This window comes from Budorcas taxicolor, chromosome 10 (assembly GCF_023091745.1).
Source record: "Budorcas taxicolor isolate Tak-1 chromosome 10, Takin1.1, whole genome shotgun sequence".
Lineage (NCBI taxonomy): Eukaryota > Metazoa > Chordata > Mammalia > Artiodactyla > Bovidae > Budorcas > Budorcas taxicolor.
The window spans coordinates 63,239,525-63,311,613 of NC_068919.1; the positions used below are offsets into that span (position 1 = coordinate 63,239,525).

The following is a 72,089-nucleotide window of genomic DNA, read 5'->3' on the forward strand; positions in this document are numbered from 1 at the left end:
AAGTGCATTACTGTCACTGCAGCAGGTTCCCACACTGCTTCCAACAGCAGCAGAATTTTATCTTTATTTTTTTATCTCTTTGTCAGTTGCAGTTAATAGCCCCCTTTCTTTATATATGGAGAACGGCTGGTAGTAAAGAGCAGTGGGGCCAGGATGAATATGCCGGTCTGCAGTGCCACCTGGACTTGCCTAAGAGGTATCTGCAAAACCTCTCTCTCTTAAGGTTTCTTTCTAGACCTCAGACGGCTGGGAGTCCCTGTCGTGTTCCCCAGTATGGGGGAGGAAGTGGGAGCTCCTCTTCCTCTGGATCATAATATATATTTTTTCAGATTGTCTTGCCTGGGTTCTGCCTGAGCCAGCAAAATCTCACTTTCTCTTATTTTAAGGTAACATACCCAGGCCCAAGGGAGTGGGTTTTGCACAATTAGAAGCCACGAGTCAATGTACAGAAACTGATCTGGGTGGCCTGGCTGCCTGGTTATCACAGAGTACACAGCTGGAACTTTGTCCACTTTTAAGGTTCCCTCTGAAGGTCATCCTACCCCAAAGGATGGCCAGTCTATCCACAAAAGGTTTTAGGCTTGTTTGGGGTTAACTTTATGCCATAGTCTCCTCCAAAGCCCTTTCTGAAGTTTTTAATCGTGCTTTCAAAAACGTCGGCTTGGATTCCCCACCAGTCATGCTGCTTTTACTTTCCTTTTATCACTTATGGCAAATCCAACTTCTATTTCATTGCTCCTTTGCCAGGGTCTTACATCCCAGCCAATGCCAATGTCTCCACTCAAAGAAACAAGACAACTGCCACTTTATCTCAGCTATGACTGGGGTGAAAAGGGCTTTACCTGCTAAGTCTTTCAATGGTAATACCTCTCATGCTTTTCTTGCTCTCTCAGCAGCCAGCCAGATCCAGTCAATTAAGGCTTCCACGTACTCTTCTCTGTACAAGTCTGATCCTTCCGAAATCCAAGACGATCTCATCACTGGATGATGTAGGCAAACATGTGTCCAAAGCCACAGTTCCCAATCTGACCCCAAGCAATGCTCAGGAGGTCCCTGAGTCCCTAAGGAGAATGGGAGAGTGTCATGGCAAAGGGGACAGTCCCTTGGAAACCAAAAGATACGTTGACAATCAGTACAGGCCTGGTTAACAGAGTACCAGTTATTTCAATGAACAATTTCCCACTGAGCCTATGAGGACACAGCCACCGTAGACTCATCCAGCCACAAGAGGTTGATCAGGCCCCTTCTTCCACTATTACAGTGAGACCTACCTGCGAGCTTCCCTTCTGTCATCCATAGTCTCGTGAAGTCCACCTGGAAGGACGAGTCACTAAAACAAGAGCCAATCTGGAGGGGGAGGCATCTTCCTCTCCCAGAGGCTCTCGTCCCAACAAGTTACAGGCAGAGGCTCAATGGGCCTGTCTCGCCAAGGGCTTCCCAGCCAATGCGCCAGAAATGTTGTGGAAACCACAGTCGCAAAACACACTTGAGCGTCACAAAGGACACTCAAGACAGTGGAGTACAGTTTCTTATGCCAGCGGGTCCAAGGGGAATCAGTTCCCAACAAGGACCCTGATGTTTCTGAGAGGCCCAGTTTTATAACCCCCACTACATGCCTGGTTACATGTTAGCAACCTCTTTGTTATATATGGTTGAGTTTTACAAGTAGGTGCTAGGAGAACAAACAATTAAGGTTAAAGGCAGAGAACAATGATTATACTTCAAGGGGGAATGTCTCCATGGTTAATCCAATCAGGGGCGGCCTGACCTCAACTACAGTCTCCGGTTGTCATCTGTAGGGGAGGGAAGTCTCCAGGAGACCTGGTTTTCACTAGCAACAGTTTCCTCACTCTTGGGCAGGTATTCAGGCCCAGTTCACATCCTGTCTTTAAGATGGATGACAGGCTTCAAGATGGAGTCTGTCCTGATTTCCTCACACTGGCCCCAAAAGGTGAATCTCAAAAGCATTATGTTGAGTGAAAGAAGCCTCTACTAAATGGGTGCATACTGTGTGGTTCCTTTTATGTAAAGCTCTAGAACAGCAAAGACTGATGTATGGTAAAAAAAAAAAAAAAACTAATCAAAACAGTGGTCAGTTCTAAGCAGTAAGGAAAGGGATTGATGGGAAAGGGCAGAAAAGAACTTCTAGGGCAATTATTAGTCACCAGGAAAACACAAATGCAAGCTAGAACTACACTGAAAACTATGCAGAAGGACAGGTGTATAGATTGATGAATAGAACTGAGAGTCCAGAAATAAACCCATATGTTTTGTTTGTTGTTCAGTCGTTTGGTCATGTCCAGCTCTTTGAGACCCATGGACAGCACCTCTCCAGGCTTCCCTGTCCTTCATCATCTCCCGAAGCTTGCTCAAACTGAGGTCCATCGAGTTGGTGATGCCATCCAACCATCTTGTCCTCTGTCGTCCCCTTCTCCTCCTGCCTTCAATCTCTCCCAGCATCAGGGTCTTTTCGAAGGAGTCAGTTCTTCGCATCATGTGGACAAAATATTGGAGCTTCAGCTTCAGCATCAGTCTTTCCAGCGAATAGTCAGGACTGGTTTCCTTTAGGATTGACTGGTTTGATCTCCTTGCAATCCAAGGGACTCTCAAGAGTCTTCTCCAGCACTACAGTTTGAGAGCATCAATTCTTCAATGTTCAGCCTTCTTTATGGTCCAACTCTCACATCCAAAAACCACAGCTTTGACTAGACAGGCCTTTGTCGGTAAAGTAATGTCTCTGCTTTTAAATATGCTGTCTAGGTTTGCCATAGCTTTTCTTCCAAGGAGCAAGCGTCTTTTAATTTCATGGCTGAAGTCACCATCTGCAGTGATTTTGAAGCCCCCCAAAATAGAGTCTCTCACTGATTCCATTGTCTCCCCATCTGTTTGCCATGAAGTGATGGGAATGGATGCCATGCTTAGTTTCCTGAATGTTGACCTTTAAGCCAGCTTTTTCACTCTCCTCTTTCATCAGGAGGCTCTTTAGTTCCTTTTTGCTTTCTGCTGTAAGGGTGGTGTTATCTGAGGTTATTTATAGTTCTCCCGGCAATCTTGATTCCAGCTTGTGCTTCATCCAGCCCAGCATTTTGCATGATGTACTCTGCATATAAGTTAAATAAGGAAGGTGACAATATACAACCTTGACATACTCCTTTCCCAGTTTGGAACCACTCCTCTGTTCCATGTCCAGTTCTAACTGTTGCTTCTTGACCTGCATACAGATTTCTCAGGAGGCAGCTGAGATGGTCTGATATTCTCATTTCTTTAAGAATTTTCCATAGTTTGTTGTGATCCACACAGTCAAAGGCTTTAGCATATTCAGTGAAGTAGATGTAGATGTTTTTCTGGAATTCTCTTTGCCTTTTCTATGATCCAATGGATGTTGGCAATTTGATTTCTGGTTCCTCTGCCTTTTCTAAAACCAGCTTGAACATCTGGAAGTTCTCAGTTCACATACTGTTGAGGCCTCACTTGGAGAATTTTGAGCATTTCTTTGCTAGCATGTGAGATGAGTGTAATTGTGCTGTAGTTTGAACATTCTTTGGCATTGCCTTTCTTGGGGATTGGAGTGAAAACTGATTTGTGTTCAACTGCTTTTCCACAACAGGATCAAGATAGTTCAATGCCAAGAATAATTTTCAACAAACAATGCTTGGACATCTGAATATTCACGTACAAAAGAATCACTTTGGACCCTTATCTCATACCATACACAAAAATTAATTCAAAGTGGATTATAGACCTGTATGTAAGAGCTAAAGCTACAAAACAGAAACAAGGGTATAAATATTTATGACTTTGGATTAGGCAAGGGGATTTCTAGATATGACACCAAAACACAAGCCAAAAACAAAGAAAAGTAAATTGGAATTAGTCAAAATTGCAAAAGAGTCAAACACAACTTACCAACTAAACAACAACAACAAATGAATATTTTTATAAAATTCTTTTTGTGGAAAACAGTGTTGACTCAGTAGCTCCAGTGTAAGGAAGTTCCTCACCAAGATGACGTAAAGTTCTGGTGCTGCTGATTCAGTGTGAAAGTGAGTGTGTTAGTCACTCAGCTGTATCTGACTCTTTGTGACTCCACGGACTGTAGTTGACTCAGAGGCAGAGTTAGAGCTAAGAATTGTTCTTTGGAAATCTTTAACTACCAACTACCACGAATGATTAGTAAATCTTTTAAAAAAGACAAACTGATATTTACTGAGTACTTAGTATACAACAGGCACTGTGTTACATGTTTAATCTCCTTTTGTGTTCATTTCACATGCCAGCAAGATTATGCTCAAAATCCTTCAAGCTAGGCTTCAGTAGTATGTGAAACAAGACTTCCAAATGAACAAGCTGGACTTGGAAAAGGCAGAGGAACCAGATATCAAATTGCTAACATATGCTGGATCACAGAAAAAGCAAAGGAATTCCAAAAAATCATCTACTTCTGCTTTATTGACTACACTAAAACCTTTGACTATGTGAATTACAACAAACTGTGGAATATCTTAAAGAGATGGGAATACCAGACCACGTTACCTGCCTTCTGAGAAACCTGTATGCAGGTCAAGAAGCAACAGTTAGAACTGGACATGTAACAATGGACTGGTTCAAAATTGGGAAAGGAGTATGACAAGGCTGTATATTTGTCACCTTGATTATTTAATTTATATGCAGAGTATATCATGCAAAATGCTGGGCTGGATGAAGCACAAGCTGGAATCAAGATTACTGGGAGAAATATCAATAACCTCAATAAGCAGATGATACCACTTCAGTGGCAGAAAGTAAAGAGAAACTAAAGAGCTTCTTGATGAAGGTGAAAGAGGACAGTGAAAAAGCTGGCTTAAAACTCAACATTCAGGAAACTATGATCATGGCATCTGGTCCCATCACTTCATGGGAAATAGATGGGGAAACAATGGAAACAGAGACTTTATTTTGGGGCTCCAAAATCACTGCAGATGGTGACTGCAGCCATGAAATTAAAAGATGCTTGCTCCTCAGAAGAAAAGCTATAACCAACCTAGACAGCATATTAAAAAGCAGAGACATTACTTTGCCAACAAAGGTCTGTCTAGTCAAAGCTATTTACGTTGACCATAACTTTTCTTCCAAGGAGTAAGCATCTTTTAATTTCATGGCTGCAGTCACCATCTGCAGTGATTTTGGAGACCAAAAAAATAAAGTCTGACACTGTTTCCACTGTTTCCCCATCTATTTCCCATGAAGTGATGAGACTGGATGCCATGATCTTCGTTTTCTGAATGTTGAGCTTTAGGCCAACTTTTTCACTCTCCTCTTTCACTTTCATCAAGAGGCTTTTTAGCTCCTCTTCACCTTCTGCCATAAGGGTGGTGTCATCTGCATATCTGAGGTTATTGATAGTTCTCCTGGCAATCTTGATTCCAGCTTGTGTTTCTTCCAGTCCAGCATTTCTCATGATGTACTCTGCATAGAAGTTAAATAAGCAGGGTGACAATAGACAGCCTTGACGTACTCCTTTTCCTATTTGGAACCAGTCTGTTGTTCCATGTCCAGTTCTAACTGTTGCTTCCTGACCTGCATACAGATTTCTCAAGAGGCAGGTCAGGTGGTCTGGTATTCCCATCTCTTTCAGAATTTTCCACAGTTTATTGTGATCCACACAGTCAAAGACTTTGGCATAGTCCTTGGAAGAAAAATTATGACCAACCTAGATAGCATATTCAAAAGCAGAGACATTACTTTGCCGATAAGGTCCGTCTAGTCAAGGCTATGGTTTTTCCAGTGGTCATGTATGGATGTGAGAGTTGGACTGTGAAGAAGGCTGAGCGCCGAAGAATTGATGCTTTTGAACTGTGGTGTTGGAGAAGACTGTTGTGAGTCTCTTGGACTACAAGGAGATCCAACCAGTCCATTCTGAAGGAGATCAACCCTGGGATTTCTTTGGAAGGGATGATGCTAAAGCTGAAACTCCAGTACTTTGGCCACCTCATGAGAAGAGTTGACTCATTGGAAAAGACTCTGATGCTGGGAGGGATTGAGAGCAGGAGGAGAAGGGGACGACCGAGGATGAGATGGCTGGATGGCATCACCGACTCGATGGACGTGAGTCGGAGTGAACTCCTGGAGATGGTGATGAACAGGGAGGCCTGGTGTGCTGCGATTCATGGGGTCGCAAAGAGTCGGACACGACTGAGTGACTGAAATGAACTGAACTGAACTGAGTCAAAGCTATGATTTTCCAGTAGTCATATATGGACGTGAGAGTTGGGCCATAGAGAAGGCTGAGCATTGAAGAATTGATGCTTTCAAACTGTAGTGTTGGAGAAGACTCTTGAGAGTCCCTTGGACAGCAAGAATATCAAACCAGTCAATCCTAAAGGAAATCAATCCTGACTATTCACTGGAAGGACTGATGCTGAAGTTGAAGCTCCAGTACTTTGGCCACCTGATGCAAAGAACTGACTCCTTAGAAAAGACCCTGATGCTGGGAAAGATTGAAGGCAGGAGGAGAAGGGGACAACAGAGGATGAGATGGTTGGATGGCATCACTGACTCAGTGGACATGAGTTTAAGCAAACTCAGGGGGCTAGTGAAGGACAGGAAAGCCTGGTGTGCTGCAGTCCATGGGCTTGCCAGGAGTCTGACACAACTTGGCAAGTGAACAACAACAAGGCTCCACCAGAATCCTAGAAGGAATGTAACAGTAATATTGCTTTTATTTTACAAATGGAATACCTAAAGTTCACAGATATTAGTAGCTTGCCCATAGTCAGCCAGGTAAATATGTGATTATAAATGCCATGGTTAAAAGAAGTAAGTCTGTCTCATTTATCCTTGGGTTCCCAATGTCTAAGCACATATTGAATGAATGGCATCACTGACTCAATGGATATGAATCTGAGCTCTGGGACGTGGTGAAGGACAGGGAAGCCTGGCATGCTCCAGTCCATGGAGTCCCAAAGAGTCTGACACAACTAAGCAACTGAACAACAAGCACATATTGAGTAAATAATTTTTATAATGATTATATAGATCGTGCTAAATGATGGAAGACTTGACTGTCTTACCCTGGAGAACACACTAATATCTACTCTACACCAACACTAAAAGCCCTATTTTTTTGAAGTTATCACTTTTAATGGCACAATAAACAAAGCCACATTTAACTTGTTTGAAATACCACTTATTACATATAACAAAGCCTTTTCACTTAGGCTTTCTTATTATCAGAAGCAAGGAATAGTTCAATTAAAAACACATACCTGTGTACATATGCACAGGCACTCCCCAAAATATAACAGCCACAGTAATTGCTAACAGCCCTATTTTTAAGATATGTTATAATTCAAAGCTTTGTTTTACTTTATATATAGGCACTATAAAGTTTTAGCTTTGACAAGCCAGTGAAATTTTTCTTTCAAAATTCTAAAATGCCAGCAGGACCCCTAAAATTAACTTACTGAAAATGAAACAAAAATGTAGTAATTACTTGAAGGAGTCAATACTAATGATTCTACCAGCTGGGTAAACAATTAAAGCAGAGGCATTTAAAAATACCCATACAAGCTAAGATAACAGATGCACCCTAAAGTCTCTTAAGTCTCAAGTAAATAAATGTTCCCCCTTCACCATACAGCCTATGGAAGTCATCAGGTTATTGGGCTCTGCTCCACACGCTCAATCATGGAGGTTCCTTAAAAAATTAGAAATAGAACTACCATTCAGTTCAGTTCAGTCACTCAGTGGTGTCCGACTCTTTGCGATCCCATGAATCGCAGCACGCCAGGCCTCCCTGTTCATCACCAACTCCCGGAGTTCACTCAAACTCATGTCCATCGAGTTGGAGATGCCATCCAGCCATCTCATCCTCAGTCGTCCCCTTCTCCTCCTGCCCCCAATCCCTCCCAGCATCAAAGTCTTTTCCAATGAGTCAACTCTTTGCATGAGATGGCCAAAGTACTGGAGTTTCAGCTCCAGCATCATTCCCTCCAAAGAAATCCCAGGGCTGATCTCCTTCAGAGTGGACTGGTTGGATCTCCTTGCAGTCCAAGGAACTCTCAAGAGTCTTCTCCAACACCACAGTTCAAAAGCATCAATTCTTTGGCACTCTGCCTTCTTCACTGTATCGCATTTCTGTAAATCTACATCTATATTGGAAATTTACTGGAAACTTGACTTGCTGCCAGTATGCAAAGTTAAAAACCTTTCATAATAACAGAAAACACTGTCATTAAACCAGGCATTCCTTGTTATGCTGCTCATTTTCTCCCAGACAGTATATGAATGTCACAACAAAAATCATATTGGTGAAGGTTTTTGAGGCATCATGAAAACATGGGGATTTAAAGGCCAGAATGGCAACCCCCTCCAGTACACTTGCTTAGAAAATTCCATGGACAGAGGAGCCTGGTAAGCTACAGTCCACAGGGTCGCAAAGAGTCGGACATGACTGAGTAAATTCACTTCACTTCATTTCACTTCACTTCACTTCACTACTACTCATGGTCAAACAAAAATCCACGGAAGTCCTAGAACAATTTCAACCAGTGATGTTGCCAGAGTCAGCCTGGAACTAAAACGCCTGGATGTATGGGAAGCATAGATAGGACAGCATATGGACTGAAAGCACAATATAAACTGTGTAAATGGCTCTGTACCTGGACATAAAAATTGCTTAGAGATGCTCAGAGATTCTAAACTGATCACAGATAAAGATTACTATTAAAATTTATTTTTAAAAATAAAAAGAATAAAATAAAATTTATTACTCCCTATGTATTTTCCAAATGGAGATGAAGAGGAACAACCATAAGATTTGTAAGATAAAAACATGTGCCCACCTAGCACACCTGCTATTATATTTGCCTATCCTCACTGGACAGGCAGAACCTCACATGTTCTTTGAGTTTTGATGGGCCAGAACAATAAAATTAGCCAAGATTTATATTCTCTGTCAGAGAAGGCAATGGCACCCCACTCCAGTACTCTTGCCTGGAAAATCCCATGGGTGGAGGAGCCTGGTAGGCTGCAGTCCATGGGGTCGCTAAGAGTTGGACACGACTGAGCAACTTCACTTTCACTTTTCACTTTCATGCATTGGAGAAGGAAATGGCAACCCACTCCAGTGTTCTTGCCTGGAGAATCCCAGGGATGGGGGAGCCTGGTGGGCTGCTGTCTATGGAGTCGCACAGAGTCAGATACAACTGAAGCGACTTAGCAGCAGCGGCAGCATATTCTCTATTCTCAAGCACAGCAATACCATACGTGTTTTCTTTGTCAAAGGCATAAATATATTACTCATTCTCCAACTAAACTCTGTTAGAAAAATTACTACCTAAAGGATTTCAACCCTGAATATTCATTGTAAGGACTGATGCTGAAGCTGAAGCCCCAATACTCTGGCTACCTTATGTGAAGAACCAACTCATTGAAAAATATCCTAATGCTGGGAAAGATTGAGGACAGGAGGAGAAGGAGGAAAGAGAGGATGAGATGGTTGGATGTCATCACTGACTCATTGGATATGAGTTTGAGAAAACTCAGGGAGATAGTGAAGGGCAGGGAAGCCTGGCATGCTGCAGTCCACGGGGTCACAAAGAGTTGGACATGACTTAGTGAGACTGAACAACAACAAATCAGTTAAGTAGGTTGGATATGCCAAATTTAGAGGAACTGGCAGTTTGCATACTAGTAAAATCTTTGTAATTTGAAGGATTCATTCTTTTTTTACTGCATATTTCCCAAGTTATCTTAAAGTGTTTGTAAATTTAACATCTTTTATTTAAAAGAAAAATGAGGGAGTATGGTCAAGACGGTGGAGTAGGAGAGCCTTGAGTTCACCCTCTTCCACAGGCACACCAAAATTATAACTACTTACAGAGAAACTATTAATGAGAAAGACCTGGGGACTAGTAGAAATGATCTCTTACAACTAAAGATATAAAGAAGGAACCATAGTGAGAGGGTAGGAGGGGCAGAGACATGGTCTAGCCAGGATTCATAGCCCTGGGGTGGGCAACCCACAAATGAGAAGACAATTACAATTGCAGAGGCTCACCCCAAGGAACACAGGGTCTGAATCCCACATCAAGCTCCCCAGCCTGAGGGTTCTACATCAGGAAGAGGAGTCACCAGAATGTCTGACGCTGAAGGCCAATGGGGCTTACTTTCCGGAGACCCACAGGGTTGTTTGAAATAGAGTCCACTTTTAAAGGGAGAACACAAAAGCTCATACACACGGGAACTCAGGACCGAAGTAGTAATTCAAAAGAAGCCTGGGTCAGTCCCACCAACTGCTATTGGAAAGCTTCCTGGAAAGTTAGGAGGCAACTGGAGCTCACTGTAGGGACAGGGACGTTGGCAGCATCCACTCTGGGGAATCATCTACCACGAGGACATTGTGCTGGCAAGTACCATTTTGGAATCCTCCCTCTAGCTTATTAGTACCAGGACTAGACCCACCCACCAGACTGTTGGCATCAGTACTGGATCAAACAACTACCAGGCAAAGATTCAGCCCTACCTATGAATTGGAATACTACTCACCCATAAAAAAAGAATGAAATCGTGCCATTTTCAAAAATCTGGATGGACCTAGAAGATATTATGCTAAGTGAAATAAGTCACACAAGAGAAAGACAAATACTATATTATTTCATTTACATGTGGAACCTAAGAAACAAAACACATGAACAAACATAACCAAATAGAAACAGAGTTATAGATACAGAGAACAAAAGGGTGGTTGCCAGAGGGAAGGGGGTGGGCAGAAGATAGAAATAGGTGAGGGAGATTAAGAGGTACAGAGTTCTAGATGCAAAATAAATGACTCATGGCATGAAATGTACAGTGTGGAGAATACAATCAATAATTTTTTGAATGGTGACAGACAGTAATTAGACTTATTGTGGTGATAACTTTGAAATGTATAGCAACATACAATCACTATGTTGTTAATAATAATAGGAACTAACATACTGTTATAGGCCAATTATACTTCAAAAGCAAACTCATGGAGAAAGAGATCAGAAATGTGATTACCAGAGGCAGGGTGGGAGGAGGGGGGATTGGATGAAGGCTGTCAAAAGGTACAGACGTTCAGTTATAAGATAAATAAGTACTAGGGATGAAATGTACCACATGAGAAACATAATTAACACTTGTATGTTATATATGAAAGTTGTTAAGACAGTAAATCCTGAGAGTTCTCATCATAAGAAAAAAATTTTTTTCTATTTCTTTAAACTATATGAGATAATGGATGTTTGCTAAGCTTACCATGGTAATCATTTCATGATGTATGTGAGTCAAATAATTATGCCATACCCCTTAAATTTATACAGTGCTGTATGTCAATTTTATCTCAATAAAACTGGAACCAAAAAAATTAAAAATATGAGTAAGTTCTAGAAATCTGCTGTATGACTATTGTACCTGAAGTCAACAATAATATATCAAACACTTAAAAATTTGCTGGGATTCCCAGCTGGCTCAGTAGTAAAGAATCCTCCTGACAATGCAGGAGATGGAGTTTGATCCCTGGGTTGGGAAAATCCTCTGGAGAAGGAAATGGCAACCCACTCCAGTATTCTTGCCCAAAAAATCCTACGGACAGAGGAGCCTGGCAGGCTACAGTCCATAGGATTGCGAAGAGTACGACACGACTGAGGGACTGAACATGCACGCAAAAATCTGTTAAGAGGGTAAATCTCATGTTAAGTGTTCTTTCCACAATAAAATAAAATACAAAAGTAATTCAATTGCCAAAGAATTCTAACTAATATCAGGGTTAGTCAAGACCCCAAGTCCAGAACTCTAAAGTGTGGGACAGATACCTTGCCACAGTCATCAGATACTAGGCTAGGGGATTTAAATTCCACACACTCTTGCTTAAAACTAAGCAGAAGAAGGAAATGGAACTATAAAAAGAAACATGAATCAGATTTTTGGTCAGCTCTATGGTGACATTAAGGCACGAAAGCGGACCGATACAATTCACAAACTTCCCTTTGGGAACAATACTCATGAGTGGAGAACCAGTAAATTTCCTCCCTATAAGTCAGTGTAATATCCTGACCCTTATACCTAACACAGTGCAATCACACTTGGCCCTTTTCATAGCAAAAAAGGGAAGGGAAACACTCAGAATCACTTTAGTTTTGAATCTGCAGAACATTCCATACGTTCATATTCAATGCGTGCTCCTTGAAAAAACAAACAGCACAACATGGTAAATCAACTACACTCCAATATAAAATAAAAATTAAAAAAAAAAACAGTGGGACAACAGTATATAAAGTGTAGAATATTATAAAGTCTTTCCTCCCCAGTTTGCTATGTATCCCTATACTTTGCTATCACTTTAATATGTACCTTCCCAGTGTGGTGTGCACACACACTCACATGCACATGTATATACACAATATTTGAAATAAATGGTGTTATCCTAACCACACCATTCTCCAACTTGTTTCCCTTACTTAAAATTTGTATACATGGACCTTAGTTTCTCTAATGACTGCCTAGTATTACATATGACTAAGTAATCACTCACTGAGGGAATACTTTTTATTTTATTTCCATTCTTGTTTCCATTTTTAAAATTTTTATTTAAAAGCAATGCACATTACTTGTTCTAAAAATTCAGACTGTGCAGAAAGTACCTAAAGTGAGAAACAAAAATCTCCCACCACCAGCCCCACCACTCCCACACCCATTACTCAGAGGTTTAACTAACAGTTTCTAAGTTCTGCTGTGATTACCATTTGAAAACTGCATGTAATATATTTATGCCTCTTTTTCTTGATTTATCAACTATATACTATCTACTGACTCCTCGTGATGAAAAATTAAGAAAAATAGTACATTCACACATGGATGGAAATGAAACACAGCATTTGGCTATTGAACAATCTCCCCCACATTGCAGGTGGATTCTTTACCAACTGAGCTATGAAGGAAGCCCATTGAACAACCTCAGCCTGCTGCTAATCATGATTCATCTTCTGTGGTAATACAACTTGGTGGCTACAAATAACATTTTAATTATAGAAATATAGTGGTTTAGTAATAAATTGGACTTAGATAAACTGCCCCAGGAGAAAGAATACCTCAGTTCTCATTTCATGGCCCTGCTGCTGATTAACTTTGTGACTGTAAACATATTATGTAACCTTGTGGTGCCCTAGTTTCTTATCTCTTCCAATAGGAAAAACTGTATCTTCCAGGTCTGCAAGAAGATCAAATTAAATCATGCCTTTGAAAATGCCTTGTAAACCAGGGAGTTATCATTAGCACCTCTTTAGCCACCTATGTCATTCCTGGAGCTGGTGAAGGGCAAACAAGGCTGAGAGTGAGGCAGACAGGTCAGGTTGCAAGGCCAGGAATCCTCACCTTGCCCTTTGGCTTCTCAGGTTTCAGCCCCTAAGACATCTGATGGCAAGGAGGTGCCGGTGGGAACAGAAGTTGAAGCACCAACTGGGTTAGCAGGATCTGTTTTGTATCCCAAAGATAAAAAGTCTTGAAGCTAAACCAGAAGCTGGAAGCAAGAGAAATAGATTCCTGGTCCATTAGTATAGCGATAGGTATGCCCACTCCTTCAGCCTAGAACAGGATTTAAGTGCTTGATATGGGGATGGGGAGTGGGATGTGTGTAGATATCAGATGTCTCAAGTCTTGAGACAGTCCCTAGAACTGACCCTGGGACAGAAGAGCAGAAGGAGACAGAGGAGCCCCTGGCTGCAGACAGGTCAATGTTACTGCCTGAGCAACCAACACAGTCCCTGAGTTTGGGAGTCATATGGGAGAGCTCAGACCCAGAGCCCTCACTCTATGCTTTTGAAACTAGCTGTCATTCTGTAAAAATGGTCTCTGGTGCTAACTCACTTATAGACATGTGAGGAAAGTGCATTCTGTAATTAATTGAGACATTCCATAAAAATACCGCTAACTCACAGCTATAGAGAACAAACTAGCGGTTACAAGGGAGGACAGGGAAGGGAGGAGGGGCAATATAAAGGTAAGAGATAGGAAAAAAGTATATTATGGGATTCTATGATACCATGTGTTGTGAAACTTTTGAAAAATGTAAAGCACAATAGAATGTAAATAATCTTTCATCCTATAAAAAAAATAGAATGAAAATAATGCTACAGTGAGGGGGAAAAAAAAAGAATACAGTTGCTAGAGGTCCTTTGAGGAGGGCAGCATATCACAGTTCTATAGATATCCCCTTGCTGTGAGACTGATTTTGTCAGACCACAGGTTTGTTCTTGGTGGTCCTGTAGAATACTCATTAACCAAGCTAAAGCATTATCAAATCCTATATTTGCTTCACATTCCTGCACTTTTAAAAACAAACTAAAATATTTTAAACAAATGCTAGACCCAAGTCATTTCATCCCCACTTACTTCAGTATGTACCTCAAAAACATTATATACACTTTCTTGCATATCCACAATATTCTGGTTTGTATTTTTTAGTTTCCATAATTTAGGTTAATGAGAAATTAATGCTTTCTTAGGATGCCCTAGGAAAATCAAGTTTCTGAATCTGATGCACAGTGAACTCACTAAGGTAAAATGCCTTACGTAAATGTCTCTTCCAGCAGTCACCAGAACCCCTCTGTCTGAACATGATTTTAATGACTGGACTACAACAACCAGGGTCCCTCACCTCTAACATGCACAAGTCTATTCACACTTGTGTACACATGCACAAACAATGCACACACACACATGACTAAGGGGAAAATGAAGTGACCTCTTCTACACAGTATAGTAACTGGTCACTGTAGCAATACTGGTAGGCTATCAAGATAAGTAGGGATGCTACCTATACAAAGAACACAAAATCTATGCTGGCTTGGAACGGGTAAATGAGAACATCAGAGAGCTAGGAAAGTACCGGCTTGTTGGGAAGGGAACTGAAAACCACAAGCCCCTACCAAGAGAAGCAGTATTTCATTCCAGGATGAAGTTCTGCTGATTCCACCTCATCCCTTCTATTCTGGTGTATAAGACTCTCATTAACCTCCCTTTGCCTTCCCCATCACAGCCAGTAGCCTCCTCCGGACTCGTGGGTCCCTAGGGTAGAAACTTCATAGGAAGTCCTCTTTCCCATCCTTCCTCTCCATCTTCCTTACTTCCACACCTCCCCCACAAATGCCTCTTCCACTAACTCCCCGAAGTTTTAACTTTAAGAACATACTTCTTTGGCCTAAAGCATATTCAGCACATAGCACATATTCAGTGTGTCAGGTTTACAACAAATTCACCTGTTGGAATCCTAATGCCCGCTGATGTGATGGTGTTAGAAGGTGGGGCCTTTGGATAGTGATTAGGTCATGAGAGTGGATAAACAGGATTAGTGCTCTCATAAAGGAGAGCCTACTGAGCTTCCTAGCCTCTTCTATCATGTGAGAACACAGTGAGGAAGGGCCAGCTAGGAACCAGAAAGAGGGTCCTCACCAGAACACAACCATGCTATTGATGTTGGACTTTAAAGCCTCCAGAAATGTGAGAAATACATTTCTGTTGTTTATATGCCATTTGATTTGTGGTATTTTGTTATAATAGTCCAAACAGACTAAAATAACCTGCTAAGAAATATGGGTTGGGTAGATGGATGATGAGTGGTTTAAATGAAAGGGTAATACTTCAAGACCTATGTGAGTTTTGATGGAACTCTAATATAACATGGAAAGACCATTCACCAAAATGAGTAACCAGTCATAACAAGAAGCTAATCACCCAAAAGATTATAAAAGTGAGAATGTTACATACACACCTTCCCCACCACCATCACCAACCAGCAAGCATAGAAAGGAGGAAAATGTCAGAATGGAAAGATGATGGACACTTGGCTTGGACAAATTCTGACTCCACCATTTTCTAGTTGGGAGACTTATATATGGACAGCAGTGCCCCAGACAACAGGCTGAGGTCTGCTGTGGCGCTGGTGCCTCTGTTCAGCAAATGCTTTTCGAATACCTACTATGTGCCAGGCAAAGGGCCAGGTGCGGGAGACATAGTGGTGAGCAAACAAAGGCAGTCCCCCATTCTTGTGGAGCAGAGAGTCTAATAAGGCAGTTGAAGGCAGCTCTTAATCAAATAAGGTCACTAATGAAAATAAAGTTACATAGTGAGACATTAGCACATGTAACAGATGGACTCATCTAAACTTGGGGTGCTATGAGTGCCATGGGGGAGAGTGGCTCCAGAGTCTACCTAGAATTAATTAGGTAAAGAAATGGTGAGGAAAACCATTCCAAATAAGGCACCTGTGCTTACAAAGGCTGTGATCAAAGTCTCAAACAATGCAAGTTCAGTGTGGCTTCCTGTTAGAGTGCCTGAGCTAGGGGTGGAGGGGAGGGTGGAGACTCAGTCAGATTTCTATTCTGAAAAGTCCAATGCATTTTAACAGGACCCCTGGGAGGCTGGGGCAGCCACAAGCAGAGCACTCTGTGGGTTCTCGGACCCCAGCTGCACCCCATCTATACGAGGACAGGTAGGCTGCCTTAACAGAACATTGGGAAGCAGGGACTGATGGACCTAAGAGACTGAATCCTCCAGCCTCTGTGCTAGGAAGAGGCTCAGTGACATGTGTACGTGATCAAGCGGAGGGAGAATGCAGTAAAATCCCTAACTTCTAACTAGCGATGGCTCTAGATCAGGGTCAGCAAACTACAACCCAAGAGCCAAATCCAGCCAGCACCCATTTCTGGGCAGCCCACAAGTTAAAAATACTTTTCACATTTTTAAATGGCTGAAAAAAAATCAAAAGAAGATGACTATTTTGTGCCAGGTGAAAATTACATGAAATTCACATTTCAGTGTCTATAAATAAAGTTTTAGGGGAAAACAATCATGCTCATTTGTTTACTATCGTCCATGGCTGCTTTCACGATATAGCAGCAGAGCCAATAACTGCCACCAGCACTAGGGTAGTGCTATGAAGCTAAAATTATTTACTATCTGGCCCCTTATAGAACAAGGTAGCCCATTCTTGGGCTAGTCAGAAGAGCCTATAAATCTGAGCTTGTGGTCAGACAACTGACAAATGAGCTTTAGTGGGAACAAGTGCAAAGTAATGCACATTGGGATAAAAATATACAAACTATTTATAAAATGAAGACAAGGCTCTGAGCTATGAGGTCACAGCTCAGAACTAAGCACAATGGCAAAGACTGAAGGCACCTAGAGTAACAGTGTGTGAATTTCCTGCCCCAGACTATAAGAATCAGTACACAATGGGTGAGGTTGGCTGTCTGATGACATCCCTGGTAGAGGCCTGGGGAATGATTTCAGGACAACTAAGCTAAAATTCAAGCTAGAAGAAAGGCCATATTATTGTGCACTTTCACTTAAGAGTTATATACAGACATAGATAATGACAGCCTGCATATAATCTCCAGAAGAAATGAGTGATAAAGATTTAGACTGTGTGGGTATTACTACTGGGTTGCTGGGGGATGGGTTGTCATCAAGACTTTGTTTTGTTTAACTTTACAGCCCCAGTCCCTAGTTCAATGAGTGGCATATGATAAGCGTTCAAATAATATTTGTTGAATAAAGGAGAGAAGGAAGGAAAAAAGAAAGATGAGAAGGAAGGAGGGAAGGAGAGGAAGAGAGAGAGGATGAAGGAGGGGAAGAAGGAGGGAAACTGGATAGAACCTATAGAATTTGAAGGCTGAACAGGAGTTGGACACCCTCCAAGAATGGAGAAGAACATCCCAGTGGAAAAACAGAAGCATAAGAGGCCAGGAGAGACAATGAGGCCTGGAAATATATATCACAATAAAACTCCCTGTCACCTTTGCTCTATCTCCAAGGTAACTTGGTTTCTCCTACCACCGGCCCTGTGAAGGGGCCAGGGCCACAGGAGAGGTGTGTCCTCCAGGATAATTAAGGTATCAGCCACACAGTAAGTTCTTCAGGCTCTCCAGGCAGTAGGGCATACACTGATTTCTTCAGCCTGATCCTCAGGGGTAGTTTCCACACCTGCAAAGCTGACAGAATTGACCTGGGACCTTGGTGGCTCTAGCAGGGTCATCCGGGGCCCTACCTCATGTGGCCACCTCCCTCTTGGACACCTCTGACCTCTTCCATTTCAATGTAACAGGATTCACATCTGGAGAGTTCCCTGAGAACACCCATCCCCGTGTGCTGCAGGCCCGAAAGGAACAAGGTGCCTTTCTCAGGTAAGATACTCTGCCTGCCCGACAAGCACTCAGCCAGGGCTCCAGAATCCAAATGTTCAGGGTTCTGGAATCTATTCTCGCTGCGAGGGAAACCCATCCTAGTAATGTGAAAGTCCTAGCCCTGGGAATCCCCTCTGTTCCAAGCCAACCAGGACAGTTGGTCACCTGCCAGATGGATTCCTCATTTAATACACTGGGCTGGTTGGGGAGGAGGAAATTTCCCTCGGTCCCTCTTGAATTCATGTCCGGTCCCTCTTGAATTCATGTGGCTGGACTTAAAATTAATGGAAAAAAAGAAACAAATTTAAATTAATGCCCATGGAAGATCCATAGAATGAGACCAAAGAAGTAGCCAAAGTAGGCAGACTTTATACTGTTTTCTCTTTGGCTACACTGGGTCTTCATTGCTGTACCCAGACTTTTTCTAGCTGCGGTCACTAAGCCATGTCCACCTCTTTGCAACCCCATGGACAGAAACCCACCAGGTTCCTCTGTCCATGAGAATTCCCAGGCAAGAATTTTGGAGTGGACTGCCACTTGCTTCTGTAGAAGGATCTTCCCCACCCAAGGATCAAACCTGTGTCTCCTGCTTGGCAGGCAGATTCTTTACTGCTCAGCCACCTGGGAAGCCCCTCTAACTCCAGTGGCAGGGGCTACTTTCCCTTGCTTTGTGCAGCCTTCTCATTGCAGTAGCTTCTCTTGTTGGGGAGCACAGGCTCTAGGTGCACGTGCTTCAGGAGTTGCAGCACACAGGCTCACATCATATATGGCTCATGAGCTCGAGAGTGTGGGCTCAGTAGCTGTGGCACGCGGGCTTATTTGCCCCACAGCATGTGGAATCTTCCTGGACCAGGGATCAAAACCATGTCCCCTGCACTGGCAGGTGGATTCTTAATCATTGGACCACCACTGGAAGGACTGGTGCTGAAGCTGAAGCTTCAAAACTTTGGGCACCTGATGCAAAGAACAGACTCGTTGGAAAAGACCGTGATGCTTGGAAATACTGAAAGCAAAAGGAGAAGCGGGTGACAAAGGATGAGATGGTTGGATGGCATCACTGACTCAGTGGACGTGTGTGTGTGTGTGTGTGTGTGTGTGTGTGTGCTCATGTTAGTAGCTTAGTCATGTCTGACTCTTTGCAACCCCATGGACTATAGCCTGCCAGGCTCCTCTGTCCACGGAATTCTCCAGGTAAGAATACTGGAGTGGGTTGCCATTTCCTTCTCCAGGGGATCTTCCTGAACCCACGTCTCCTGCACTGCAGGCAGATTCTTTACCATCCGAGTTTGAGCAAACTCCAAGAGATAGTGGAGGACTGGGAAGCCTGGTGTGCTGCAGTTCATGGGGTTACAAAGAGTTGGACACGACTTAGCAACTGAACAACAACAACAAAAACCAGGGAAGTCCATATTTTGTACTTTTTAGACAAACTTTTTGTGAGGAATTGACAGGACAAAGAAACTTAGGTTCTGAGTGCCCAATTCGTGAAGAATCAAAACAGAGTTTTGGCTTGGGGTAGTAAGCTAAAGAAGTAGTGAAGGTTTGTTTACACAGGCTTCTCAGTTCCAATTCCCTATCTTTGGTGATAAGGTGTCCTTGTATCTGCAGATGTAGGGAGTGTACTTTTCACAAGAAGAGATTTATTTCCGGCTTTCAGGAAGACAGAAGTTTCATAGTGCCTCTTCTTCAATTGGCCATAACTTTGATTCAAAGTAAATAATATGCCATCGAGGCATATTTTTGGGGTGGCCTACCCAACAGGCTTCTTGTTCCACTGTTCCCAGACCACATGTGGGCCTGCTCCAGAGAAACTGCTGCCCCCTAGAATGTGCAGAGTGGCTCCTTCTAGATCAGGGAAGGGACAGCATGGGACGGTTGGGTCACTGGGAATAGAAGAGACCAACAGGCCAAGGAAGAGAGGTTTCCGAGGAACCTCAACTATTGGAAACTTGGATCTAAGACTCTCATTTTTTATCTGATGTCTCTATGTGTTTCTGTGTAAACAATGAGGATGAAACAGTACTTGGTATCAGGGCAAACCTTCAACATTTACAATGTTTGAAGATAGGGAAGAACTACCAAAGGGAAGACTGCCTGAAACATTCTTTGTTGAGTAAGCAGAATGTGAGTTATTAAAATATAAATAACAAAGGGGAATATATAACTTTGTTGGTCAGTATAAAACAGTTGTAATAATTATAGTAATTTATATCTAATGACCATGTAGCATAGTGATTATGAGGCATTACTGTGTCATGTAAATCATACACAAAGATCTTTGTGATTAGGGTACTAAATTCTGCTCAGTCATGTGTGCACTGGTGGCCAGCTTAAAACCATTTAAAGTAATTTAGGCTGGCTTAGTCTGGTTTTTTTTGCTTCAGGGAATACAGAGAGTGAAATAGTAGGTGAACTTGTTTCATTTGAGTCAGCGAGGACCAATATAAACATACTTAAAAAAAAAAAATTAAACGCCATCTTTATTTGTAAAAGAATTCTGGGAAAAAGTCAAAGCACTTTGTAGATTTTAATCTAATCAATCCTCACAATAACCCCAGGAGGGAGTTCTTACACAATGGCTTTCTTTGTTTAAAACCACCAGTTGTCAGAGGCCACAAAAGAGTCCCTTTGTCTGTCATTGCTTCTTTGTCCCAGTTTAATTCATAAATGTAACATTCTTTGAAATGAGTCTAGTATAAATACAAACTACTAGCATATTAATAATCTCTAGTCATTATGAGACATATTGACCTCCCTGGTAAGAATTTCTTACAAATGACTTTACACACTAGCTTAACGACATAGAAATATTGTTAGAAAGGAATTTAAAGTCATGGATGAACTCTCTATAACAAAAATATTTTCATCTATTAATTCCATGTATTTACAGTGTTTCCGCTCTGAGTATAATGTCAGCTACTAAGGGCACACAGAGCCTAGGAGAGAAACAAAGTAATTGTAACAGTGAAATATATGTGGTAGTGATCAAGAGGTCTAACTGAGTCAAAACATGTTTAATAAACCAAAAATGGAGTGTAGCATTCCTAAGAAGGATATCGGATGACCAGCATTCGCCTGTGCCCTTGGTTTGCAATTTGATTTAGATGGTGTGGTCTTTAATAGCTCTCACTAGCAAAATAGGTTAAGTGGATGTTTCACATTCAAAATCTCATTGGATTCTTACAGTGTCGCTATGAAACAGGTAGGACAAGTTTTATTTTCCACTATTAACACACAAGAAAATGAGCTTAGCAGTAGTATGCTGCTAGAGATCACAGTGAATAGATGGCAAAATTAGAAGCTGAAACTAAGTTTTCCAAATTCCACCCTCATCTTCAAGTTCCCCCAGCCCAGCCATAACCTCCAAACTCCAGGACTGATGCACTCAGTTCTTTCTACATATATACTTTTTTTTAAGTTGATATGTTGTATTTTTATTTTTATTCAGTTCAAGAAATTTTTTTTTTTTTTTGGCAAAGCAGCATGCAGGCTCTTAGTTCCCCAACCAGGGGTCAAACCTGAGCCCTCTTGCAGTGGAAGGGCAGAATGGTGAGTCTCAACTACTGGACTAGAGGGAAATCCTATGCTTAGTTCTTAAATTATTGTCACAGCTGGGACCTCCTATTCCCTTTTATTTCAGCCAGACATGATTAGAGAAATCCATAGAAATATTTAATTTAAAAATTTTTTATTATTTTTTTTACTTTATTCTACTTTACAATACTGTATTGGTTTTGCGATACATCAACATGAATCTGCCACGGGTGTACATGAGTTCCCAATCCTGAACCCCCCTCCCACCTCCCTCCCCATGCCGTCTCTCTGGGTCATCCCAGTGCACCAGCCCCAAGCATCCTGTATTCTGCATCGAACCTAGACTGGTGATTCGTTTCTTACATGATATTATACATGTTTCAATGCCATTATCCCAAATCATCCCCCTCTCCCTCTCCCACAGAGTCCCAAAGACTGTTCTATATATCTGTGTCTCTTTTGCTGTCTCGCATACAGGGTTATCGTTACCATCTTTCTAAATTCCATATATATGTGTTAGTATACTGTATTGGTGTTTTTCTTTCTGGCTTACTTCACTCTGTATAATTGGCTCCAGTTTCATCCACCTCATTAGAACTGATTCAAATGTATTCTTTTTAATGGCTGAGTAATACTCCATTGTGTATATGTACCACAGCTTTCTTGTCCATTCATCAAAGATATGAAAACTACGAACGTGTTTGAAAGTAGGTTTGGCTCACAGGTTGGTGAAATGGTAGATGGTCTCTAGAGCCAGAGATCTTATCTCTTCCCTGGCCAAGAAGGCAACTGCCTGTCCCCAGGTAATCTATTTCTGTTATTTCTTCTACCTGGAGAAGAGGTTAAACTGACTCTACAGCCACTGTGTTACTGAGTAATCCATAGAAAGATGAAAGCATTATCTTCACCAGAGTTGTGTATCACATCACTAACTCTTGTTCATACCTATCCAACAGCTTTCATCCCCTCCTAAAAAAGGTAAGGGAACACATTCCAAAAACATCCTATAGGAACTTCCTACAGCCACATACTCCAACAGACAAAAGAGTTCTCAGGATGAGGATATGCAGCATTTGAACCTGTCAACTAAGTAGATGAAGCACCTTTTCTACATTTCAATTAAAAAACAAAACAAAACAAAACAAAACCCTTCCATTCCCAAACAGGATTTCACGGGACAATGCAGAGGTCTCAAATTGTTGGCAAATCTTTGATGTATGAAACAGAGATCTATCCTAACATATCCCAAGAATTCTAGATATTTTTCTGCAGATTTTTCCATTTTTGTGCAGAAAGAAACCAAGAAGGACAGTGTAGAGTGATAGTTAAGAGCTTGAGCTCTGAAACCAAACTGATCTGGAATTGAGTTCCTGCTCTGTTTGCAGCATGACTCTGGCCAAGTTACCTAATCTCCCTGAGATTTTATGTCTTCATCTACTTAAAAAATAGTAATCACTGGCATTGATAGAGTACTTACTATGTGCTAGGAACTAAGTATGCTAAGTTTTACATGCTCTATATGCATTAATCCTTATTAAGCCCTGTGAAGCTGGTATGATTATCACTCCCACTTCATAGGTAAGAAAATTGAAGCACGAAGAGGTTAAAGAGTTCACCAGAGATTATATGACTCTAAGTGGTGAAACCAGGATGCAAACACAAGCAGGCTGACTCCCATTTCCATGCTTTGTATCACTAGTGATTGTATCCTAATGATGCTGTAAGTATTAAATAAACTCAGGTAAATCAGATCCCTTGCCTAGTGCCTGACACATAAACAAGCCTTAATTAAATGTTAGCTGTAGTATTATTTTTAGCACTGTCATTTGTTCCAAGAGATATTTGGGCCAGAAAACAGGTTTTAACATAGGATATTTTGCATCTATTCCAGTTAACTGCCCTGAGATATGTGTCCTGAAATTGAATTGACCGGCCTCTGCTATTATCTAAACCATCTGTATGTTATAGGTTACCTGGTTAAGAGACAGGCTAAATGGCTGACAACTTTTTCCATTTGCCCAGGCAAAGTATTAAGAAGTATTAAGTCTCATATAAAAGAATGGCATACTGACCAAGAGCTAGAATACTTGCAGGAAGCGCTCCGCTTATAAATGGGTTGTGTTTCAAAAGCTGACTTCTCTATTGTTATAAACTCTGAATATGTAGATATAAGGTTGAAAATTATAGTTACCTTCCAAGACTATTCACAGAAATCTATTTATTTAGCCCCCTTTAAAGTTCAATGATAGAAATCATGCCACTAACTCCAGGCAGGCCTAGGAACAAGAGTCCATGTGATGAAAGAATAAGAAAGGTGTCTTTTCTGGAACAGAGGAAAGTTGATATCGACTATATTAGTCATCTATTGCTGTGTAACAACTTACCCCAAAACTTTCCATATTTTAGCTCTTCCCAACAAAGTTTACTGCAAATATCAAAAACAAACAAAACACATGCTCTTGCCTCATCTTGTTTTTAAAAACGTCTATCTCCTTTCCTTAATGGAATCTCATTTGCAAAATTTTTATTAAAGAGTGATCACATTCCTGAAATACTTTATTCATTTGTTATTTCTCATTAGTAAGATTTCAGGCAATATAACAAACTAAAAGTACTAACAACAAATAAACTACTCCCAATCTGGATGGATTAATATTAGAATTAAGGGAGCAACCTTCAGGAAAATTTCTTCCTTCTGTTGATAATGACCGAGGTCCCCTGGTTATTAAATACTCTGGGTCTAGGGAACTACGGGATCGCTAATCCAGTTTTCCTAACCTGACTCCCACGATTGTAGTTCTATAGGAATATCGTGGGCATTCAAAGGTGAGTTGCACCTGAGACATGCAAGATTCTAAAATGTCATCTGGATCTTCAGAGGAAAACGATGTTTATATGACTTTTTATTGTATTTTCTGTAACTTAAAATGTGGTAATTCATATAGATTGTTGTTAAAATACATTTATAAACACTGGATTAATGGGAGTTTGCACTACAATTCAAGTCCAAGTAGAAGCTAGGGTCTTGATCTGTGAGTTCTCCTAACAGTGCTGTTGTTTTAATCTTATTTTAGTCTGAAACTCATTTGAGAATATGATGAAGGCTAACAGACTTACTCAAGAAAATACATATACCCACAAAATTTTGCATGTAGTTTTAAGGCCTCCAAATCCCCTAAGACTCACCTGGAGAATCGCCAGAGAAGCAGAAGGTGGGGCTTATTGTCATTTCATTTTGTCATTAAAATTAGATCTAAATTAGAAGCTACTAATAAAAACTTAATTCTTTTTAAGCCATGTTGTTAAATAGAATCAACAGCCAGTACAGATTCTTTTACAGTATTTTGCCACTTACAAACGAATTCCATTCTGGGAGCATGTTTGCAAGTCCAATTTGTTCCAACAAAGTTAGCCTAGGTACCTAACTAACACAATGGGCTCTATAGTACTGTACTGTAATAGGTTTATAGTACTTCATAATACTTTTTACACAACTAATGCATAAAAACAAACACAAAAATAAACATTTTTAACCTTATAGTACCTTGAAAAGTACAGTAGTACAGTACAACAGCTGGCATACAGGGGTGGGCACTGAGTGAGGAGTTGGCAAGAAGAGTTACTGACTGGAGGGAGAGGAGGTGGGAGCTGATAGTGCTGAAGGATTGTCAGCAACAGGAGATAGAGGGCAAATTTCACTCACACCTGACATTAATGGCACAGGTTCTGATTCCTTGCTGGATTCAAGTCTATCTACATTCTTGAAAAAAAAAAAAAGATCCAGTAATGTCTGGGTAGTACTATATACCAGCTACATCATGGCTGCTTTTAAACTTGCTTCCGGACATCTTGAGCTTAAAATAAGATACTGTAGCACTATATATAGTATTGTACAGTAAAGTACACAGAAGCACAACCACTTCTAGAGCATGCACATATATGATAATGTATGCCAGACACGTGAACTAACCTATGTGATTAGACGGTGGGAAAGCATGGAAAGCATGTTCGCATCTTTAAAAGTTCACATCTTTGACCGGTCACAACTTGAAGGTTGGTATGTAGGGGACTCACCGCACTATATATAGTTCCTGTGCTTGCGTTTAGTCCATACTGTAAATACCTTGGCGGCAAAAGGAACCTGATGGGGAGCACACAGATAATACATATTTGCTGATAAACAACAGTAAATATAAAGCAGGACACTGAACTGCTTACGACCACAAGCCTTGCCCTCTCCAAGCTGATCTGACTGTGCAGCAAACTTGGCTAACCTGCCAGAGAGGCAGCAACTCTAATGGCAGAAAAGCTGCTCAATTTAGCAAGAAAGGGTTACATTTTCCTGTCGCCAAGCATCCGAAACCCAGATCTCAATCAAAGATTCTCTAGGCCGTCCTTCAGCGGAGCGAACTCCCTGCAGCAACGCCCAACCTCGGGTGGGCGGGACCGTAGAAATTACCCACTTAGCCCGAGGATTCCAGCTCCCTCCGACCCGGCCTCGCGGCCTCGGGAAGTGGAGAGCCGGGTGAGGGGCGGGCGACGCGGCGCGCGCCCCTGCCCTGCCCCGCCCGTCGTGTGAGCCTCTGCCCGGCGCGCCCGGCCTGCGTGTCCTCGCGCCCACCCCTCCCTGGCGCGGCTCGTCCGCGGCCGCTCCAGCGCACGCGCGCGGCTTCGCGCAGGGCGGGGAGAGGCGGCGGCCGCGGGCGCCCGGCCCCGAACCTGTCAGACTCGGGAACCCGGCCTGGAGCTGCGGGCGCTGCAGGCTCGAGGACCGCCCCGCTCCTTCGCGGCCCCGGGCCGAGATGCGCGAGCCGGCCCCGCGGAGCCGGCCGGGGCGGGGAGATGAGCGGCGGCCCGGCAGCGGCACCCCAGGTAGAGCGCTGCCTCCTTTCGGAGCTCCGGCGCCCCCCGCCGCCCCGGGCTTCGGAACTTGTGGGCTCTGTCGGGCTGCCTTTAATTTATAATGTGCTTCGTTTCCCACAGAATGAGGAGGGACGCGCCGCAGTGCCACTGGGAACTGGCTTTCGAGTGAAGTAGGAGTCGCCGGCCGTCCGCCTGCACCCAGCCGCTCGGCGCCGCGGCCGCTCAGCCAGTGCTATGGCCGGATCCGGCGCGTGGAAGCGCCTCAAATCAATGCTGAGGAAGGATGATGCGCCGCTGTTCTTAAATGACACCAGCGCCTTTGACTTCTCGGACGAGGTGGTCGACGAGGGGCTTTCTCGGTTTAACAAACTTCGAGTTGTGGTGGCCGACGATGGTTCCGAAGCCCCGGAAAGGCCTGCTAACGGGGCGCACTCGGCCCTCCAGGCCGACGATGACTCCTTGCTGGACCAGGACTTACCTTTGGCCAACAGTCAGCTGAGTTTGAAGGCGGACCCCTGTGACAACTGCAGCAAGCAGAGAGAGTTGTTGAAGCAGAGAAAGGTGAAAACCAGATTGACCATTGCTGCCGTTCTTTACTTGCTTTTCATGATTGGAGAGCTTGTAGGTGAGTTGTGTTGCCAACTCACTTCCCACTTACCTTGCCTACTGCTTTGGGGTTTAAACTTGCCTTTTAGGAAGCTTGTTATTTATCAAGATACTGATCTGGTGATGTGCCGAGGCCTCACAAACTGCAGATCAGCCTAGGTACAAAAGTTATCTTTGCAGGCATGGGTGCATTTGGTGACTTTCCAAAGCTAACTTTTGACATTTTCTAGTTCTCTGAACACCATGTCATCTACTGTAAAGTTAAGGACATTTTCTTCATTATATATCATGTAACTTCCTGTTTCAGAAAAAAAAAATCTGATAAAACACTAGGTTAATTTTTGCAACGTTTAAAATAGTAAATTATTCTAAAATTACTTAGAAAAATAACATTTTACTATGTGAAGGGACCTTACTGAACACCTGCTCCACCTTTTTTGAGTTCTGAGGGCACAGAGGTTAAATAGATTATGAAGACACTTAAGTAAGTGAAGATTTACCATCCCATTGTCTTGATTTTTTTCCCTCTGCCATTGAATTTAGTGGTTGTTTACTATTTCCTTTTGTATTTATATCCAGGAAATTTGCATAGGTAAATACTACTAACTAACCTCAAAGTTTTTCATTTTAAGGAGGATCTAAAAGTCAGCCGTCTTCCCCAGATTTTATGAATTTGGCTTTTTCACTTTTTAATTATTCAGGTAATGCAGTTTTACTATAAAATACATTCTCCATTTAGAGATTAATTTCAGAGTCACATAAGTATAACTGCTAACTTCTCTAAGTGATCATTGATAAAGTGACATTAAAGAAAGGAGATTATTCTCTTGTGTTCTCCTTTTTTATATTTTTCCACACCCTGGGGCTTCTGGGATCTTAGTTCCTGGACCAGGGACTGAACTTCTGAGGTAATCCGAACCACTGGACTGCCAGGGAATTCCCTCCTGTGTTCTCTTAATGAAGAACCATGATGAGAACAGAGAAAGCCATCTGGATTTAAGATGCTGGCTGGGGGTTATGTGCAGAAAAATTATGTACATTTCCTAAGTTGTTTCATACCACTCCTCCCCAGTGCTCACTTCACCCATGCTAACCTTCTTTCTCCCTTTGACTCACAAAGCTCTTTTCCTGCCCATAACACCTTCAGACTGACTGGCCCCTCTACACCAGTGGCTTTCAAACATTTTTGATCTCACACTTAACATAGTGACCTATGTAGGCATGCATGCATACATATGTAAGTATGTTCAGACACATACACATGTATAAATATATGTATAATTAAAACAAAAGTTGCATGTCACGTGATGTGTTCTGTTTTTTCAATTATGGTCCAGCCCATAATTGATTTCATGGTCTATGAATGGGTCACAGCCCACAATTTGAAAAACACAACTTTGTATGGACTGCCTTTTCCCAAAACATTCTAGGATGACTTCTTGTAATTATGTCTCATCTCAAAAGATACCTCTTAGAGACCTTTCTGACTGCCTGTAGGTCTTTTCTCCCCTGTTCCTTCCCCCACTTTAAAAGCCCTCAGACTGTCTTGCTTGTATATTCACTTGTTTAGTATCAGTGTCCACTGAAATATAAGCTCAGTTACCAGCACACAGCACAATGACTAGCAAAGAGTATACATTCAATAAATTTTTGTTTAATTAATAATTACTGTTTGAGAATTATAAATGTTTACACTGTAAAGAAAGGAGTAGAAGCTGAGATCAGATAAGGTATGCTCTCAGACTGAGTCAATGATGCCCAAATTCACAGGAATATGGAGTCATTCAGTTAATATTTAATATTTGAAGTTAAATCACATTTAATCAAAATTTCCCCCTTAAAATTAGAGTTTACACCTATTAAAAATTACTAGGATATAATTGCCCTGACATTTTTTAAGTCTCTTACTTGGTAAATGATGTTTTGCGAAAGCTACAATAAGCATTTCTTTTCAAATACTAACTTGATTTTGAAGTATGAAAATCTTGTTAAACACTGTAGAGGTGCTAGTACTTAGAATGGACATTAACAATATTATTCAGAATGTTACACAGAATGAAATTGTAAACAGTAGAGCATTTATTACATTGTGTCAAAAGCACTTAGAAATAAAACATCTTATGTAGAAAGTATGGAGTAATGTTTAAAATGAAATAATTTAAAAATCTGAAAGAGGAGACTTGATTTTGCATCTTGGGTTTGCCCTGAGATGTTAGGAAAGGTCAGTTCTTTCCATTCAGCAAGTATTTCTTGGTATACTTACTATGTACCAGGCAGTGTGCTGTGGTGTTCCAGATATACAATGGAGAACAAAACTATTATAATCCCTACTATCTAAAACACTTAATCTAATGTTTGGAGGACATTATGTCCTCCTGTAATGGAGGACACAGATGTTAAACATGCAAGTAAATTTAAAATGCAAGTGGTTTTTAAGTACTGTGAAGAAAAAGAACAAGATACTATAGGACATAGTAATCAGTAGGACATGGTTTATGTATTAGCCAGATACAGTTAAACCAAAAAAAGAATATTAGGAGTTATTTAAGAAAAGGGAATGGAGGAGGACTTTTTTTGCAAGCAAAGAGAACAGCAAGTTCAAAAGTCCTAAAACCATCAGTTCTTTACGAGGACCTAAAAAGACCAGTTGGCCAGAATATAGTGAGAGGGAAAGAGGTAGGGGGCCCAGATCAAGTAGGTCCTGAGAGACCATTTTATTTATTTTTTTTTAATTTTTTTTTATTTTTACTTTATTTTACTTTACAATACTGTATTGGTTTTGCCATACATTGACATGAATCCACCACGGGTGTACATGCGATCCCAAACATGAACCCCCCTCCCACCTCCCTCCCCACAACATCCCTCTGGGTCATACCTGTGCACCAGCCCCAAGCATGCTGTATCCTGTATCGGACATAGACTGGCGATTCGATTCTTACATGATAGTATACATGTTTCAATGCCATTCTCCCAAATCATCCCACCCTCTCCCTCTCCCTCTGAGTCCAAAAGTCCGCTATACACATCTGTGTCTTTTTTGCTCTGACAGACCATTTTAAATGAGTCTGTTCTTTAATTCTAAGTACAATGGGGAGCCAGTGATGGCTTCTGAGTAGAGACTGACATGATAGGATTTACTTTTTTAAAAGATAACTCTGACTCTTATATGGAGAGTGGATTGGCTGGTACAAGAGCAGAAGCAAGTATATTTTCACAGAAGTCCCAGTAGGAAGTAATTATGACTTGAAATAGAGTGGATGGAGAAAAATACACTGATTGAGAAACATTCTAGAGGTAACTGTGGCAAAATGGCTAATGAGTTGAACGTGAGAGTTGATGTGAGATCAATATCAGGAATGATTCTGAAATTTCATACCTAACCTGCTGAGTATATGGAAATGTGTATCATTTATGAAGCAGGGAAGGGAGAAAATACAGAACAGGATTTAAGCATGGGCTCAAGGGTTTTAGACATGTTAAGTATTACATGTATGTGAAATAGCCATGTAAAAATGTCTAGTGACCTATTATATGTAAGTCTGCCATTCAGAAGGGAGGTCAAGGTAGATGCCATAGGAACAGGAAAAATTATCTAGAGAACCCAAGTCTTGAGGAACTACAACTTTAGAAGTCAGGCAGAAGGCAAACAAGTATCCCAGAACTGAAGAAAAGAGTATTTCAAATTGGAAATAAATAAGTTAAAGCTGCTGAGAGGCCCAATGAGATGAGAACTAAAATATGCTTTGAATTTAGTAACAGTTACTGACTGCTCTAACAGCTGCATGGGAGTGAAAAAGATATATGTGGATATATATATATATATAAACACACACACACATATATATACATATATCCACATACATATATGGAACATATATATATATTATTTCCACACAGATGGGGAAAACTGGAAAGGAGACAATAGCAACACAAACTAGAACGGAATCATGTAAAAGACGTAACTATATTAATAGGCCCAAGAAAGCCAATTCCTAAACAAGCAGTGGGGAAAACCAAGACCCAATCCAGTTTATGCTAGTGCATCAGAAACACCTAGATAACTTGTTAAAACACAAATTGCTGGACCAGAGTTCCTAATTAAGTAGTTCCGGGGAGGAATTTTCTAACAAGTTCCCAGGAGATGCTGATGCTGCTGATCCTGAGTACTACAATTGAGAACTGCACTAGAGATTACTAAGCAGGACTAGAACTGGTTGCATCAGGTACCCCTCTAAGTGGGTAAAGAGGAAGGCTAAAATAAGGAAAGTTTATGAAAATGTGTTTAAGAGCCAGTCAGATATAATAGTATAATAATAGAATAAGTATCCATAGAGATAAAATGAGATCATGAATCTATGAAACAAGAATAGGCTATTCTTAAAAAGAAATTCAGAGTAGAAAAAAATATTTTGAATAATAAAAACATTAAAATATTTTTTAACTCCAAACAAATTAGATGGTGAATTAAGATAGTCTCTTACAGAACAGAGCAGAGAGATAGAAGATCATGGGGGAAGAAAGGCAAGAAAACTAGTATATGAGTTCAAGTTCCAAATAATAGGGGCTTGGGGAATAGAGAAAGCATAAGAAAGAAATCATCAGCAACATAGTTTAAGAAATTTCCCAAGAACTGACGGGTATATAATTACAGACAGAGTCAATAAAAGCCCAAATTGGATGAAAATAATACCACACCGAGGTACGTCACTGTAAAATTTCAGACTTATTTATTGCTTCAGGCAACTGGTGTGTTCAACAACTGTCTCTGATTGTTTTCGACAAACATTAACTGTGGTTTGCACCAGGGCCAAGTTCCAAGTCAAGTCAAATAAAAAGAACCTTACAAGTATAGTCTCTGAGGGAATCACCAAACAGGTCAAATAATGACAATTTCCTGGCGGTGGGGCTTTTAATGACCTCTAACTCCATCCAGGATGTCTCTGGTGGCTCAGATGGTAAAGAATCTGCCTGCAATGCAGGAGACCCAGGTTCAATCCCCAGGAGAAGAAAATGGCAACCCACTCCAGTATTCTTTCCTGGAGAATCCCATGGACAGAGGAGCCTGGCTGGCTACAGTTCGTGGAGTCACAAAGGATGAGACACAACTGAGGGACTAACACTTTTACTTTCAACTCCATCCTATTCCCTACAGTGGCTGCCAGGCTGAGGTTTTCACTGTGCTCACTGCTTGTTAGTTTCCAAGGCTACCATGGAATTGAAGAGGGAGAGACTGGGTATAAAGCAAGTTAAAATGCCACAGAGCTACTGAGATTCTTATCAAGGTTGAGCCTTTTCCTTGAATAAATGCTACCTTTATCAGCCTTTGTTTAACTAATGTGCATAGTTTTCAGAAAGCTGGTTTGAACCATTTTTGCCCGTGTTCCATGCCTTGTATGGAGGAGATGATTTTCAGAGGTCCTTACTCTGCTTTCTTTGGTGGTGATCACCACATGTGGCTCTTTAGGCTAACTAAAATAAATTCAGTCCCTTAGTTGCTCTAGCCATATTTCAAATGCTCAAAAGCCACATGTGACTAGAGGCTACTCCACTGGCCAGCACTGATAAAATATTTCCATCATCTCAGTTCTATTGGACAGTGTGGCTTTAAGGTATTATCCTCGTTTTATAGATGAGTAAATTGAAGCTCAAAAATGAGTAAATTGAAGCTCAAAAATGAGTAAGTAACTTGCTCAAAGTCTCAGATTTCAAAGTCCTGGAAGCCTGGCATGTTGCAGTCCATGGGGTTGCAAAGAGTTGGACACGACCCAGCAACTGAACTAAACTGATGGTATTAACCACCAAGCAATATTTTCTCTCAGTGATTTCCAGCTTTTTCATGTCAGGGAAAACATATAAAAATGGTATTTGTATAGACAACACTGGGATAAATGGATGTGTCTATAAGATCATCAGCCCCACTTCTGCTGCTCTTGGCTCTGCACACCCATCTCAGGAAAGGGGAATCAACAGCTCAGCACATTTTAAGTGTCACAACATCCTGATCATGAAGTTCTGCAGTACACTATAACAGTAATTCTCATAGTGTGGTTTCAAAACCAGAAGCATCAATGGCGACCTAGGAACATGTTCAGTTCATTTCAGTCGCTCAGTTGTGTCCAACTCTTTGCCACCCCATGAATTGCAGCACGCCAGGCCTCCCTGTCCATCACCATCTCCCAGAGTTCACTCAGATTCACGTCCATCAAGTCAGTGATGCCATCCAGCCATCTCATCCTCAGTCGTCCCCTTCTCCTCCTGCCCCCAATCCCTCCCAGCATCAGAGTCTTTTCCAATGAGTCAACTCTGCACATGAGGTTGCCAAAGTACTGGAGTTTCAGCTTTAGCATCATTCCTTCCAAAGAAATCCCAGAGTTGATCGCCTTCAGAATAGACTGGTTGGATCTCCCTGCAGTTCAGGGGACTCTCAGGAGTCTTCTCCAACACCACAGTTCAAAAGCATCAATTCTTCAGTGCTCAGCCTTCTTCACAGTCCAACTCTCACATCCATACATGACCACAGGAAAAACCATAGCCTTGACTAGACGGACCTTAGTCGGCAAAGTAATGTCTCTGTTTTTCAATATGTTTTTCAATATGCTATCTAGGTTGGTCATAACTTTTCTTCCAAGGAGTAAGCGTCTTTTAATTTCATGGCTGCAATCACCATCTGCAGTGATTTTGGAGCCCCAAAAAATAAAGTCTGACACTGTTTCCACTGTTTCCCCATCTATTTCCCATGAAGTGATGGGACTGGATGCCATGATCTTCGTTTTCTGAATGTTGAGCTCTAAGTCAACTTTTTCACTCTCCACTTTCACTTTCATCACGAGGCTTTTTAGTTCCTCTTCACTTTCTGCCATAAGCGTGGTGTCATCTGCATATGTGAGGTTATTGATAGTTCTCCCGGCAATCTTGATTCCAGCTTGTGTTTCTTCCAGTCCAGCATTTCTCATGATGTACTCTGCATAGAAGTTAAATAAGCAGGGTGACAATATACAGCCTTGATGTACTCCTTTTCCTATTTGAAACCAGTCTGTTGTTCCATGTCCAGTTCTAACTGTTGCTTCCTGACCTGCATACAGATTTCTCAAGAGGCAGGTCAGGTGGTCTGGTATTCCCATCTCTTTCAGAGTTTTCCACAGTTTATTGTGGTCCAGACAGTCAAAGGCTTTGGCATAGTCAATAAAGCAGAAATAGATGTTTTTCTGGAACTCTCTTGCTTTTTCCATGATCCAGCGGTTGTTGGCAATTTGATCTCTGGTTCCTCTGCCTTTTCTAAAACCAGCTTGAACATCAGGGAGTTCACGGTTCATGTATTGCTGAAGCCTGGCTTGGAGAATTTTGAGCATTACTTTACTAGCATGTGAGATGAGTGCAATTGTGCAATCTTTAGTTTGAGCATTCTTTGGCATTGCCTTTCTTTGGGGTTGGAATGAAAACTGAGCTTTTCCAGTCCTGTGGCCACTGCTCAGTTTTCCAAATTTGCTGGCATATTGAGTACAGCATTTTCACAACATCATCTTTCACGATTTGAAATAGTTCAACTGGAATTCCATCACCTCCACTAGCTTTGTTCGTAGTGATGCTTTCTAAGGCCCACTTGACTTCACATTCCAGGATGTCTGGCTCTAGATGAGTGATCACACCATCGTGATTATCTGGGTTGTGAAGATCTTTTTTGTATAGTTCTTCTGTGTATGGATGTGAGAGTTGGACTGTGAAGAAGGCTGAGCGAGATCCAACCAGTCCATTCTGAAGGAGATCAACCCTGGGATTTCTTTGGAAGGAATGATGCTAAAGCTGAAACTCCAGTATTTTAGCCACCTCATGCAAAGAGTTGACTCATTGGAAAAGACTCTGATGCTGGGAGGGATTGGGGGCAGGAGGAGAAGGGGATGACAGAGGATGAGATGGCTGGATGGCATCACGGACTCGATGGATGTGAGTCTGAGTGAACTCTGGGAATTGGTGATGGACAGGGAGGCATGGCGTGCTGCGATTCATGGGGTCACAAAGAGTTGGACACGACTGAGCGACTGAACTGAACTGAACTGAACTACTCGCAAAAAAGCAGGTAGAGAAAAACTGCCAAAGTATGAGAATCTTTTATTGATTAGCCAAAATTAAGAAAAGCCTCCCTGAGAGATGAAATTTGGTCTGCCAGAAGTGAATTTTCACAATGAATTTTGAAATAAATCCCTGGTGGCAAGATTTCTTCCTTGAATGCAAACAGAACTCAGATTTTAAGAACATTATTTTTAATGCTAAAATATTTGGGGATGAAAATATTAAAGCTTTTCAAACTATTACCAGGGTATTGATAATTAGGAGATTTTTACATTTTTTAAAAACAATAAATAACATTATAATTGAAATCCAAATGCACAAAATTTAGCCACATTTCTGCTTGATCCCTTAGCATTGACTTGTAGAAGTAATAGATAAAATGCACACATTTCTAAAAAAATATTCCTGACCTAAATTATTCAAACACTTCAGAAATATCTTTCTGACCCAAGTTAGCATCACCACAAAGACCTTCTTACAGAAACTTCCCAAGAAGTGGGCATGAATATTTTAAAAGGCTTCCTAATATTAGTTGAAAATGGTACTTCTTGTTATTTATTCTAAAAGAGTTTGATTGCAAATTAAGTTGAACATGTTAGAAATGTAAATTCTCAGGCCTCATCCAGATCTACTGAATTAGAAATTCTGGGAGTTGGGTCAAGAAGTCCGTAGTTTAACAAACCTTCCAGGTAATTGTGATATACATACAAGGTTGAAAACTCTGTATAATAAAAATTTATTCTCTGAATGGTGATAGGAAAATTGGTTGACCATAATGGAACTAAATAATAATAATAAATAGTGTACATATATTATGTGTATATATATATAATAAATATATTTTATATACAGACACAGACATACACACCCAAATATATGAAATATATACATTATTATTATTTACTGGAAAACCAGTACAGAAGAATTGTATTCTAAATGACATCTTTTATCCCTCTATTAGGAGACACTGCTATTTATATCTAAGAGAATTAGTTATTTTTTATCTTTTGTTTTGAACTATTGAATATCTTATGAATTTCTTTAGTTTATGTTCAAACCCTCCCAAATTAGTGAATTCCTACCTTTTGTTCAGCTTTATTATAATATTTAGATATGGTGGTTATTAAGTTCACTAACACACTTAGCAGTAAAGAATATGACCCAGGTGTGATCCCTGGGTCATAAAGATCCCCTGAAGCAGGACATGGCAACCGACCCTAGGACTCTTGCCTAGAGAATCCAATGGACAGAGAAGCCTGGCAGGCTGCAGTCGATAGGGTCGCACAGAGTTGGAATCAACTGAAGCAACTAAGTGGCAGCAGCAGAATTAGTAGGTTGAGTAAAAGCTGAAGTGCTAAAACATAAAACTTATCTTGTGTTAGCCCCCCTTTAGTGCCTCTTAACTTTTTTAAGGTCATTGATTCCTCAGAGAATCTGTTTCTAGAAATGGACAGTCTCACCAGAAAAACATATATGCACAGTTAATGTTTTACATAAAATTTCAGGATACTTTGACTTAATTGTAATAGGATAAGTATTTAGTTAACTTTAGTTATAAGTTCATGTTTTGTGGAATATTGTATATTTGGGGTTTGATTGCTTATGTTTGTTATTTTAATTAACTTATTCCTTCTTTCCTATCACCCTTACTCTAAGGTGGATACATTGCAAATAGCCTAGCAATCATGACTGATGCACTTCATATGTTAACTGACCTAAGTGCCATCATATTGACCCTGCTTGCTTTGTGGCTGTCTTCAAAATCACCAACCAAAAGGTTCACTTTTGGATTTCATCGCTTAGGTAAGTAATTGGGCATTTCTTTATTTATAACATTTTATAGTAAAATCACAATGAACTATATAACCTTTGATTAACTAAAGTCTTTCTGGTGATAGCCTGTTAGAACAAAGCAAATGAAAATAGAAAAATAGGAACACCTCCAAATGCATTATGTGTTATGCATTGGCTTAGGAAATAAAGCTATTCAGATATATATCTTCAGATATATATCTTCCAGGGTACATTCAGATATATATCTTCCAGGGTACATTCAGTTCATTCAGCTAAATAGCTTACACATGTAAAATTACATGGTAATCAGGTACTTCGCTGGCAGTCTAGTGGTTAGAACTCTGTGCTTCCACTGCAGGGGGCACAGGTTTGATCCCTGGTCAGGGAACTGACCTGCATGCCATGGCACAGCCAAAAGAAAAAAATTATATGATGATCATTAATCTTCAAATGTTGTTCCCTGTGTCCTGAAGATGTTAACAGAAAAAAAGTTTACCTTCAGTTTACTGAACCAAACAGAACTATATATATGTATTTAATTCATCAATGAGTGTTAACTTCTTTCTTTCACCTCAGGCTTTCTAATCAAAGCTACTGTCGTCCAGGTTTGGGGCACTACTGTAATTTGTATAACATACTGTATTGCTGACTTTCACTGTGGCCATTAACTGTAAATACAGCAAAGATTCTCTGCTTGACCATACCTCCTGAATCATCTCCCAAGCCCATCTGTGTTCTTTCTTGTAAACTCTAGTTTTAGCAAGAACCTTGCCAAGCCAATTTAACAGAAACCCCATTCTCAATATTCGATGGGTTATCCCCAGGTGATGTCTCATTGCCCTGATTTTCAATAAGACTTCCTATACCAATCTTTAATAAAGTCTTTAATAAAGTCTTCTTTAATAAAGTCTTTACTGTGGTTTAACAAGTGTCATTGAATTTTCTTCTTTAACAATGCACACATATTTTATTTTCCTATTTTGAATAAATATTCAATTAAAAGAAGTTAAAATCATATATTGTTATCCACACAACTCTTCTTCTTGCTTGTTTTTTAAAATTTTTACTTATTTTTAAAATACATATAGAACAGTCACTTGAATATGAAGTGCCATATGACCAATTTTTGCATTTGCTTAGAACCTAAAAATTGACATTTAAGTAGCTTCAGCAAAACTGGTCTTAAAGAACCAGAATTCACATCTTTTGTAGAGACATTGACACTTTGGGCTAATATATTAATCAGTATCTCCCCCTTCTTTGTTACTTTTTAGCTTAATCTTAACATGTAGGTCTCATATAATTTAATAGTTGAGTCTTCTGGTGTAAAACTTGACGTTGTACATGAATGGCTGTATTCCAAGTAGCTATCCAGGTCATAACTTAGGGAAATTATGTGGCATCCCCGTATCTCAGCATCCTTGGCTGCTGTACAAGAGAGGTAAAGCCCTGAATGAGGTCTTTCTGTTATTTGTTAAGCCAATGCATAACACATAATGCATTTGGATGTGTTCCTAAAAAAACTCCCACTGCTAACTGACACATTATACATCCATTTGTTTACTGATTGCCTTGGGGTTTGTAAAACAGCTTCAAAATTATTCTCAAACTTTAATCTTTGTGTGATGTAAACTTGCAATTTAAGATCAGAACTCAAACACAGCATCATGGAATGGGGATTTCTATTTTCTAAAGAGAATATATTCATTTTAGATTGTAGATCCCTTGCAATTCTAATGAAAACAGTGGAATTCTCCTCTAGAAACATGCAGTAACATAGAAGGTTCTACAAATGATAAATTAAGAACACATAATCATGGAAATTCTGTTAAATGTCAAAGAAGTATTTATTATTTATTTGGTTGTAGATTACAAGCACTATGGAAAGATGAAAGAAAAAAGAACTGACTGGTTCTACTGTATTTCTGTATATTTCTATAGAAAGTCAAATTTTTCCCTTTACTTAAAAGTACTAGTTCAAGATGGTGGACTAGAAATCAGCATTTGAGACGGGAAATACATTTCAACAGGAAATGCAGAGTACCAAAACAACAAAGAAAAGCAAATGGTTGGGTAACCAATAAACAGGAAATTTCTGGAAGTCAGAAAGTAGATGGGAGTGGGTTGAAGAAAGAAACAAGCCAAGAAACAGCAGCCTAGAGTACGTTTGGGCAGGAACTGGATCAGCCTAATGGAACTCCAAAGAAGACTCAGGGACAGAAATGGCAGAAGTGAGAAAGAGGGCTTAAACAAGATTAACTGAATGGCTATAAATGGGAAACTGCTGCTACTAGTCAGTCCACTATGTCCCTACTTTCTGCCCATCCCCACCTCCCCTCAGGCAGTCTGCATTTCTCTCCATGTGAACACCAAATAGTTCTTCCAGAAAGAAACTGAGCCAAATGTTTGGAGAAAGCTGAGGCTTTTAGTGTGAATGTTGATGCTCCAAAATAAATATTTTTCATCCTAGAATTCAGGGTTCTGCAGCCTTAGAGTTTGGGTCCCCACATACTCACGCTAAAAGTAATACACTTGTCTTAGTCTGCCCTGCTCTATACCCGTTATTCATACCTATTTTAAATAGTTATATATTATCCTTCCAGCATTTACTTTTTGTATAGTCCTGTCCTTCTACCCTAAATGTGAACAGACCAAGAATCTTTTAGGAAGTGAGAAAAACCAGCAGCATGAAAGAAAGTTTAAAAAAAAAAAAAAACTAACAAAAATTTGTCCTACCTGAAAAAGAGGAGACTTAAGAAACAGAGGAAAATGTTTTAAATTACCTTATTAATACTCAGTATAGTAAAACAGTAAAATATTTTGAAAAAAAATATAGAAAAAACTCTCTGAAATTGAAATATTACAAAAAATGTTTTCAATAGGACTAGAAAATATAATCAAGAAAGTCCTCCATAAAGACAAATGCCATATGATAATATTTATAGATGAGAGCTAAAATATGATATAAATCAACCCATCTATGAAACAAACAGACTCACAGATATAGAGAACAGATTTGTAGTTGCCAAAGGGGATGAGGGAGTCGGGGGTGGGTAGGGGAGAGACAGAATGGGAGTTTGGGATTAGCAAAGGCAAACTATTATATAATAGGGTGAATAAACAAGATTCTACTCTATAGCACAGGGAATGACACTCAATATCCTATGAGAAACTATAATAGTAAAGAATATTAAAAAGAATATATATAATTGAGTCACTTTGCAGAAGAAATTTACAAACATTGTAAATCAACTACAGTAAAAATTTTAAACAATAGTAAAAAAGAAAAAAAGTCTCCCAGAATACAGAACAAAAATAAAAACAGGAAGAAGTTTAAAACTATAAAAGAATGATCTGGAAAGTCTGAAGTATACTATTAAAAACCTCAGAAAAAGAGACTTAAAAAATAAAAAGGAGTGACTGCTTCAGGATTATAGAGTTTCTTTTTGGGGCTGATGAGCATGTTCTGGAATTAATGGTACTTGTTGCACAACCTGTGCATATACGAAAACCCTCTGAATTGTCCACTTCAAAATTGTTAAAGTGGTAAATTTTGTTATTTGAATTTTATGTAAATTTAAGGAAGAGGATTGTTGTGATACAGATAGGTGAGTATTTTCCAGAGCTAAGGGGGGAATCACACCCTCACACTGGAAGGGCCTCTTGAGATCTTTTTCTTCTTTGTATTCCAAAATCTTACAAGGATATATATAGATAAGAACTTATTTCACTTATTCTGCTCTTTGAAGTAATGAAAGAAAAACTTATGATGATCTGAGGAGGATTAAAAAGGCAACAAAGGTATGTAGAACTGAACAAAGCTATAAACTGAAGCAGTGGCTGTCCTCATGTGCTATAAAATTCCACAGCTTCACAAGTAATCTAAGTTCTCTAGGGGAGGGTATGTTTACGTTGGACGCATTTAGAGAGCATGCCTCTTAATAACCTCTCAACTACCAAGACTTGGGGATTCAGGTCCTAAAGAACGGTTCGGAAGGAATTCCCCCTGAGAAACTTCTGGTTGGTTACTGTGCTGTTGAATTTTGTTTTGCTTTGATGGCATGGGTGATAGGAGTTGGATTTTTCTTTGTTGTTTTACTTTGTATATATGTAAAACTGTCACAGAAGTAAAAAATTAATTTTTAAAAGAAAAGATTTACTCAGAGAAGCCTTGCTTTCATCCTGTCCCCTCCAACCCATCCTTCTGCCCTACTCCTAATTAGCAACCATTTTAATTACTTTCTGTCTGACCTTCTAGCATTTCCTTTTGAAAGTATAAGAAAAAAAAATATGTATGTATGTTCATATGCATCTCCTCACGACCCTTTCTTATGCAAAGGCAGCATACTGGAGGTGTATGTCTATGGAGAAGGGTTAGATATTAGTATCATACCCTGAATTTATTTTCTTTTTGTTTTCTCGTAACACTTTATACATGTCTAATAGCATTTATCACATTTTTATAGATATTTTTATGAGACAGTGTCTGCTTCTAGACCATGAATTAAGTAGGGACAAGAACATAAAATACAAAAGTCTATGGCTCTGGCACTAATAAGTGCTGTATAAGGTATCATTAATCAGATTGTTACATAGTCAAAGCTGAGTAAATATGGATATGAAAACTGAAACAGATAATCTAATGATCCTTAAATCATTTGTTTTCAAAGTTAAACCGACTTCCAAACTGAGAGTAGGAGAATTTTTTAAATTTTGGGACAAAACTGTTTGGGACTTGAAAGCATTTATCTATAATTCTGAATCGGTTTATACTCACAAACTCTAAAAATTTATTTGGTCAGTAACATAGCTGAGTTGTGTAGCCTGGCTTATAGGTCCTTCAGAATAATTAAGAAACTAGTCAGAAGGGAATTTCTTCTCCTTATCTTAGTCAGGGGCTGATCCCACATCTGAGATCTGCTCTTTCACTAGCTGTATGACCTTTGGGAGAATGACTTAACTATGGGTTTCTACTGTAAAATAGAGATGATAGTACTTTTATTGCAGAATTGTAAAAAAAAAAAGAAAGAAAGACATAGTTAAGGTAGTATAAGTTCCTAACATGATACCTGGCACAGAGTAAATTCTCACTAAAAGTTAGTGTCAGCCTTCTTTTCCTTCCTTCTTCTGCCAGTTTATCATCTTATCCAGACTTTTCTTATCTCTCAAAATGCTCCATGCTTCAAAACCACCTGCTTCCCCCCACCCCAATCAAAATTCTTATTTTCTTAGCAAAACTATCTCAGCCAGGTAGTAGGAGAAAAATAACATGATTCACCCTCATGATTAACAGTTTTTAAAGATGTGCTTTATAACTTAGGTCTTTAGTAACATTTGGGGCAGTATAACAAAGTTTCTTTTAGCAAAAATCGTTCTCAGTCAAGGCCAGAGAGGTAGTTTCTGATCTGAGGGGTAAGCCCAACTGGCTGTTGCAGGAGTCAGTTCCATTCTGTTGGTGCTTTCTTTCCTTCATGTGAACTCACAGATTGTATAAAATCATTCAGGTTTTTCTTTTCCTTTTTCTTTTTTTTCTTTCTTACATTTCAGTGAGTTACAATGGCAGCTCTTTTGTGAGAAGATATGTGAGTTATTTTTAAATGCCTGGATTTATTTGACTGTGGATATGCCATCTTATTCTGGACGTTAATAAAACTTAGAACTTCATGAAGCCACACTGTAGAAGAAATCCCACAAATCCTTAAGAGGAATAGCATTATGTCTCAGGGGACATGCTATTCCAAAGTAGTGGGGGAGCTCTCTGCTTTTATCCTTCTCTGTGGATTATGAATGTAGTTGACTTTATTTATTTGGCTTTTCTTCCAGTTCTTGGGCTGAAGAGTCTGCAAGAATTAGATAAAGATAGTGACCATGTGGAAGGACTGTAATAAGCAGAGTTGTCTGTATTTGGAATGAAAAGCAAGATTAGCTTTGGTAATACAGATCTCAGCCTAGGTTAACTGTGAAGTGACAGTGCAGGAGTCTTTTGTAGCAGTGTGTCATTCTACTGAGCAGAGACCTTGCAGACCTAACTAGATGATGGTTGTCCTGAGGTAGGTATATGCTTATAATGCTAATTCTACATAGTTTATTTTTCCCCTGATACTTAACTAAAGGAACAGAAAGTATTCAGCTAAAAAAATTTCTTCCCCTATACATGCAGCCAAAAAAAAAAAAAGAAAAGAAACCCATCTCTTCTCCCTGGTGATTCATTTCAACAACTTCCTCCCACCCCTGACAAGAGTTATGCCTATTTGTCATGTTCACATCTTAAGCGCTAATTTATATCACATGAACATATTAGGGGAAAGTATAGGTACATGCTAAAAATGGGAGTTTTTACGGAGACAGGTATAAGACATCAGTCAACACTGGATAGCCAAAAGTCGACTTGCGAGCACTGGGCACTGTGGGTGTTGGGGAGAGGGAGTGGTACGAAGGCAGAAAACAGGAGGTGATTTAGAGTAGGAAGTGAGAGGATCTGAAGATACAGACTTTGCAGTTTAGCTTTCCTGGTGGCAACTATGGGCCCCTGAAATCCTATGTGATGTCTTTGTCCTGAGTTCATCCTCACCTGCGGATGAGATGAAATAAAAATACTAGTTTGGAAGTCCTAGGCAAATCCAGTACAGCCCACTGCTTTTCCTTCTTTTTCCTTCCTATCTGCTTTTAGAAGAACGTAGAAAAGAAAAATAGCATAAAAGGAAATGGAAGAGACTGTATCTCCACTCTCCTTCCCTATTCTTTTTTATAGGCCTCTGAAACCTGAACTTCAGATGTTTGCTATTTAAGTTTGAGTCAGTAGAGAGACAATGTGTATGCCTGAAGGGAAATATACATTATTGGCATCATAGCAAAGATAACAGTTATGACAGGCCAGTACATCTGGGCAGCACTCATAAAAAAGCAAATATGCTTGGGTTGAGTGTGGTTTACATAGTTGAAGATTGTTACTCATTCACTGAACAGGTGCTCAAAAGTTCCTGTTGAATGAGTAATATTATAGGGTGGGGAAACACAATAAATATATACAGAAGCACAACATAATCATAAATTGTATTAAATGTTGTAAAGAGAAAGAATAAGGTAGTATGATGGAGAATAACTGAGGATATCAGAGAAGGACTCAGTATTTTTCACATGAATCTTGAAAACCTCTAGTTTTGGCAATTTATTTGCATGTGCTGTCAGTCACCCAGTTGTATCCAACTCTTTTGAGACTCCATGGACTGCGACCAGCAAGGCTCCTCTGTTCATGGAATTTTCCAAGCAAGAATACTGGAGTGGGTTGCCATTTCCTACTCCAGGGGATCTTCCTGACCCAGGGATCAAACCTGCATCTCTCGTATCTCCTACATTGGCAGATGGGTTCTTTACCACTGTACCAACAGGGAAACCCTTTGGCAATTTACAGATGTGTTAAAATGTACAATAAACATTTTTAATTTATTATAGTACTATCAAAACTTGATAATCATCTGTATTTTGTTCCATTTAATTTTTGCTCTTACTGTTTATTAGCTTTTTGAATCAAAACTGTTTATCCTCTGTATGTGAAATTTAGGGTATATTTTGGTCTTTGTTAGATCATTGATCATAATAAGCATTTGTGTTTCAGCTGAATGAAATGACCCAAGAGAGTGTTACAAAATACATATTCATTCATCTTACTCCATCCTCCAATGCTACCATTCAGCCAAGTAGAGTGATACAACTATTTGTGTGTAGAATAAAGTAGCAAATTATGTTAGAACTACTATAAAATAGGTTTTCTAGAATTTCCATAAAAATCTCTTTCAAGAGTTTACTTATGCTAAATTTCCATTTTGTCAAGTTTATCTAAGATGAATAGGATAGTAACTTTCACAAAAACTAGGGTTTCAATTGTGAAAGTTCCTGAGTCTCCTTTAGAAAATGAAAAATCCATATGTTGTATACTCCTTTCATCTTGGAAAACTTTAATGTATGTTATGTGACCAAATACCAACCCAGGGCAACAGGGCAAGAATGAGAAGATTGGAGCAAGTCATAATTTGGTTGTTGATTGAAAGCTTCCTTCTCTCTCAAATGTGGGAGAAAACAATATCTTGCCTGCATTTATCTGCATTCCATCATATTTAAAATACTATGAAAAAATTTTAATAATTAGGTCTATTCATGATATTTCACCAAAGTTTAATTTATTCACAGTGAAAGAACTTTTTGTTCATTTTATCAGAATGATCATACGTTTACTATTAGAAATTTCAGTTATATATGTTCCTGTGCCTTATACTTCTCAATTATAAATCTCAGCCCGAAAAATATACTCAAAATTTAGTTTCTTTTTTGCATTTATCAGTGCTCTGTTTAGAAAACATTTTGACAGATCATTAGAATAAAAAAATAACAGATGAATTCTTTCCCTTTCACCAGGGAAACTAAATATGAGGCACATTCCTATTAATTACTGAATAAGCCACATCTTTGGTAACAGTATCCTATATATGTCATTTGGGGAATTTCTAGGAATCAGCTGAATTCCATTACTCTTAACTATGGGCAGGCATTAGGGTCCTTTGTGCTGCTCATGGGGGTGAAAGCTGTGTGGTGGAAAACTGAGTTTTCGGATGCAAGGGCCTCGGGCCTTCTCAGGTGGGAATCCTCCTTCTCAAGAACATTATGCTTTAGTTTGACTTTCATTTTACTTTATTTAGAATATGGTTTTGCCTTGTCTGAAAGTTCACAAAAGGTAATTCTCAGTGTTTAGGAAAATGATCACTGAGATGTGGGTATTGCCACATTTTAACTTGCTTGCAAGCTCTCTTGCTCTCTCCAGATAACAGTGTGTCTGAAATATTGCATGGGACATACTTACATGCAAAAATTGGTTGTTTATCTGAAATGCAGATTTAACTGGGCATCCAGTATTTTATCTGGAAGACCTCCTAGGGTCACAATATATCTTATCATCCAAAAGACAAAGACACTTTTGAGAGTGAAATGGGACAGTTAGTAATTATGACAGGATAACAGGCATAAATTGGGGCTATCTGGGAAAACAGGAAAGTATGGCCAACCTAATTGCAAGGTGTTTTGAAAGAATTTTTAATTACTGATTTTAGATCTTCATAAGCAATCACCTCTCTATGTCATTGACTTGTATAACTGTTAATCTTTACAAAATGTACTGCTTTATAATTTCATGTTAAAAATTTGATTTGGGTACCCTTAAAACTATGGTGTCCTAACTGTTAGCTAGCTTCAATCTGGACACGTGATTAAAGTTCTTTTTTTTTTTTTTTCTGGAAGAGCTTGAGAAGGATTGGTATTTTTTAAATACCAATATTAAAGAGAGTTAAAGTTCTATTTCTTCATGAGTAAAATGAGCAGCCAACCACTAGTACCTGAGATTTTACAGTTCAAAATTTTTTATTCTTTCTTTCTTTATATATGTATATTTTGCCATCAGTGATTATAATTTAACAAGAAATTCTATATGTTTTCAGTCTTATACTTGGCTTAATTCTTTTCTTTTAACCTATTCTTGTTTTTCGGGATTTAGTAAATAACCTATTGTTCATATTTAGCTTAACCTTCTTAATTGTATATATACACTTTTATCTTTCCTTACTCAGCCTAACTAACTTCATTCTACAGATCCATCCATAAATACGTGAGTACATACTACATGCCAGCCTTTCTGCTGAGTGCTACAGTAAATGTGACCTGGAATGTAAAGTAGTCATATCCTTAAGGGGCTTAGAGCCTAGACTTGATATAGTAGTCTCTCCCTATCTTTGTGTATTTCAGTTGGTTTTTTCTCTATCTTTCTTATTGCAGTGTCTCCTTTAAAGTATGATAATTAGTATGTCAGGAATAGGTAAATCATAGTTTTAAATAGGGGTTGTTATGTTTTTTGTCTTATTCTAACATCTGTTGATCCACAGAATTTTAGAGTTTTGGCTACATTAATGAGATGTCTTTGGGGAAACAGCTTATTTTACTGCTAGATAGTTTTCTGTGTTGCAATTTATGAGGTGGAATAAAAGTGTATCAAAGTCCAATATACTGGAACTGCCTGGGACCTTTGAGCAATAAGTTGACCCAGATAACAATTTTCCAGGTTGTTTTAACTTATAACACTTAAAGGTTTAATATTTGATTTCTTAAGAAAAATTTTATATATTTTCTTTCTGTTATTGTTCTGAGTGTCAACACTAGTTTTATATAATAATTATTTTTAAATGTACTTTACATTGCCCTATTTTAATAATTTTAAGAAGATATAAAATGATTTCTACTTCTTACTCACATGGTGGAAAGCATATATAGTGGAACATTATCCCTGTCTCCTAGCCACCCATTTCCTTCACAATCTGTTTTTATCAGTATTTTGTATAGTCTTCCAGAGTTTGCATGTACAGATCATTATTATATATTCTCTTTCTTTTGGCACAAATGCTAACATATCATGTATACTGTTGTGTACTTTTCTTTTTTCACATAGATGATTCCTTATTAAAACATTAAGAGCTCAATGCTTTTTTTCAGCTGCATAATATTCCATGCTATAAGGCTCCTACTAATCACTTCTTTTATTGTTTTCACTTGTTTGCTATTATATGTAATATTTGATAAATAGATTCTTAACATACCTCATTTTGTACATGTGCAGCTTGTCAATCTTTTCTTGTGATTATCAATTTGCCTGATTTTTTTTCTTTTTATTTATTTGTTTAAATATTTATTTATTTGGCTGAGTCAAGTCTTTGTTGTTACATGCAGAATCTCTCACTGTGGCACACAAACTCTCTAGTTGTGGTGCATGGGCTCAGTAGTTGTGGCACGTGGGCTAAGTAGTTGTGGTGCATGGGCTAAGTAGTTGTGGTGCATGGGCTAAGTAGCTGTGGCGTGTGGTCTCAGTAGTTGTGGTGCGTGGGCTCAGTAGTTGTATGTAGAGTTAGTTGCTCCAAGGCATGTGCGGTCTTAGTTCCCCATCCAGAGATCGAATCCATGTCCCCCTGGATTGCAAGGTGGATTCTTAACCACTGGATCACCAGAGTAGTCCCTTTTTTTCCCCTTTTTAAAAAAATATAAATAAACCAACAAGGACCTACTGTATAGCACAGGGAACTGCACTCAGTATTTTCTTATGCTGGGGCTTCCCCAGTGGCTCAGAGGTAGAGGGTCTTCCTGCAGTGCAGGAGACAGAGGTTTGATCTCTGGGTCGGAAGATCCCCTGGAGGAGGGCATGGCAACCCACTCCAGTATTCTTGCCAGGAGAATCCCGTAGACAGAGGAATCTGGCAGGTTATGGTCACAAAGAGTTAGACACAACTGAAGTGTTGGACACAACTAAAGTGACTGAGCATAAGAGAAGAAAATCTGAAGAAGATATATATATACACACTGTACTGAACAACTGAAACTAACATGATATTGTAAATCAATTATACTTCAATTAAAAATACCTATATATATGACTATGGCTTCCCATTATGTATATACCATAATTTATCCATTAAGTTCCTGGGCATTTAAGATGTCTCCAGATCTTTTTTATACTACAGGCTAAGCTACAGGAGAAAATTTTGTAGATGTCTTTGTATACATATGGATGTGTTTCTATTGGATAGATTTTTAGAATTAAGGAATATATGCATTTTAAAATTTTATTAGTTTTACTAACTGCTCTCCAAAAGATAGTTTTATTTTATGCTTCTATCAGTATATCTTTGCTAACTATGGCTGTTAAACTTTTTAACATTTGCCAACTTAGTAAGGGGAAAAAGGAATTATTTGAATTTCTTGTATTATGGTTGATTTTGATATCTGTTTCTTTTCTGTATATTACTATTTGTGTCCTTTACCCATTTTTCTTATCGGTTGTTTGCTTTTTTATTGATTTGTAAGTATATCATCTATGGAGAAGTTAGTCTGTAATTAAGTATGTTACAAATTCTTTCTCAGTTTTTTTCCTTTTGTTTATAAATATACATAATTTGACCCTAAAGAGATAAGAAGGAGGTGGGGAGTGGTGGGAATGAATTAATAGAGGATCCAAAGCAAACAACTAAACAATTTTTTAAATAAGAAAAATAACATGACAGAAATAATATAATGCCTTTATCTCCTTAGAGGGAAGAAGATGTAAATTAGAGACTGCACAGTATTTAGTATGTATGAAGTATAATAACCATTCTACAAATATATTTATTTTATTTTTCCTTCCAGAGGTTCTGTCAGCTATGATTAGTGTGCTGCTGGTGTATATACTTATGGGGTTCCTCCTCTATGAAGCTGTCCAAAGAACTATCCACATGAAATATGAAATAAATGGAGATATAATGCTCATTACTGCAGCTATTGGAGTTGCAGTTAACGTGATGTAAGCTGTATTTTTTAAAATTTTTAATAACTTTATTTTTTAAAGCAGTATTAGGTTCACTGCAAGCACTTCTCCTATGTACACTATCCCAACACATGCATAGCCTCCCCCATTATCAACATCCCCCACCAGAGTGGCACACTTGTTATTAATACAAGCCATGAGCTCTACACTGACATGTCATTACTGCACAGAATCCATAGTTTACATGAGGGTTCACTCTTGGTGTTAAACTCATTCTATGAGTTTGGACAAATTTATAATGACACTATCTACCATTATAGTATCACACTCTATATTGTGTTCACATTAATATTTTCAAGTACTGTGAACTTAGAGACTATTGTGTATGCATTCAATAATGTGCAGTGATATTTTAATATATTTTGAAGTTTTATAGTACATTAACTTTTCTGCTAAATGTTAATAAAATGCTGTTGTGGAATTATATAAGTTTCTCATGGGTTTGCTCAGGTATACTGAAGTTTGACTAACAATCAGGAATTTAAGTAGGACAAAGTTTTTAAAATAACTTTTATAGTATTTTTATTTTAATAAGTTTTTCTAACTACCAACTTTTTTCCTAAAAACTACAAAATCTTTAATACTTACTTAATCGTTTGGACCAGGGTTCTGTAAACTTTTTCTGTAAAAGGACCAGATAATAAATATGTTAGTCTTTGAGAGCCTCTTTTACATATACTCAGCTCTACTGCTATAAAACAGAAGCACCCACATTTAGTATGTAAACAAATGAGCATGGCTGTGTTCCAATAAAACTTTATTTGCAAAAGAAAAAGAAAAAAATGTATAAAACAGGAAGTGAGCCAACTATGGTCTACAGACCCTAGTTTGCCAGTCCCTGTGCTAATGGCCTCCATTCATACTTAGAATAAAATCAAAACATTTTACCATAGCCATTTTGTTAGATCCTGTGTACCTCTCCAGCTCACCTCCTAGCATCTTGGTCACTTTATTCTAGCCACAGTGGCTGTCTTGCTTTTAAGAGCACATTTTCAGCCTAGGGCCTTTGCCCTGGTGGTCCTTCTGCCTGGAACACTCTTCCACCACTACTTGCTTCCTGACTTCATTCAAGTCTCTACTCGGAATCCTAGTGAGGCCTTTTCTCATCACTCCCCATCACTCTCCATCTCCTTGCCATGCTTTACTTTTTCTTCAAAGCATTCACATTGTCAACCAGTACAGTATGTATTTATTTGTTAATTCTCTGCCCTCTCTACTGGAACATGAGTTGCATGGGGATATGTCTGCCTTACCACTATTTTGACCCCAACACCTAGAACAGTACCTGATACATAATAGGTGTTCAAATATTAATTAAATGAATGAGCTTCATGTTGCCTCATTAGTACCTGATTAGTAACAAATATTTTAATCAATAATATTAGAAAGAATAATAATCTTTTCTTTTATTCTTAACAGAATGGGGTTTCTGTTGAACCAATCTGGTCACCATCATGCCCATTCCCACTCCCTGCCCTCAAATTCTCCTACCACAGGTCCCAAATGTGGACACAACCAAGGGCAGGATAGCCTGGCAGTGAGAGCTGCATTTGTACATGCATTGGGGGATCTGGTACAGAGTGTTGGTGTGCTAATAGCTGCATACATCATACGATTCAAGGTAACATAATCACTAATTCTTCTATTTTGAAATATTATTTAATTTCAACATTAAAAATGACTGAACTTCCCTGGCAGTCCAGTGGTGAAGACTCTGCTTCTAATGCAGGGGGCATGGGTGTAATCCCTTTTTGGGGAACTAAGATTTCACATGCTGTGCGGCTCAGCCAAAACAAAAAACAAAACTAAACTAAAAGTCACGATTATCTTTTATCGGTATGCTAGACACCAATGCCAGTCCTATTCACTTTGCGTTATGCAAACATACCTGAACTATCAGTATCGCTCTTATACTAGCACTAGTCAGAATAGTATCACCTCAAGGAATAACTTATCTATTGGTTTTGGTAGTGCTTTCACTGAAAAACTCAATTTTAAGCTTTAACACTCAACTACTAGGTACTGGAATATATACCACAATGAAAATTCAAGAGATCTGAGTTCTAGTGTTGGCTCTGGCTGTAATGCTTTGATCTTGAGCAAGTCCCCCAGCTCTAAACTTGAGTTCTCTCCACTTTAATACGAGGGGCTTAGACCAGATGGATAGCTGCTGAAACTCCTTTCAATTCTGATGGTCTGTGGCTTGTGGGTGGAAGATTTAGAGGAGGCACAGAGGAAAACAGTGGAACAAATGGCTAAACTTCTGGAAACGGGTCTCACAAAGAACAGTAGACATTTCTCGACTGGCAATATCCAAGTTTTAAAGATATGCTCCAGTCCTGCTAAAGAAGGGACAGAGTATGCCTTGTTTTGCTTTTCAGACTTGTTTTATATCTGTTTGTATTTAATCACACAATTTTGATTTGTCTCTTTTCAGCCAGAATACAGGATTGCTGATCCCATCTGTACATATGTGTTTTCATTACTTGTGGCTTTTACAACCTTTCGAATCATATGGGACACAGTAGTGATAATTCTAGAAGGTAAGCTGTCTGGTATCCCCATTGTGAGTTAATTATTTCCCTAAATCAGATTGGGGCTGTTGGCAGGAGGGATTCTCTAGGGTAGGAGTCATGTCTTTCTTTTTACTAATACTTATTAGTCTATAATACCACCTTACATGAAAAAAACATACAAGAGTCAATGCACTCTCCCATCTATTACCCATTTGATCTTTGTAATAGCCAAGAAAAGTAGGCAAGGCAAACATTATTATCCCCATTTACCAACAACAAAACTGTGGCACAGTGGGGTAACATAACTTCATTAAGGTCATGCTGCTAATAAACTGTGGAGCTAGGACAAGAATGCAACTCATGATTCTTAATGTAGTTATGTTTAGTAATTCATGTATTAAGTCTGTAATTCCCATTTAACTTGCTATTCAATTTCTAACATTCCTGCCTTACTAAATATAAGCATGTAACCATGAGTTCTCAAAAGTAGGTTTATCATCATTGTATGTTCCTTTTTCTTTTTTGTCTATCCTAGCTTATTTATTAAAGTATTCTGATTTGGTTGACATTTCTTTTTGGTGAGCATTTTTTTAAGTATTTATTAACCTCTCATGTATATCCTGCTATATATATATGCATAGTTTATCTTAAAGTTTTAATATAATTTAAAGTATTAATTTAAACTGAATTAGGTAAACCCATTTGGTTTCTTTTCTTAAAAAATGTCATATTAGTAATATATAACTTTTTTCTTAAAATAGCCTTTATTTATAAATGATCCATTCTGAATAGGTGTACCAAGCCATTTGAACGTAGACTATATCAAAGAAGCTTTGATGAAAATAGAAGATGTACATTCAGTGGAAGATTTAAATATCTGGTCTCTCACTTCAGGAAAACCTACTGCCATAGTACACATACAGCTAAGTACGTTGCTGACGGTAAATGCTGGGGTTGGTGGACTTCTATCTTTGGAATGAAACAACTGTCCGTAGGAGTAAATAGGAAGACTTTTCTGCTAGAAAGATTTATTTTAAGGGAAGGGTGAAGCTCTTCAAAAGGTGAGTTGCAAGTCAATATAATGATAGCAGAGCAATCATTTTCTCTTTGATGAGATATTACAGATTGATTTTTTGCCTTCAGATTAAAGGCATAAAGTATATTTACCATGTTTTTTCTATATAGAAAAAGCTAGACTCTATGTTTTTATTTAAACATTTCACAGATTGATGCTTTCTTTTTTTATCAAAATAATACACGCTTATGACTTTTTAAAAAAGACTACAAAAGATGAAAGACTAGTAATTGATGCCTAGTGTTCTTTCTCTATGCAAGAGTGGACCAGAGAAATTGGAATAAGAAGAAGTCGTTCTGGCTTTGTGAACTGAAACACTTCTCTAACAGAATAGCTTCAAGAGGGTAGAACTCACACTAATAAAAACATGTACACAGAATAGTATGATTGTTTTTTTGCCCTTTATCTTGTTCACTAATATGTAACAGTGTGCAGTGAATAGTAATGATATTTTCTTGATATTGCAGTTCCTGGAAGTTCATCTAAATGGGAGGAAGTACAGTCCAAAGCAAAGCATTTATTATTGAACACGTTTGGCATGTATAAATGTACTATTCAGCTTCAGAGTTACAGGCAAGAAGTGGAAAGAACTTGTGCAAACTGTCAGAGTCCCAGTTCCTAACTGTGTATGTATGAGAGACTGCTGCCTTATATATCCTGCAGTCACAGATGTGAGAGCAATAAATGCACACCTGAGTGAGGAATGGAATCCCTGACAGCTGTGTCACTATCAAGCACCAGTCTCTCAAAACAGACACTCCAGCCTGACAGTGCTAGTTTCTGTTTAATGGTAAAATGAGACTTCACCATGATTCTCATGTGAAGATGTTTCTAAAACACTGTTTACAGAATGAGACATGACTCTACAGATACCTCATAGAAGACAATCCAAGACCGTACTTCACTAATTATGACAGTACATGTCTTAAAGAAAGCATCAAGAATTCAGTATTTGCATTTAAAAATCCTTTTTAAAGACCATTTTTATATCAAGCCAGTGCTGGAAAACTGATTTTTTTTTATTATGTAATCTTGAACCCAGCTTCTTGAATTTGACACCCAGCTCTCTTTTTACCAAATTTCTCAAAGTACTACTAATTATCCAGAGAGTGGAATAAGCATGTATTCCTAGAGTTTCAGAAATGTTTTATTTCACAAATAAGTTTGAATCTTACTGGTATACTTTGTAATCACCTTTTCCCAGATAGTACAGGGTTTTGTATCTCAAAGTTCGCATTTTTGGTTATTTGTAATCTTATCAGAATCAAATATTTACATATTGTGGCCACTGATATTACATTGTTTAGGAGATATTTTCTGTGTTATTCTGAATAGCAGAAGTGAATCATAAACTCAAATTATAATATGATACTTTGAAAAAAAAAACTTAGGAGTGACAATGGGGTGTGGGGTTTCAGATTTAAATCTTCCTGAAATCACTTGTTCATGGAATTATTTTAAGAACAGCAAGAGACTGCAGAAGGTAAACAATAACCCTCTGTCCTTTTAAGAACTGCCTTGCCTTTTGTACAGGAAGTTGCTTGGTACCTTCCTTCCTGCTTCCATACCAGTTAATCTGTGTGAGCCCTTTCAGGGTAGAACTCTGGGAAACTAAGTTTCAGTGTGCCCTCCACCTCTCATGTGTAGACCAACCACGTTCCTCCAGGAAGAATTTCAGATCAATGGTACGGGTTAGGGATTTTCCGTGGACTCCAGAAATCCTAGGATATAATTTTGAAGTTTTTCCAATAATAATATCATAACAGAAATTCCCAAAGGGCCTGGGGGAAAATATTAATCTGAGAAGACAAAATTTTCAAGGGTTTTTGACCTTGTGTGTTCTTGTGTTTTAAAGCAGGGGAATGGGGATAGACATTAAATCTGTTGTGGGGAGGCTAAGCATAAAAGTTTTCAGAGCAGAGGCAACTAATTGGTAACGATTGTGTTAAAGAGGCAGCTGTGAATGTTCATGTTTCATTTTGCAACTGTTGGTTTTGAGATTATCTTTATGCATGTTAGAAATCCATTTTCAAGAAGAACAGTTTCGTATACCAAGAACAGATACAGTCCCTTGACTCCTCAGAATCAGAGTAGAGCAGCAGTGTACCAAGCAAGTTGTGAACTGAAATCCTAGATGGGCATGCAGATGACTCCTGATATAAATGAACAGGACACATGCTTATCTTTCTGCCAAATACCTCACTATGTAATAAACCTAAGATAAAACCTGGATTTACCCCAAAATTTATTGTTGACGGTATCCAGTAAAAGGGTAGATGAGGATTAATGGTTCCTAATAAAACCTCGTGTTTGTTGAATATTAACTTTATGAGATTCTTACTGTGAATCTATTTTAAAAAAAGATTTGAATTTTTCAAAAATTTCAGTAGCACATAAGCTGTTGAAATCAAGACAAATATAAAATTAAAATACAGAGAGCAAGTAAGAATAAATGAGAGGCATTTCAGTGGACATTTGGGCACTTGTAGACTTTGAGCACTTAGCAAGAGAAGGAAAAAGAATATGCATTAATTATGCTAATAGATTTCCCCATATTTGCAAATTGTTCCTCATAGCTACCCAGCTTGTTTCTTATAAATTTTCCTTTATCTTAAATAGCTATGTCTGACTTTTCATAAATAACCCATTCCTTGGAAAGTTACTTGATGAAACAGTCTGAAATACATTTGAGGATTGAAAGGATCCTTTTGTAAAACGCAGAAAGACCAAAAACTTTTGTAAATCTTACAGTGTTCTCCTAAAAATGAGAAACACATGAAGTTTTCCTATGCTTTGCTTTTTGTAGCAAGGACTATAGACTTTGTACTGGTACTTCACTGGGAGTATAAGATTTGAGAATTGATAGATTTAACTTGTAACTTCGTAAGACCCACAGAGAAGGATGTGAACTTAGCAGATATGACCAGGAATTGCACAATTGGTCTGTCCTTCCCCCGCCTAGTTACAGCCCCTAGTTATACTCCTTAGCCAGCTCTCAAAAAGGGCTCTCCATTGTCCAGCAAAGGCAGTGGCTGTTTGTATAAACACGTAGCATTATTAATTTTGCATAAGGAAAACAGATCACAACATAAAAACTGGGCAGTTCTTCAGTGAGGTGTATTTTGGTTATTATTTGCAAATAATCAGAGTTACTTATGTGTATAACCTGTGTTCCATAGCTCTGACCAGATGCAGCATTTTGACTTTCATGGCCTATTGTTTCATTAATGACCATACTGCTTTAGAAATATAACATGGGGACTATAGTTGCATAAGGCATACTTCAGAGGGCTTTGAAATGCAGAACCAGAAGCGACAGAATTCCTCCATACACTTTCCATTAGCTATCCCCTGTGTAATGTGAGCCTGGATTTTCACAACTTGCAGCTCCCATCAGTACTGCTTGCCAAATCACTAGATTTCTTATTTTACTGTTTTCCACTTTGGGTGCTTCGTTCCCATTTTCTAAAACTAGTTTCCTGCTCTTAGGAGTCTCCGAGTTCTGGTTCTACCTCTTGAGCTCAGGTGTCCTCACTGAATGTTTGTCTTCAGTAGAATTTTCCCAGAATAGACACAGGCAGGATCAGATATATGAGCTTCCCTTTCATTTTAATATGAGGAAAAACCATCCTTCAGAGACAAAGCACCACTTATAAATGTGTTTCTGGGTAGGGTAGAACCTTTGTTTAAGCTGCTGATTGTTCCTGATCCATATTTCTCTGCACGCCGAGCTTTATGGTAAGTGTGGTAGATGCGCTGCACAATCGCAAGACAGGATCACTGCTAAGACTCAAATAACCACTCTCACCACAGAGAAGCACTCACTTCTGAAACAAGCACAATTGGCTAAATGTGTTTTCTTCAGTTGGTTCAATGAAATAAGGTGTTCTTATATAGAATTTGAGCCCCTTAGGAATAAGGTTTTAGACACTTTTGCTGTTGCCTCTGCCTTACATAGAGTAAATTTAAAGTTACAGAATGTGTTCACAAGACTAGTTCATCGGGTTCAGTTTGTCTTTGAATCAAGCTTCACTTAGGAGCCAGCTGGGTATTATTAGTCACAAATGCAAAGTGACACTTTGCAGTATGCTCTGTTGAGGGGAGGCCAGCTTGATCCCCCAAATTGTTGATTACGCCTAATGTCTCTCTAACCACGATACCATTTGCAAACCCTAGCTATAGATCTGTCCTGTGAATCCCACCAGACAGGGCTTCACATTTATGTTACAGATCGCTAGCCAGGGATATTGCTTGTGATGCCAGTAGGAGCACACAAACTGTAGAGAAGAACCATCGTGGGAAGTCCTCAGTGTTAAATTGTGTGTGTGCCCCTCCATTACACATTCCAGCCAGCCAGTCATTGAATTCTCACTTTCAAAAGATTTAACCCGTTCTTCTAGTCAAATTGTGATGACCAACAAACATTTTCTAATTTTTGGTAAGATTGGAAAACACTTAAGAAGACTTTCCCAGTTAAACCTATGACAGTATCAGTTTAAATATTATAATTAAGTATATTCTGAAATAACTGCAACAAAATTAAAATGTGCCAGTATGTCAGCTTTGCACCTGAAAGATAATGTGTATTTGGAAAGCTTATGCTTCTCTAAATAAATACATGTTAATAAGTAAGCCATATCACACTTGAAGAAATTGTATATACTTTCCCATATACACTTTCAGAAACCAGGTATTTTGCATAAAGATTGATTTTAGAAAGATTTTGAAGCTGGAGTCTGTCCATGTAATTTAAAATCAAACTATAGTATATGTATATGTACTGAATCTGCAATCTTCAAATTGTAATTTCCTATACATTTATTAAAGTATTGTTTTGCCATGTGGTTTATTAAAAAAATGAAAGTGTACAGTGCCTTAAATTTCTATGTATTTAAAATTGAATAAATAATCATAATAGGCCTCAAAATGTAATCATAGAAAGAAAAGCATTGGAAAATAGATTTTAAGCTATCTAGTTTTAGAATCTCCAATTTAATGGCCTCTTAGATGTTTAAGAAATAAACCTGAAGAAAATCTTTCAGAGAGGATAAAAGAGAGATTGAAATAACTTTTATCTTTTTATATCCATCACTTCTTAAAAAAAATTGGGGGGGCCATGCTACACACAGGATATTAGTTCCCCAACCAGGGATGAGCCTGGACCCCCGCAGTGGGAGTGGGGTGCCCTAACCACTGGACCTCCAGGGAATTCCCATATGAACCCCTTTTGATGTCCCTGCAGCCCAGCAACAACGGCAGAAAAGAAAGAAAGAAGCTGCTGTGGGAGTGAGTTTGGTGAGGCCCATCGGAAAGTGTGAGCTTAGTGCCCCAAGGACCTCCAACTGTTTCAGACCAGGGCTCAGACACCACACCTCACTGGCCCATCTGCCACAATCTGTTTGTATGGCCCAAGTTGCTGAGGGTGGTTTTCTCATTTTTTAACGTTAAAAAATCATAATAATATTTCATGATGTGAAAATTACATAAGGTATTTCAGCGTCTGTAAATAAAGTTACTTGAACACAGCCATACTCATTCCACCACAACTGCACTCATGCTACAGTGGCAGAATTGAGTAGTTGTGACAAATATATTTACTGCTTGTCCCTTCATAGAAAAAGTTTGCTGGCTTCTGGTGTGCCCTGTTGTGCCATTTTAGGACCATAACAGCATAAATGGATGCAGCAAGCTCTCAACAGCCTGCTTAGAAGTTCCTGTGATTAGTTGATCTGACACCTAACTGAGTCACCAAAAGATCTTCTCCTCCCTTTATCATTTTTCTTTTCTTTATCTCCCTTGGAGTCTGGGGCCAACATATAGAGAAAGGGTAGCAAGATTTCAATTACCATATGTTCTACATAATATTCAGCAGCAAAGCCATTTTCTACAGCACCATGATCACCAGCACCATTTAAGAATACTTTTCGACATAAAGCTTATTCACCTGAATTTTTAAATTTCACACATAAGTTATGACCCCAAAAATGAATGAAATAAAAATATATACATGTTGAATACCTTATGTAGTTGGTGCTACCTGGGAGTTCACAAACAAAAAGATAACATTTTATCTGCTAAGTAAATTGAAAATTGCTTATAAGGCTTTTAAAAGAGTATGTCCTTTAAAGTTTTTCAGGTACCCAGCTAATAAAAGACAACTATTTTTGAAAATAATAATACAGTTTTAGATATGTTATATTAGTAAGCACTTATATGTTACATACTCTTTGTGACATACCCTGGTCTATTTCTATTTTTTTGATGTTTTATTTTTGGGGTTTATGTCACCTATTAAAATAATCTTAATTTGGGGTACCAATCTTATAAACTTATTTATGCTAAACTTTCAGCCTTGCTTAATATATTAGAATAATATTTGGGGGTTATATTTCAGTTCCAACTATGATCTTCTATAATTGCTATAAGCTGTGAAATAAATGAAGCATATATAGAAAGTATGAAGCCTATGACTAAATATCTCTTCGTGAATCATGGAGATAAGATGTTTAAACCTCCTAAAATTGTAAGGTTCAGTGAAGTATCACCAATGAGCTCATCATTTTCAAGCAGCATTCTGGTTTATGGCTCTCATGTGACTTTCACAGGACATAAACTGTAAACTTGGCCTGTGGGTATTACCAAACATGAAGATGATATTTTGTAAGTTACCAAATAGCTTCCATGTATCCTGGCCTGGACTTTTCAAAGACTTGTTCTGGTTTGACTTTTAAATTCCTATTGTCTGTGACTCACTTCCCAGTTTCTGCACATTGGTTTGTGGGTTGTGGTGGTGGTGGGTTTTTTTTTTTTTAATACTTTTTTTCATTTTAACAAAATGCTGACAGTATGGAGAAGTTGTGTATGGGTAGATTTTTCTCCAAAATATACTGAGGTATTTCTTGTTAAGAGTGTAGGATTTTTTTGTTGTTGTTTTCTTGTTTTTGAAAGAGAAAGAAAGTGGCTTTATTACTTTGCCAAGCAAAAGAGGAACACAGTAGGCTAGTTCCTCAAAAACTGCGCTGCTGGAATTGCTGGGATTTTTTTAAATAGGAAACTTTTACAGACTTCATGAAGCAAGGCTAGCCTTAGAGCAAGACTGTTCCCTTGACTTTCCTAGGACTGAGGAAAGTCAGCCTGTCCGCACCTTCTCCTATCACCATTCCCCTATGTCCTTTCCAAAAGAAACTTGCTAACAGCATAAAGGTAACAGAGATATATTTACCTCTGAACAGTGATTACATTGAATGTTTGGCCTCGAACTTCAAAACTGGGGTGAAGGTAAGAGTTTCCTGGACTTCCATTCACTAATCTATCATATTCAACTGTGAAGGCTAAGGCAAATCCTAGTTCCAACAGGTTTTTTAATCAGTTACAGCTTGACCAAAGTTTCAGTATTTTCAGAACACAAGCATATTCCATCCTCTCTTTGCTTTCTTGTGTAAGAACATTTTCCAAAGCCCAGGATACTTTTTTTTAATCCCTAAGACAAAGTATTACAGAATGTAGAGTGTTTTAATCATTGATATATATATTTGATCTTAGAAGCAGTCTTGAATTTAAGATGACATGGTACTGAAATCAGAACATCTCAAAAAGTTGGCTCTGTTGGTTGGAAATTTTCTCTTTTTCTAGAATAGGTTGAGACTCCTTCCAGATGCTGATTTTATAATCATTCAACTAAATATTGCTCTTTGAAGGCCACCTTCGTACCACTGAACACATTACGGAATAGAGCATGAAACTCCTATGTATTTTTAAAATTAAACAGGAAATAAAACTCTCTTATGTTTTTGGAGAGTATGTTGGGTTATACTGTCACCCCTACAGATAGATCCCACTCCCACTAGAGATGGCTTGAAAAACTGTAGGATGAAATCCATCCTTTGGGTAAAAACACAAAATCCTTCTAATTAACGACTGCTTACTGCCATCCTACCTCCCCTACATCAGCCAAACTACAGTCAGCTCTTGGTTGATGGGAGAAATAATGATTGCTAACATGTACTGATCCATTACTGCCCTTCAGACACTGTACCATGCACTTTTTTATGTATTATTTAATTCTCATGATGGTCCTCTGAAGATAATTATAATCTTCATTTTGCAAGTGAAGAAACTGAGATCAGAAAAAATTCAGTGACTCGCCCAAAGTCCCATAGGTCGAGCAGTAATTCAGGAATAGAAATCACAGATGACTCCTAAATATAGTTACACACACGTAATACAAAAACATGTAAACATGTAATACTAAAGGGATGCAATATAAACTAATGCAGTTGCAATCACAACCAGGTTTTAAATAATAGGTGTATAAAAGTAAGAGAAGTATAATAGTTTAGGGAACGTTCAACCTTATATAATTACTTGCATGATTAGCAAGAAAGCAGCCAAAAGTTTACCGTTTGTTAATTGAGGTACCAGGATGGCACTGAATCGGGTCCCAGCATATCCCCTTCCCTGGCCCTTCCTCTCCTTATTCCTCAGCCCTCAAGGCCATGACTGGCAAGGGCTGGGATCCAGGCCACAGGCCTTGGACGCCTCCTGGCCTGCAGCCAGCCACTCCTTTAAAGTCAGGACACTGCATTTCCCAGCCCACAGCTGGTCTTGCTTGTGAAGCGGGAAGGGGAGGGAACTCCATGTTACAGTCAACATACCATGGCATCTATTGGTCTCAACAGCCCCCCAAATCTTAATTCATGCATGGTTTGGCTGGGGGAGGAAGGGGTTAAATTAAGAAGGGGCTGTACCCACCAACTGGCCATCACCAAGACGAGATAGAGACGAAGAAACAGCTCAGAAATGCTGCATAGAGAATGTGAACCCACAGGAAACAAAACACAAGCCTCTGGTAATTCATAGAAATTTTCAAGAAGAGAATGAACTTCCCTCAAGTCATGGAATTATCAGCTGAAGTTGATCTCCTCTTGCTTGGGAGTGGGTATAATCTGGTTGTTATCTGGGTGAGTTACTAGGTGGCTCCAAACCAAACAGATGCTCTCATTGTGAGCTCGCACAAAGGCAAAGTCTCTGACAAACAGTTTAGGTTACCATCCTGGTTCTCCAGAAGAATGGGGGAAAATCACTGAACTTCTCTGTGCCTCAGTTTCTCCATCTGCAGAATGGGGACAATAAGTGTCTCTACTTAATGTGACTTTTACAAGAATTAAATGACCAATATAATCAAAGTCTTAAGAACACACAAAACTCGAATATCGGCTATCCTAATTACTGCAGGTTAATTTCTTCACAAATGCAGACTTAAAAAAAAAAAAGCTGAGCACTGCATCTTGCAAACCCAGAGCAAGACAGACTTTCTTACCCTCTGCTCCTTCGTCTCCTTCTTTATCTGGAAGACCTCTTCCTCAAGTTGTTTACCTCACAAAAATCAACTCATCCTTAAAGACTCCTCAGGCATTATCTCTTTCAAGAAGCTTTCCCTGCCTTCCCTATTAGGAGCCCCTTCTCCGGGCTTCTTTGGTGGCTCAGACAATAAAGAATTCGCTTGCAATACAAGAGACCTGGGTTTGATCTCTGGGTCAGGAAGATCCCCTGACAAGGAAATGGCAACCCACTCCAGTATTCTTGCCTGGAGAATTCCATGGACAGAGGAGCCTGGCGGGTTACAGTCCATTAGGTCACACAAAGTCAGACATGACTGAGTGACTCACACACACACACACACACACACACACACAGACCTCTGTGCTCACCTCCCTCATTCTGTCACCATCACCCTGGAAAGCCACCACTGTCTGATTACCCACAAGCCCCCTGGGTGAGACCTAGGTCTGCTCTTCCACTCTCCAACGTTTGGAGACGCCAGAGGGCTGCATAAATGTTCCCCTGGTTGGAAACTATACCATCATCAAATATCAATTTATACCCAGCAACTTTTTTAAGGCGCCCTGAAAATCCCCACCGTCAATGTTTTAACCTCTTCTCTGTAATGCCACTGAAACCCACTCTTCTATAAAAATATTCCAGATTGGTTTTTGATACTTAGGATATGTGTAATTCTACTACTGCTATGCAAGTATTTATGGTTTTATCTTTTTAAGACTGCAACAGAAATTAGACACTTTTCTGAAACACCCAAGACAGTTATGCAATTAATTGCAACTAAACTGGTGCTCTTTGCATGCGAAGAGTTGACTCATTTGAAAAGACTCTGATGCTGGGAGGGATTGGGGGCAGGAGGAGAAGGGGACGACAAAGGATGAGATGGCTGGATGGCATCACCGACTTGATGGACATGAGTTTGAGTGAACTCCGGGAGTTGGTGATGGACAGGGAGGCCTGGCGTGCTGCAATTCATAGGGTCGCAAAGAGTCGGACACAACTGAGTGACTGAACTGAACTGAAACTGGTGCTAACAACCAGCAGTTTTTATCACTTGTATAGCCTGATAATCCCTCTTGGAGTCCAATGCAGTGGTAGAACTGAGCTGGTTCCTGTCAATTCTAGTCTTCTTGATGACAGTTTGTTTTTGTAAAAGACTTTTAAAAAGATGAATTAATAAAGTGATTATTTTCTGCATAGGGGAACAGCTCAGGTTACTTTCAGATAATCGATGAATTTTAAATCAGTAATCTTAGTGTTAAAGCATGTAACCAAGTATACAAAGTACACTGGATTAAAAGGCACAAGAACTAGCTCTGGTTCCAGCTTTTCTATACATGTTTCATTTGACAAGTTACTGTTATATTTCTATGCCTCAGTCTGGCTATCTGAATAATAATAATAGGGAATTCCCTGGCAGTTCAGTGTTTGGGACTCTGTGCTTCCACCACCAGGGGTGCAGGTTTGGTCCCTGGTCTGAGAACTAAGACACTACATGGTATGGCCAAAAATAATGATAATAAATGTTATTATTATTTTTAAAACACTGATTGAGTGCTTAGGACTGTATATACCAGGCCTTGTTCTAAAAGGTTCAAGTATTTATTTTTTTCTTAATCCATTTCATGTAGAGACATGCTCATTTTCATTTGGGGTAGTTAACTGTTCTAAAAGCTTTTCAGGTTTTTGAGAATCCTACCAAACAAATCTATGAGTTATTATAATCCCATTTTTATGGGTGAGGAAGCTAAGGCAGGGAGAGGTTAAGAAACTTGCCTAAGGTTAGCCAGTAACCTTGAGCTGGGACTCAAATCCAGGCAATCAGGCTCCAGTGTCCACTCTCTTACCCTTTATGATGTGATTAGAGCTGTGACTGGCCACATGGGTTATCAAGTGCAATGTTGTGCGGTGCTCTCAGAGGGTCAAGAGGGCTTGGGCTCACTGTCCTGGGCCATTCCAAGAACCCACCTGCATGGGTGGGATGGACATGGGAGAAGAGGGACCTAGCAGGACTGTGCCTGCTTCATCAGTGATTGTCCAACTGGATGGACAGGTTACCGTATCTCTGGCCCCACGTCTCCCAGGACTGCCTGAGGCTCTCTAGAAGGTTTTGCAAATAAAAACCCCAAGGGGCTATGCTCTTCGTGCCTCTTCTCTCGTACACTTTGTGAGTGAGACACTAAGGCGAGACAGCGTGGTGCAGTGGAAAAGAGAGGGCTTTGATCCTGCCTGCAGTCAGTCCAAATTCAGCTCTGTGAACTAGGCCCAAGGTCGGGGCCTTAGTTCCTACAGAACAACTCAAGCCTATGTATCAGATTGGTACATGCAGCCCTTGAGGAGGAACCAGGACTCTTGAATTGCTGCACATTGCTTCTTGAGGGGCTTCTCAGGTGGCAAGTGGTAAAGAATCCACCTGCCAATGCAGGAGACATGGGTTGATCCCTGGGTCGGAAAGATCCCCTGGAGTAGGGAAACGGCAAGCCGCTCCAGTATTCTTGCCTGGAAAATTCCATGGACAGAGGAGCCTGGTGGTCCATGGAGTCGCAAAGAATCTGGCACGACTGAATAAGCACACATATTGTTTTTTGACAGCTTTTCCTCTGTTTCTACATTCCCTCTCTTCCCTAATTAGGAAGTCTTTGAATCTGCCCTTTGAAACTAAAGAAGGTCTAGGAGGCTGAAGCCTTTTTCTACAAACAGGAAGGGGGTGGGTCACATGCAGGGGACTGTATCTGGGAGGGCTTCACAGGGTCCTGCTAGCTTTCGGTCTCCCCTTTTCTTTGATACTCCTCAATCCTGAGGGGACAAGTGTGGGACAAAAAAAGAGAATAAAGTTTTGGATGGAGAGGTTAATCATAAACTTGGCCAGGGTACTCAGTTTTAGGGGGACTCAGTTTCATATCATCTAGGAATATCATCTTAGTCATCTTTCATGCCAGTAACTGGAACTCTTTTGTCTTGCTGAGTTCTCACTGGATCTGCAAGGTTGAGGTTTAAGATTTTATTTTTTTAGAGAAGTTTTAGGTTTATGGCAAAATTGAGAGGAAGGTAAGAGATTTCCCATTTACTTTCTGCATGCAGAGTCTCTCTCACTGTCAACATCCCCTCACCCCAGAAAATAGCCTCTTACTAGCTTTGAAGGGACTACTTCAAAGAGTTAGGGGAAGAGCCAGTATATGTGTAAATTTATTGGCTGGGAAATACATGCATCCAGCATACATTTTGGTAAAAGACGACTGCTAATCACAAAGAACAGACATCCCCGGTTAATGATTTTCGTGCTTTTCTACATATGAGAAGGTGCAAGAATCTGGAATTATTGAAATTCTTCCTTGGATATGCATCTTAACTACCAGGGACTGGTGTATCCAGAGTACAGAATGTGTCACCCTGTTTTTCCATCCTGAATCTCCCTCAGGACATTCCGTCAGTGAGTGATGACTTAACCCACATGACCAGATTGTGAGTGATGCTTTGTTCTTTTTGTTACTTGTTGTTGTTCAGTCACTAAGTCGTGTCTGACTCTCTGCAACCCCATGGACTGCAGCATGCCAGGCTTCTCTGTCCTTCACTGTCTCCTGGAGTTTGGTCAAACTCATGTCCATTGAGTCACTGATTAACCTATATTCCTATGGTGGTCCAGTGGCTAAGAATCTGCCTTCCAATGCAGGGGATGTGGGTTCCATCCCTGGTCCAGTAACTAAGATCCCACATGCTGCAGGGCAACCAGGCCTGTACGTGCCACAACTAGAGAAGGCTACTCACTACATCAAAGAGCCCGCACACCAAAAAGGAAGACGCAGTGTAGCAAAAAAAAAAAAAAAGAAACAGAACAAAACAGAAATCCAACAACGACAAAAACACCTATATTGACACATCATTATCACCCAAAGTCCATACTTTAGGGTTCACTCTTGACGTACATTCTGTGGGTTTTGACAAATTTATAGTGGCACGTATTCACCATTAATCTGTGCTCTACCTGTTCATCCTTCCTCTGACCCAACTCTAGACAAACACTGATTTTTTTTTTTTTTTACTGTTTCCATTGTTTTGATGTTTCCAGAATGTCATATGGTTGGAATCACATAGTACGTAACCTTTTCAAGTTGGCTTCTGTCACTTGTTGATATGCATTTAACTTTCCTCCATGTCTTCTCATGACTTGATAGCTCCTTTCTTTTTAGTGCTGAATAATGTGCCATTGTCTGGATGTACCATGGTTTATTTATCCATTCACCTACTCAAGGACATCTCGATTGCTTCCACGTTTTGACAATTATGAATAAAAATGCTATAAACATCCAAGAGCAGGTTTTTTGTTTGAACATAGTTTTCAGCTCCTTTGGTTAGATTCTAAGGATTGTGATTTGCTGGATTATATGGTAAGAGTGAAAAGTATTAGTTGCTCAGTTGTGTTCAACTCTTTGGGACCCCATGGACTGTAGCCCACAAGGCTACCCTGTCCATAGAATTCTCCAGGCAAGAATACTGGAATGGGTAGCCATTCCCTTCTCCAGGGGATCGTCCCAATCCAGGGATCAAACCCAGTCTCTTGCATTATAGGCTGATTTTTTTGTTGTTGTTTTACCAAGAATAGATTGTAAGTTTTTACTCTGTTGACCAACCCATCCTGGAAACTCACCTCCTTCAGTCTGTGTGTATTCCCTCCTGGTTCTCCTTTCATTTCTCTGCTGCTGCTTCTGGCTTCCTTACTTTCTCCTTAAATATTCCTTACATGCAATGTGGCTTGTACATGGTAAGCACTCAGTAACTATAAATTTCCTGCTCTGACTCCAAATACTCGTGCTCCAGCCAGGGCCAGCCCTCCCGGTGGCTGAATGGGCTGAGGAGACTCCAGAGACATTATACCCTCTGCTCTCATGCTTCTTCTGAGAGATGCCCAGCTCTTGCTGGCAGATGCCTAGGGAAACTGCAGCTCAAGGGCACCACTTCATCTTAGCAACAATTAAAGGTGGGAAAAGTGAAAGTTCTTGTCCCTTTTAGGATACAACTATTTCCTTATTTTCACTGGAAAAGACCTGATGCTGGCTAAGACTGAAGGCAGAAGAAGAAAAGGGCAACAGAGGATGACATGGTTGGATGGCATCACCGATTCAATGGTCATGAACTTGGGGCAAACTCCGGGAGATAGTGAGGGACAGGGAAGCCTGGCATGCTGCAGTTCATGAGGTCACAAAGAGCTGGACACGACTTGGCGACTGAATAACAATTCCTTCATGATCAACACACAGTTCAGAAATATGAACCAATGAAACAAACAACTCTGCCACAAATCCCCAAATTATGGAAAATGTATATTCAATGAGTAGGAGACAATGAAACCCACAAAGAAGAATCACATTTAACAAATTCTGCTAAGGAATATGGATGAGTCTGTTAGGAAAAAATGAAAGCTGATTCATGTCTTTCACATCATGCTGCAAAAATTCCAGATCAGGATATTCTGTGGAATCATATAAAAGATTAACGACTGATATAAAAACTTTTTGCTCAAACACATTAGAGAAAATTTATCTATCATGTCCTTCACCTAGAAATACACAATATACATTTGGCTCTTTGTTCACTAGTGCCTCATAGTTGGTGCTCAATAAATATTTTGTTCAATGAATAAACTACCATATTTATGATCTGATAAGTAATGTAATAAAGGAAGTTGTTTAGTTTTTGTCTAATTCATTGTTCTCCAATATTCTTTGACCATGGAACCCCTTCAGAAAATGCATTAACATTAAAAGAGAGAAGAGGAAACTGATTTGGGAAACACTACTTAGAAGAAATACACATTTTACCTTAATTTAGGAAGAAATATATGTATGTTTACCCACTCCAGTGTTCTTGCCTGGAGAATCCCAGGGACGGGGGAGCCTGGTGGGCTGCCATCTGTGGGGTCGCACAGAGTCGGACACGACTGAAGCGACTTAGCAGCAGCAGCAGCATACGTATGTTAGGTAGTCAGACATGAGCAGGTCCATGCACTCTCCTGAACTGGGTCATCTTTCTCTCCTCCACCTGGACTCTGGTGATGAGAACATGACAAAGACCTTCTTTCTTGTGGCCAAGGACCCCTGCTAGGTATCTAGGCATATCATGACCAGGCAAGAAAAAAACCACCAGCACACATTGGCACACAAGTACCAAGACCTAAAAGGTGACTCAAAGTAACCTGGGCTTCATTGTGCTGTATTTGTAATAAATTAGCACTGCAGTTTTTGACCTCCACGATCACCACCATGGGTTTCCCCGCGAAAGCACCTGCACATGAGGAGAAACGTTATATAACCTAAAGCTAGCTAACTTGCCAGTCAAATGACGTGGGGAGACACCACCACTCTTAACACACCCAGCCCTACCCCACGCGGGGCTGCTTCTGGTTTCCAGACAGCCGGATCTCATCCTTTCTTGAGAGGGTACTTTCCCTTTTCTTTAAAACTCTTGCTACTCAAAATGTGGAAGCAACATAACTGTCCATAAACAGATGAAAGAATAAAGCAAGTGTGGCATATACATACAATAGACTGCCGTCCAGCCTTTAAAAAGAAGGAAACTCTGCCATACGTGACAACATGGATGAACCTGAAGGCTATCATGCTAAGTGAAATAAGCCAGCCACAGGGAGACAAACACGCGATGCCACTTATATGAAATATGGAAAAGAGCCAAACCCATAGAAATAAAAGACAGAATTGCAGCTTTCAGAGTTTGAGGAAAGGGATAAATGGAGTGTTGATAATCACAGTTGAAAAATTTCAGTTATGCAAGATGGATAATATGTAGAGATCTGCTGAACAATATTGTGCCTATGGATTATGATATTGTATTTTACACACTTAAAATTTTATTAAGTGTTCTTAAGTTCTTACGTTAAATGTTAAGTGTTCTAACCATAATAAAATAAGTAATTAAAAAAACCATCTTGCTAGCACCTTGATCTTGAACTACTGGCCTCCAAAATTCTGAGAAAATAAATTTGGTGTTTAAGTCAAACAAGTACATAAACAAACATTTTGTTACTTAAAACTCTTATGTCCCTGAACTGAATCCTTTCCCTTGAGAAAACAATAATCAAGAAAACCACCATTCCTCTGGTGACATATATATTATTACCATTAAAGTACTTTTTTAAAAAATAGATGAAAAAATGGAAAGGTATAACCACAGTGTATTACAAAAGAAAATAATAAAAATTAAGATGGAAAAAAGTAACCATGAGAACTGGAGGAATTGTGATAATTGTGACAGATACAAATTTGCTAATAAAATATATAAAGATCAAAGATAGATCCATAGAAAAAACAAACTCCTAAATAGGCAGAGAAAACATCGACCAGCCAGTATGTATAAGAGGGAATTATTATTAAGCATTTTAAAGGAAAATGTTTAGTTTCACAAATAACTAAGGAAATGTAAATTAGTCCACTGCCATACTATTTTGCCAATGTTAAATCCACAAACTCTTAAAACCCTGTTTTAGAAACACACACTTTGGAGCATTCTTGAGTTGCTATAGGTTAATACAGTCTTTCTGGAGGACAGTCTGACAGTTTATAAAACAAGACATTAAAATAGCCATACCCTTCAACCAAATTATTCTACTCATGAAAATTTCCCCTATGGAAATACTTCAAGCGTTAAAAAAAAAAAAAAAAAAAAAACCCCACCCAAACAAAATGTTCACCTAGGGCAAGAATCTGAGAGAAGAAAGAGAAGCAGACCTCCTAGTGGGAAGAATCTGAATTACCTGGAACCTTTTTTGCAGCCAAAAGCCTGAGTTTCTGATACCTTCCTTCCACACTTTTGCCTGTATTACCCTGGTTAGGAATCCCACTCTACCTTTCCACCTTTAACTATTTTTATTTTTTAATTTTATAAATGAAGGGTTAAATTATGAACACAGTTAAAAAGTGTTATTTTTAAAGTGCTCAAATCAAAGATAAATGATCACAATGTGAACACACCCATATAACCACCAGGTCAAGAAATAAAACATCATCAGCCCCAGCCCAGTCCTGATCTCTGCCTTCATCCTCCACACCATCATCCTGACATCCAACACCATAAAATGACTTGCCTCTTTGACTTATACAATCATTATGACATAGTAGGCATTGTTTTATGTCCAATTTCTTTCAATATTACCTTTCTAAAATTCACCTAGCTGTTGCTAAGGGGCTGTGCTTTGCTTTTGTTTGTTTTGCTGTTAGATATTCCACTGCATTAATATACTACAGTTTTTTTCTTTTTATCTAGCCTATTGTTTGTTTACGGACATTTGAACTGTTTCCACTTCTTGGCTATTACCAGTTATGCTGTTCAGTTCAGTTCAGTCGCTCAGTCATGTCCGACTCTTTGCAACTCCATGGACGGCAGCACACCAGGTTTCCCTGTCCATCACCAACTCCCAGAGCTTGCTCAAACTCATGTCCATCAAGGGGGTGATACCATCCAACCATCTCATCCTCTGTCGTCCCCTTCTCCCGCTTTCAATCTTTCCCAGCATCAGGGACTTTTCAAATGAGTCAGTTCTTCGCATCAGGTGGCCAAAGTATTGGAGTTTCAGCTTTAGCATCAGTCCTTCCAATGAATATTCAGGACTGATTTCCTTTAGGATGGACTGATTGGATCTCCTTGCAGTCCAATGGACTCTCAAGAGTCTTCTCCAACACCACAGTTCAAAAGCATCAATTCAAAATAAAAATATAAAGAAATATTTTAAAAAATCAAAATAAAAGGATCAATTCTTCGGTGCTCTGCCTTCTTCAGAGTCCAACTCTCACATCTATACATGACTACTGGAAAAACCATAGCTTTGACTAGACAGACCTTTGTTGGCAAAGTAATGTCTCTGCTTTTTAATATGCTGTCTAGGTTGGTTATAGCTTTTCTTCCAAGAAGCAAGCATCTTTTAATTTCATGGCTGCAGTCACCATCTGCAGTGATTTTGGAGCCCCAAAATAAAGTCTCTGTTTCCATTGTTTCCCCATCTATTTTCCATGAAGTGATGGGACCAGATGCCATGATCTTAGTTTTTGCGTGTTGAGCTTTAAGCCAACTTTTTCACTCTCCTCTTTCACTTTCATCAAGAGGCTCTTTAGCTCTTCTTTGCTTTCTGCCATAAGGGTGGTGTCATCTGTGTATCTGAGGTTATTGATATTTCTCCCTGCAATCTTGATTCCAGCTTTGCTTCATTCATGCTGTTAACAATGAGTATGCATCTTAGGGTACATGGGCATATATTTTTGTTGTGTATATACTAAGGAGTCAGGTTGCTATGCTACAGATTAAGCCATTTGTTCAACTTTTTTTCAGATAATGCAGAACAACTCCCTGCAGCAGTGTATTTGAATACCCATAACCCCACATTTTTGCCAACTTGGCACTGACAGTCTTTTATTGTTAATTTTAACCATTCTGGAGGGTAAATGGTGACACTTGACTGTGGTTTGAATTTGCAGTTCTCAACAACACAAGAGAAGACTCTACACATGGACATCACCAGATGGTCAACACTGAAATCAGATTGATTATATTCTTTGCAGCCAAAGATGGAGAAGCTCTATACAGTCAACAAAAACAAGACCAGGAGCTGTCTGTGGCTCAGATCATGAACTCCTTATTACCAAATTCAGACTTAAATTGAAGAAAGTAGGGAAAACCGCTAGACCATTCAGGTATGACCTAAATCAACTCCCTTA

The 72,089-nt window shown here is 39.3% G+C and overlaps 1 protein-coding gene and 1 pseudogene across 1 annotated transcript; both read left to right on the forward strand.

Annotated features, from left to right (window-relative positions):
* The first annotated feature begins 8,089 nt into the window (after window positions 1-8,089).
* On the forward strand, window positions 8,090-8,887 carry LOC128054818 (39S ribosomal protein L3, mitochondrial-like; annotated as a pseudogene).
* Window positions 8,888-26,813: 17,926 nt separating this feature from the next.
* SLC30A4 (solute carrier family 30 member 4) lies at window positions 26,814-53,653 on the forward strand. The gene is made up of 7 exons (XM_052646293.1): window positions 26,814-27,204; window positions 36,912-37,058; window positions 49,263-49,416; window positions 50,860-51,061; window positions 51,878-51,983; window positions 52,749-52,883; window positions 53,499-53,653. Exons 1-7 carry the CDS (start codon window positions 26,814-26,816, stop codon window positions 53,651-53,653), a joined length of 1,290 nt encoding a protein of 429 aa, XP_052502253.1.
* Window positions 53,654-72,089: the final 18,436 nt, after the last annotated feature.

What these genes read in the sequence shown, in the direction of transcription:
- SLC30A4 (XM_052646293.1), top strand. Translation starts at nt 26,814, where the DNA reads ATGGCCGGATCCGGCGCGTGGAAGCGCCTCAAATCAATGCTGAGGAAG. An exon ending in CATGATTGGAGAGCTTGTAG is followed by an intron (nt 27,205 to 36,911) that starts GTGAGTTGTGTT and finishes CCTTACTCTAAG; the next exon opens with GTGGATACATTGCAAATAGC. An exon ending in CATAGTACACATACAGCTAA is followed by an intron (nt 52,884 to 53,498) that starts GTACGTTGCTGA and finishes TTGATATTGCAG; the next exon opens with TTCCTGGAAGTTCATCTAAA.